The sequence below is a fragment of the Lissotriton helveticus genome, chromosome 2_2, assembly GCF_964261635.1.
Source record: "Lissotriton helveticus chromosome 2_2, aLisHel1.1, whole genome shotgun sequence".
Lineage (NCBI taxonomy): Eukaryota > Metazoa > Chordata > Amphibia > Caudata > Salamandridae > Lissotriton > Lissotriton helveticus.
Window position 1 is genome coordinate 69,173,513 of NC_136060.1, and position 72,089 is coordinate 69,245,601.

Sequence of the window (72,089 nt, forward strand, 5' to 3'; positions counted from 1 at the left end):
GTGCATTTCAAGAGACTTTGCAGACATTGAGGCTCTTTCTGGTTTGTTAATGAAATGAAGACCACTGAAAACCCGTTCAATATTTGCTGAGGATACTGGAATGGCCACGAGATTCAAAGAAAGATTACACAGTGTTGGCCATTCTTGCTTCTGAGAATGCCAGTATGTCATTGCACTGATGTATTTTTGTGGGATAGGGTGCATTACATATTTCTTGCATTCTTCTTCTACAACATTCATTACATCATCAGAAGCTCCAACCAACATAAATAAATCTTTGTAATCATTGAAATCCTGACTAAACTGAACTTTCTTGAATGGGTCCAGGATTGTAACCTGTTTCCAAAAAGAGCTGTAACTCATTTGCCCAGTTATGTTGCGAGCTAGGACAGCATCCCACTTGTTTTTAAGTGCATCCTTAAAAGTAATCATCTCTTTTATTAGGGCATTTGCTTTTTTCTGTGGTAACATTTGCAATATGCTGGCGATCATTGGGTCTTGCGTATAGTCTTGCTCTAAAGCCAAAGTCATGTCAACATCTATGGCTGAATATATTTGGTGGGCATGTGTATCTTCTGACTCTAGCTTTTTCTGAATGTTGAAAGGCAATTTTAGCAGAATTACACTCATCAGATACAGTGATGTCGACTAAGGCTGAGCGGCGACCCTTTTCTTCATCATCACAGTAATATGTGACCAATGTTCCAATGGCTGGGTCACCATGCACCTCTGTGGTTTCGTCAATTGTTAATGAGATAGGGACATTTGCTACAGCTTGACGTATGTTTCCGAGCTGTGCTTCAAACACTTCGGGGAGATATTTGTCATACATTTGGCTGGATTTGCACATTGTCCTTGCTGCAGGGCACAGCTGCCTAATCAGGTCTCCAATTGGACCATCAGTCTGGTGAAGTGGAACCCCACCTTCACACAGAGCTTTCACAAACTTGTGCGGGATATCCACAGCCTCTTCAATATTTTGGCGTGCACGAGTTGTGCATTGCTCCATGGTCATTTGCTCCATGCGGGCCTTCTTTACAACTGGAGCCGAAAGTCTCTCGTGGGTTTTGCTGCTCAGGTGGGCTTTGATGTTATCCGCTGTCCTGTTTTCAATGTCAACAGTTGTCCGACATGACTTGCAGGTGAACATTTTCATCCCTTTAAGGGATACGGCTTCACATTCTGCATACTCCTGTACGTAATCGTCAATGTCCTTGCGTTTGCGGCCCATCTTTATAAATGTAAGGATTCAACAATTAAGCAGCCATTGGTTTGATGTTTAAAATACTGTATGTGACCATGACAAAACACTAAGCCATTAACTGCACTGCAGAATTGGGTATGTAGGAATTCAAATCCATCAATGTTTCCCGTTGATCTTAGCTTGTACATTTTTAGTTGCAAATAGTTGCTTTTTTATCAAAATTTGTTTACATACAGCACTTGTTTCTTCATTGATATATTCACACACTCACTCAGTAAGTTGATTTATAGAGCTCCGCTAATCATCCGAGAGGGTGTCTAGGCACTTGCTGGGTCTGAGAGACTCATTTAAATAGCCAGGTCTTAAGATCATTTTGAAATTCCAGAATAGATGGGGCGGTCTGGAGCTGGAGTGGGAGGTTGTTCCACGTCTTCGCTGAGAGATAGGAGGCAAAATATCCTCTGCTTGTTTTATGATGTGCTTTTGCTGTGAAGAGTTACCATCACCGTAGGTGTACACCATACTGACTTAAAACTAGGCATTTTATCGACCTGATAAAGATGAAAGGCAGAGTGGACCCACCGGATTCAAATCTTTTGTCAGAGAGACCCTATTGTTACTTGCAGTTAATAAGTAAAAATATTAACGTAGAACAGTGAGCTCTTAACTGTCACGTAAGAGCTGTATGCAAATTGCAAGGTATACGTTAACGCGTTATGGTTTTTCTTCCAGTCTTTGATTATCCTAATGTGGCAAAAAAGGGTTCATTTGGGTAGAAATCAATTCTGATTATTAAGTAACCCTGGGCGTAGTGGGCGTAGTGGGGCTTTGCGGAGCTACGTGAAGTGGGCGAGAAACTACGCCCACCTCCGCACTCCGCGTAGCCCCACTACGCACCGCAGGCCTCCCTCCCGCCCTCCCTAAATACTTTAAATTAAAAGTGGAAAAGAATTAAAACGCACTTACCTTGCCCGCCGCTGCCCGCCGCTGCCCGCCGCGTCCCTGGGGCTCGCTATCTTCATGGCTGCCGTCTTGTGTACTAATGCGCATGCGCGGGCGACCGCGCATGCGCATTTCTCGTGAGAATTTAATTCTTTTACACTATTAATTTAAAGTATTTAGGGAGGGCGGGAGGGAGGCGGGTGGCGGCCAGCTACGCTCCGTCTGCGGAGCGTGCATAGTGCCGGATTCTACGCCTGCTACGCAAAATGCGTAGAAGCCGGCACTACGCACACTCCGTGCACGGAACGTAGCCGCCCGCCCAGGGTTATTATTAAGAAGACTCCCCAACCAGGGTATTAAGTTTTACACTTTGAGTTTGTTTCTCCAGACCAATCACTATTAAACTATGCTGCCTACTAGTTTGGTTGTCATGTGACTCCTACACCTTGTAGTCCTTTGTTGCAAACTAGGATATTTTGCATGTCATGTTTGAACTACTCTTGTGGAAAAAGGGAGGAGAATTGCTGATGACAGAAACTCCATGGCTGGGAGTCAAATGCCATGCAATTTCACTTTTAAGGATATTTGGGACATTCTATGATTAGAAATGCATCCCACTTTGTGAATGTATTTTTATTTCAATAACACATATTAAAACTTGCATAAACATGTGTATCTATAGGTTACATTAAATAACGTAATAAGCTAGCTGTAACCGTTTAGTAAAATGGGAATCAAATGCTAAATATTGGGACCACTGGCGTGCTGAGAGCATGAAACTGCATCTCGACCTTGGAAGACCAGTGATGTCTACATACTGGCCGCTGCTGGGCTGAATTTCCCTTTAATCACTTATCATCACACATGCAGCAACCAGTGACAAAACTGTTTGCGTGTATTTAACCCATTTAAACAGCTCCTGCGACAAATCTGCAGGCCAAGACTTTCCCTGCAAGATGCTGGTGAGGCTGTGAAGTGCCAGCCTTATTGCAGATAATTAGGGCTACATGTGCCGCTGTAAATTAATGAGAACTCTGAAAAAATGTGACTTTGGAAGCATGGGGGGCAGGGGAAATCCTCTTACCTTGCCTGTAGAAACGGCGGCGGGCTGGTGCAGAGCTTGAGTTGCCGAACGTCCAGAAGGGCCGGTGCAGGTGCAAAACCTGATGGTGGCAGGAAGGCGTCTTCATACCGGACAGGGAAAGAAGAAATAGAGTCAGGTGAGCCCCCAAATAAAGAGAAAAAGTTATGAGGGCGAGGCCGTAGCTGTGTTAAGGCACGTGGGGGACAGAATCATCATGGCTCTCGAGTCAGTCTGACCTCTATCCCCCCCCCCCCGTTTGTTAACCTCATGCTAAGTAGGCCAGCTCTTCTCAATGCAGGCGTCCCCCACATCATCTCAGGGGCAGCAAATATATGAGATCCATGGCATCATTTCAGGGCTGACTCTTGGATCTTTGCCAATGCCTCTCGAGTACATCTGACCCCTATCCCCCCCTCCCTGGTGTAATGCAAAGAGACTGTAGTACGACACAAAAGCCTGCCCGATCTATTTTCAACCAATTTTTCTTACAAATTATTTCATAGGCTTGTGTTCGTGAACACCTTTGCCATTCCATGTGCTGCAGAATCAGGATAATTTGAACATTTAGGGGCTCATTATGATGGAGGATTTTCCGCATCCTCTGGGCTGGCGGAAGCAACCGCCGGCCCGGAGGATGCGGAAAATCCCCTGCGGACCCACCAAAGACCCACCGCCACATTAGGATGGCTGGTGGGTCCTGGTTTCAGTCCGCCGCTTTTCCGCCGCGGTTGACTTACAACCGCGGCGGATAAGCTGTAACATGGCTGGCGGTGTCTATCAGACAACGCCAGCCATATTAGGATGGAGCAAAAAGTATGCTTTTCCACGGCGGCTCTTCCGCTGTGGAAAAGCATACGGACCTTCACTTCGGGGGCCCGTTGCGGGCCCCCTGGGTGAAGGGGGGGTGGGGGGTGCACATGGGGGGTACCTATGGTACCCCCCTGCATTTGCGTGCACAAAGCGGCAGGCACCGCGCGGTGCCTGCCGCTTTGTGCACGCAAATGCTGTGCATGCATTTTTAACATTGCGGCGGGTGCAGCTTGAAGCTCCACCCGCCGCAATGTTAAAAATAGAGGATGTGACCGCCACCCTGGCGGTCACATCCTAATCTGTATGGAGGGACCGCCGCTGCCCCTGCGGACGGTCCCTCCTACTCTATGGTGGCGGACGGACTCAAGTCCGTCTGCCATCATAATCGGCCCCTAAGTGTGTAAAATTAAAATCGTTTGCATACCCATTTAAACACTGCAGCATGAAAACTGCAATTACGTTCTAATCGCGCCATTCCCTGTTCACTTTAAAGAAGGGATCCATATTGTGTTGACTGTCACCCCAATGTGTGTGCTGAATGCCACAGGGTGCCTTAGTTTATCGCGGTGGTGGAGGGAAAGGGCCCGCCGTCGCGCCATTCCACAATTGATGGCTACTTAGCATTAACCTCATGCTAAGTAGCCATTAATCGTGGAATGGCGCGACGGCGGGCCCTTTCCCTCCACCACCGCGACAAACTAAGGCACCCTGTGGCATTCAGCACACACAGTAATTACAAAATAAACAACAGCCCACACCTCCCCCTTACCCACATGATGACTCAACATGATCCTCTGCTGATGCTGCTCTGAAAGGGCTCTGTTTTCTCTCTGAATTTGGGTAATTAATTTATTACATTACTTACTCAGAAGGTGAGCGTGGGATCGCTTCAGCAGCCCCCAATAAAAGAAAATTGTTTAAATGCGGCTCTATTAGGGGGCCGGTACGTGACACACTGGTGCACATTTGCGATATTTACATTACCGCACATCACTAAAATTCCTGCAGATGTTGCGAAATGCAGTAAGACCAGTTAATATACCGAAAATAAGTACAGAAATACACAGTAATGACCTTAGAGATATTCTCAGATGGTTTGCTAAAACTCCCAGTTGCTTTCCGTTGGGCTGACATGGTAGAAGGGTATGACCTCAATATAAAAACAGCCCTTAAAAACCAAATATGCATTAAGTGACCGATCAATGAAACCCATGGACAGCGAGGCCAATATGGGGCAAGCAAAATGACCTCCACCTACTCGTGACAACTTTTCTGCAACGACATGCCTGCCGGGGCCTACTTAGCATTAACCTCATGCTAAATAGGCCATCAATCGTGGAACCCAGCCGTCTTTTTGTTATGTGTGTGCTGAATGCCACAGGGTGCCTTAGTTTATCATGGTGGTGGAGGGAAAGGGCCCGCCGTCGCGCCATTCCACGATTGATGGCTACTTAGCATTAACCTCATGCTAAGTAGGCCATCAATCGTGGAATGGCGCGACGGCGGGCCCTTTCCCTCCACCACCGCGACAAACTAAGGCACCCTGTGGCATTAAGCACACACAGTTTTTACAAAATAAACAAAAGCCCCCACCTCACCCACATGATGACTGAACACGAACACGATCCTCTACTGATGCTGGGGCATGGGGGGGCAGGGGAAATCATCTTACCTTGGTTGCTGAATCGGTGGCGTGCTGGTGCGGAGCTTGTGTGGCGGAGCCCTGGAGATGCAGAATGTCGAGAAGTGCCGGTGCAGGTGCAAAACCTGATGGTGGCAGGAAGGGGTCTTCTAACCAGGCAGGGAAAGAAGAAATAGTCAGGTGAGACCCCATATAAAGGGAAAAAGTAATGAGGGCGAGGCCGTAGGTGTTGGCACGCCCACACACATAGGCTTGATTCCCACGAGGATTTCCTCAGGTGAACGGCTGTCCTTCAAAGACCCTGTGCCAATTTGTCCACACGAAGGCGCCAAAGGACTGATTGAATGGGCTTAAAATGAATTCAGGCAGCGGCAGCGCGCGGCAACATTTGCCAGTGTTTTGCTGTTTCTATATATAAATACAGACAAAGGAAATATACATTTCCGTCTGTATTTATATGTATTTATCCGTAAAAACGGAAAACCGGGAGCCCTACTCATGAGCCTCTTAACATAGGGGACTATCGTGCCTAGCAGCTACGATCAACAGGAGAGAATAGCTCCTTCTTGTCCCGTACGCATTGCAGTCCAGGAGTTCTTCAGCAGCTTGAGATGCGTAATGCGTAATGTTCCAAGAGGGTTTTGTTGCCCTCGTCTGAGAAAAGTAAAGTGATCCAATTCATATCCTCATATGGACAGTAATGTTCCTCGAATGTTGGAGTGACAATTCGAATTGACAGGCAATCTGCGATGTTGTGAATGGTCGCACGTTGCAGGAGATCTTTCGCGGCTGCGCAGAAATCCCATTCTGCTACAATTCCTTTTTGCATTGGATTCCCCATTGCTCCACTGCCAGAACAATTACATTCATGGTTTTCAAGATAATGCATTACCTGCATTAAGTTTTGCAATGAAACAATGGTTGTACGCATATTGCATTAGTGTAGATAATTGTTATGTTGTAGCTAGCTCCGATAATAGATAGAGGCAGGTAGCCGAAAAGTTTTTCTGTTTTTTTACAGTATTGATGTAGCTTGGCGTAGAGGCGTATTCTGTCGAACATAGTTGTTACCACAGAGAGCGTAGCCATTTTTAGAAGTAGAATTAGGAGTAGGATCGCCGCAAAGAGAGCAAGAACTATGGGCACTGTTCCTGTTATAACAGAGAAGATTGAATGAATGTAGTCTGGAATTAAAAGAAGAACCGTTTGAAAGCATGTTAGAAGGCTGTAGGAGACCGTGTTAAAAAAGTGTGCCAGACCTTGAGTGTGACATGTGTTAAAAAATGTGTAACAATTCACAAAGTGTAATTGGCAATTCGTATTTAAATGGGAGTGTATTTTACTTGAAGTTCGTGGTATCTGCAGTCAATAAATTTTTTTTGCAGAAGTGAGGGAGACTTCTGTTCTGAACAAAAGCGCTTTTAGTTTGGTTTGTTTCTTAAAATCTGTTTTCAAACTAGGAATTGAAGGCCAAGTTGAAGTTTGGGAGTTACTTTGTGTGGGTGGGAATAGACATTGCCACCAGAAGTTACTCTGTTTGGAACAGTAAGGACATGCAGTGCGCCATCTCACACTCCGTAGGAGTGCATGTTATTGAGAACGAGATAACTGCCTTTAGAAAGCTGTGTGAATGTTAGTCTGATTGTGGGAGTTGGCGTCCATTTTAGAAAGGACGCAAGATTGGGGGCTGTAAGCTAATAAGCGCTGTGTAGTCGAACATACTTGGATAGTATTGAATGACTGCCATTGTGGTCGCACTATGCACCTTTGAGAAAATGTTCTGTATTCTCTTTAAGACAGCGATATGTAAATGGGAGAAACCACTGCTCATGAAAAAACGTGCTACCTAATCACATTCAGCATGACAAACAACATGCACACCTAGCAGACACAATGACACTACATACTGTAGGAAACCTGGCTAGCCATGTATACAAACTAAACATGGCACCTCTGTCTCACAATGCAAAATGCGGGGAGTGATGGGAGCAAAGTATGTGCGAAGGTGGCAAGTAAATATCGATTATAGAAGTATATAAAGTAAAGTCTTGAGGGGATGTGCCGGACAGAGTTGAGTATGCAGAGAACAGACATGTACATGTCAACATACAATGATGGTCTATTTAGTGAAGTGGACAGTGGACGCATCCATGATAGTACAGTCAGAAGGGAAGATTACGGAATGGTAGCACATATGTGCCTCCCCCCCCCCAAATGTTTAAGGTAGTGGGCTGGCTTGGCGTACGCAAGGCTAGAGTAGGGGTATGAAGAAGAGGCACTTTTCGCTAGGTGTGGTTCTCTTCTGGATTGGTGAACATGTTGGCCAGGTTTGTGCAGCTTACACCGCCACGAGGCTGACGCCGTGAGCAAAGGTGGCTGCGTGAATGATGTTTTCAGCAAGCTGGTATCTAGAAACCGTCATGGCCGCTGCGACGCATGTATGCCCCACAGTTCACCTTTCGACATTGCCGTATGTGAAAGAGGTCCCACCACGTGCCGGAGGAAGCTCCTGGCCTGAGGTCTGCGAGCTCAGAAGGCTCCTGAGATTAAGGCTGGCTACCAAGACACAGGCACACAGCGCCCAGCCTGAGTCCCAGCACCGTGGAGTGCTCTGTATACTACTAACACAGTAGTCCGACAGGTACCAACAGTGGAACGGTGTTTTTGATACTATAGTGGGTGATGTTAGAACTGTATCTGAGAGTGGAGATAAAGGTACTCCCTTCGACCAGGTACAACCAACTCTACTTCCCAACAGTGGAACAGTGTCTTGATCCCACAATGGACGATGTCCGATATTATATGCTGCTTGGTTATGATAGGACTCCCTCCATTGAGGTGCATCACAGTCTGTGCTTCCATAGCTAACTGCTGAACAGGATTATTGGGCTTTGTTGACTGTAGTCGCTAGACTACAGCGCTTTACAGCAGGTCCGAACAATGAAATGGGGTCTTGATTCTATGATTGAAGATGTCGGAAGTTAAAGTCTGTGATGATTTCGGTGTACCCCCTCCAATCAGGTGCAACTAATTCTAGGTCCCAACAGTAGAACGTGTCGTGATCCCACAATGGACAATGTTAGAACTGCATCTGAGAGTGGAGATGAAAGTACTCCCATCGACCAGGTGCAACCAACTCTAGGTCCCAACAGTAGAACGTGTCTTGATCCCACAATGGGCGATGTCCGATATTATCTGCAGCTTTGTTTTGATAGGGCTCCCTCCATTGAGGTGCATCACAGTTTGTGCTTCCGTAGCTAACTTATTGTACAGGATTAGTGGGCTTTGTTGACTGTAGTCGCTGAGCTACAACGCGGTACAGCAGGTCAGGACAATGAAACGGGTTCTTGATTCTATGAATGAGGATGTCAGAAGGTAAAGCTTGTTATGATTTCGATGTACTCCCTGTGATCAGGTGCAACCAACTCTAGGTCCCAACAGTGGAACCGTGTCTTGATACCACAGTGCACGATGTTAGAACTGCATCTGAGAGTTGAGATGGAGGACTCCCTTTGACCAACTGCAATCAACTCTGGGTCCCAACAGTGGAACGGTGTCTTGATCCCACAATGGATGATGTTAGAAATGCATCTGAGATTGGAGATGAAGGTACTCCCTTTGACCAGGTGGAACCAAATCTAGATTCCAACAGTGGAACGGTGTCTGGATCCCAAAATGGAAGACGTCTGATCTTAACTTCTGATTGGTTTTCATAGGACTCCTTCCATTGAGGTGCATTAGACTCTGTGCTTCCGTGGTTGACTGCTGCACATGATTATTAGGCATGATTTACTGCAGTTGTTAGACTACACAGTGGTACAGCAGGTCCGAACAGTGAAACGAGGTCTTAATTCTATGATTGAAGATGTCAGAAGTTAAAGTGTGTGATGATTTCTGTGTACCCCCTCTGATGAGGCGCAACCAACTCTAGGTACCACCAGTGGAATGGTGTCTTGATCCCTCAATGGACGATGTTAGAACTGGATCTGTGAGTGGAGATGAAGGTACTCCCTTAGACTAAATGCAAGAAACTCTAGGTCCCAACAGTGGAATGGTGTCTTGATCCCACAATGGATGATGCCCGATATTACTTGTTGCTGTTTTTTCACAGAACTCCCTCTGTTGAGGTGCATCAGACTCTGTGTACCCCCTCTGATGAGGCGCAACCAACTCTAGGTACCACCAGTGGAATGGTGTCTTGATCCCTCAATGGACGATGTTAGAACTGGATCTGTGAGTGGAGATGAAGGTACTCCCTTAGACTAAATGCAAGAAACTCTAGGTCCCAACAGTGGAATGGTGTCTTGATCCCACAATGGATGATGCCCGATATTACTTGTTGCTGTTTTTTCACAGAACTCCCTCTGTTGAGGTGCATCAGACTCTGTGCTTTCGTAGTTAAGTGTTGCACATAATTATTGGGCCTAGTTGACTACTATCGCTGGAATAGACCGCGGTACAGCAGGTCCGAATAGTGAAACGGGGTCTTGATTCTATGATTAAGGAGTTCAGAAGTTAAAGTTTGTGATGATTTCTATGTGCCCCCTCCGATGAGGTGCAAGCAACTCTAGGTCACAACAGTGGAATGGTGTCTTGATCCCACAATGGATGATGTTAGCACGGCACCTGAGAGTGGAGATGAAGGTACTAGATTCGACCAGTTGCAACCAACTCTAGGTCCCAACAGTGGAACAGTGTCTTGATCCCACAATGGACGATGCCCGATGTTACCTGTTGCTTGTTTTTTTCAGAACTTCGTCTGTTGAGGTGCATCACACTCTGTGTTTCCATAGCTAACTGCTGCACATGATTATTGGGCTTAGTTGACACTAGTCGGTGGAGTACATTGCCGTACAGCAGGTCCGAACAGTGAAACGGGGTCTTGATTCTATGATTGAGGATGTCATAAGTTAAAGTCTGTGATGATTTCTGTGTACCCCCTTTGATCAGGTGCAACCAACTCCGTGCTTTCGAATCCAATGGTGTATGGCTGTAAGGTGTTAATGACCACTGCCTCTAGCCTACACTGTGGTTAGCAGGGTTCATAATTCAGATTGAGTGGTAATTGTTTAATTACAGAATCCAGTAGTCAAGTAACTACAACGTCTAGTGAAATATACACAATATTGTTTTATCAGAATATTGGAATGTTGGGAGGTTTTTCGAAAAAATGGAGTAGCTCAGGTTAGTAATGGCTGGTGTAAGCCTGGAGTTCCAACATTCTAAGGTTTCTTTGTTCACTGCTCTGGCTGTGAACAAAGGCTTCAGGGAGCCTGAGGGGATTTCAATACCCTCGTGCTCCCTTAAAGCTTTGTTTTATTTGTTAGAACATTCTACCCTGTAGTGGCAGAATGTTCTAATAGCCTTATAGCCCTTTGTAGCTGGGCTATACAGCTATTAAAGTCCCTCTCTCTTGTTAAAGGCCCTTGCTTTCGGCTCGGGCCTTTAATGCTAGAGAGGGCTTTTAATAGCCGTTATAGCCTGCTACGGCAGGGTATAAGACTATATTATACTTGCTTGGAGAACTTTTTTTAGATGACTTATAGGTTTAGTAAAATTACCAAATTGATCTTGCAAGTCCAAAGGAACAGTGAATAGTGTAGACTGTGGACAGATGAAATCCCAATTCGAATAGTTTTGATTTATTTATTGTAGAGTTTTCTGTAATTTATGTTGTATTTTGTGAAGAGGCAGTGAGAAAAAGTGTTCATAGTTGTGTGTGTGAGTAATGCCTTCAATCAACAATGCAGACAGTAGTGTTCACAATTCAGATTGACTCGCTATTGTAGATGACGCAGTCCTGTAAGAAGAGACATTGCTGTAGTGCGCTCTGTCTGTACCACTCATACGCATTATTGCAGGCTATGCACACGGTCTTTGTGGCTTCATGCATTGAAAACTGTGGAGCACAAGTCAATGCAACGTGGCGGTGGGGCCTTGCTGAACGGTCTCTCGCAGATGTTCTTCCCAACTGGCGCTGAACACTGCAATGCCATCCAGGTAGGCGGCAATGAACTCTTCCAGTCCAGCCAACACCTGGTTGACCAACCTCTGAAAGGTGGCAGGGGCATTCTTCATCCCAAAGGGCATAACCCGAAATTGGTAGTGCCCATCTGGTGTGGAGAATGCTGACCTCTCTCTTGCCACATCAGTGAAGGTGATCTGACAGTACACAGGCGTTAAGTCAAACGTGCTGAGATACCGGGCAGCCCCATACCTATCAATGAGCTCATAAGCTGGGATGCGCGTCAGTCCTGGTGGCTGAATTGAGCCTTTGGTAATCCAGACAGAATCATAGTTCTGGAGTGACACCCGGCACAGCAGCTTTTGAGACCAAGACCACTGGGCTGGCCCAAGGACTGTTAGAGGACTCAATCACCCCCAACACCAGTATCTTGGAGACCTCCTCCTTGATGCAAGCTTTCACCCTGTCACTCACCCTGTAAACTTTGTGCTTAACAGGAGGACTGTCCCCAGTGTCTACATCATGGACGCACAAATCAGTGACACTGGGAAACAGGGAGAGCAGGTCAGAAAACTGTCCCAGCAACTGGTGACAGTCATTCTTTTGCTCAGGGGTCAGAGTGGAAGAAATGTTCACATCATCCACTGACCCATTTGCTACGTTGCAGACAGGAGCTCAGGAAGAGGCTCAGTCTTGTCCTCTATTCGAGCATCTGTTGTTAGGAGTAAGCCCGCTTCGAACCTCTCTAAGTGGGGCTTCAGGCGGTTGACATGCAGGATCCTCAAGTGGTTCCTGGGAGACCGCAAGTCCACCAAGTAGGTAACCAGACTTTTGCACTCCACCATCTCAAATGGTCCAGTCCACTTATTCTGAAGTGCACAGGGCTCCACTGGGGCCATGACCCACACTTTCTGACCAGGCTGAAGCTCAACCAGAGTAGCATTTTGGTCGTATCACCGACTCATCTCCTCCTGGCTGGCTTCCAGATTCGCCTCAGTGAGCTGTCTGAATTGCCTAGTTTGGTTCCTGAAGGCCAGCATGCAGATATATTCATCCTTGGGAGGTCTCCTGGGAGATTGCTCCCAGCCTTCCTTGACCAAACTCAAAGGTCCTCTCCCTGGTGACCATAGAGAAGTTCAAAGAGGCTGAACTCTAGGGACTTCTGTGGTACTTCACGGTAAGCAAAGAGAAGGCATGGTAAAAGGACGTCCCATTCACGCCACATGGGTTCCTCAAGACCCATAATCATGCCTTTGAGGGTCCGTTTGAATCGCTCAACCAGCCCATTACCTTGGGTGTGGTATTGAGTGGTGAACTTGTATGTTACACCACACTCCTGCCACAGGGACTTCATATCCTAGAAATGAAATTGGTACCTCGGTCTGACACCACCTCTCTGGGAAACCCCACACAGGATAAAATCCCCATCAGTGAACGTCCCACCACAGGGGCCATCAATGTCCTGAGAGGGATGGCTTCTGGATACCGGGTGGCTTGGTCCACTAAGACCAGGATGAACCTGTTGCCCATGGCTGTCTTGGGATCCAGAGGACCCACAATTTCAATGCCCACGCAAAGGGGGTGCTGACCACAGGGAATGAATGGAGAGGAGCCTTGTGCTTCCTCTCACTCTTTCAACTTGCCTGGCAAGTCTGACAGGTCCTGCAATGAATGTCTAAACTCTTGCGTATTTGGAATCAATAAAAGTGCGTGACAAGCCTTTCAAAGGTCTTGTCCTGCCCCAAATGTCCTGCTAAAAGGCACATCATGAGCAAGCCCCAGTATGAAGGCTCTGAAGTGCTGGGGTACCACCAGCACATGGGCTGACCCAGGCTCAGCAACCTTAGGCTCACTATACATGAGACCATTCTCTCAGTAGATCCAGTGTGATCCAGACTGATCACCTGCTGCCAGGTTTGTGGCCTGCTGCCGCGAACCCACAAGAGTAGGGCACTTGTTCTGCTCCTCACAGAACTCTTCCCTGGAAGGTCCTCCTTCTTGCTGCCAATGGGTCAGCTCAGGCAGGTCTCCCGGTTCGGCAATCTTTTCCCATGTAGGATCCAGGGCATCCCCCCAGGGTCTGCCTCCCTCTGGACCGTGGGAATCTCAGGGGCCGGTTTCCCGTGCCCTCAACCTCTTCTCTTTCAGGCAGGCACCTGGGCCATTTTCTCAGGCTCCAGGTCCTCTTGAACACCCTTACTGGTTGCCATAGACCGAGTGGTCACACAGTCCCACTCAGGTAAAGCCAACATCTCTAAATGAGCTCTTCGCTCTACCTTAGCCTAAGGGGAGCTCTCCAAATCGTTACCCAACAGACAATCAACAGGCATGGCTGGCCTCACAGCTACTTGAAGAGTCCCTGAGACCCCGCCCACTCAAAGGGAACCTGTGCCCCCTTGCAGTGGCTCTCTGTGTTCTCAGCGGCAACAACTGGGTAAAATGCATTGGGGACTACCTGCTCTTCAGACACCAGCTAACAACTGACAGCTGTCACACTGGCTCTGGCGTCCCTAAGAGCTTCCATCCTCTTGCCATTGCTGGTCACCCACTGCCTGTACTTTTTAGTATTATCAGGCAGCTGGGTCCTGGGAACCACCTCACAGTCTCCTAAAGAGACAAGGGACATCTCTGAGGGACCCCACCTACCTGGGGCACCCATCTCCTCACCCAGGACTACACTAGCCAACTGCCAGGGTGGTGTACCAGTGGGTGCTGTCTTCCCATACAAGGGACATCTAGCTTTATAAGAAAAGTGGCCTACTAAACCACACTAAAAACAGGTCTTGAGCCCCTTGTGAACAGGCTTAACTGTCGGGGCCACTGCCTTCTTCTCAGGGGGAGGCTGGGAACCTTCCCTTTGTTCCCTTGGGGATGACTTTGGGGCCCTTTCTGGAACTCCCTCTGTTTACCCTTGTCCCCCCCTCTTCTGCTGGGGACCCTGCCCACCTTTGGTGAAGTCTCCAACATGACCCTTCTGGACCTGGGTGCTCACCCAGCGGTACGCCTCCTCCGCAAGCTTCTTAAGGTTGGTTAGCTTGCTATCAATAAGGTGATTGCATAGCTCTGGAAAACAGTTATTTGACAAGTGCTCCCATGCAATCAAATCATAGAGCACCTCAACATAATTCACTGTGCTACCCTTCACCCAACCATCGAATGCTATGCAAAAGAAAGAGACACATCTTCCACCCATGTGGTAGACTCCATTTTTCTGCAATTCCTAAACCTTTGTCTTTATAACTCTGGGGACAAACCAAATCTGGATATTAGGGCTCCCTTCATGTGGGTATAGGACATCTGCCCCTCTGTAGGTAAACTAACAAAGTGTCCCGCCCATCACTAACAAAGCAGCCCCACAACCCCGCTCCCCAATTCTTCTCAGGGACCCGGTGGGCCAACATTGCAGCTTCATAAGTCCTAAACCATTGACCAATATCCTCATTTTTGTGGAAATCATTAACTACTTCTTTGGGGATGTAGGCTCTTGCTTCTACAGGCACTGGTGGTGCGCTGCCACCAGAGGGAGGAACATCCATTTTTTTTGCCTTGAGTTCCAATTCCCTCAATCCTCTCTCATGCTCAAAATGCATTCTATTTTCCTCTAAGGCTAAGTTCTTCTTCTCTAATTCCATCCCAAGCTCTATATTCTTGCTATGTCTTTCTGACCATCCATTTGGAGCCTAGCTAGCTCCAACTTATGCATCCTTTCCTTTGCTCTGTCCTCCAGCTCTCCTGGGGACAACCCGTTGGAAGAAACACTGCTGCCCGCCCTGGAAGGTGCTTTCTCCCTGGTTGGGCCCACTGGCCCCTCAAGCTGCTCATCTAAATTCTCTGCCAAAATGTATGGAGTTGCATTATGGTCTGCACTCACTAGTAGTGTATACCAATCACTGTATATGAATCACAAATGCAAGTCCAAATCCACACCGCTGACAACCAATGTTAGATTTGTGGGATCTCTAGTTGGCAGAGGTAGGTATCTGTGACCAAATATGGACCCTTGCGTCTGGTCAGGGTAAGGGCTCCACTCCTAAAATCCCCCTGCTCACCCCCTTGGTAGCTTGGCATAAGCAGGCAAGCGTACCTCAGAAGCAGTGTGCAAAGCATTTGTAAACACATACAGTAATACAGTGACAACACTACAGATGGACACTACACAGGTTGTATTATAAAAATAAGTATTTTTATATAGACTTAACACAAGACCAAACAACACAAATCCACAATACTGTACTCAAAAATACAATATAAAATGGTAGGAAATAGCTCAGTTCTCTCAATTTGTAAATGCAACACTTTACTCTCACAGTACCTTGGATGCGTAACGCACAGAAAACAAAAGGGTTGCAGGGAAGATGATGCGTTGGTTCCTTACAAAGGGGAGTGGATGCGTTAGTTCCTTACTGCTGTGCAGGGGAGTTGATGCTCGCTTCCTTTCTGTGTGTGGAGGTGATGAGTCGGTTTCTTACTGCTCTACGGTGTGATGCAACAAGATGGCACCTCGATGCGATACTCTTCTCTGGTGCGATGAGACAAAATGGCGTCTTGGTTACGGTGCAACAACGTGGATGCGATGCGTGCATGCCCGGCGGCCATGTGGGGTCTTGATGTACTTTGGTGCCACGACAGGCCCTGGGACATGCTTCTCCAGTGATGCGACAGCGACCTCTGTGGCGGTGGCATGCTTCTCCGGTGATGCGCCGTGCTTCGATGATGCGATAATGACTGTGGCAGCGGCTGCTCGCCTCTTCAGTGATGCGTCGACAGCTGCTGCAGTACCGACATACTTCTCGTCATCTTGTCACACTTCCAGCCCCCAACGACACGCATCTCTCAGAAGGCCCAGCAGGCACTTCAATTGAAGTCTTGTACCCCTGAGACTTCAGGCAGGAGGCAAGCTCTAGTTCAAGCCCTTGGAGATGCTTCTTCAAGTTGATGAAAAGCACACTCAGTCCTCTTCTCCTTTCTTTGGCAATGAAGCAGCCACTGCAGACCAACCCCCAAACACACAGCACAGGAGTAGTCTCCTCCGTCAGCTTCCTGCTGCTACTCCTCAGCAAAGGTTTGTCTTGATTCCCAGAAGTGATCTAAAGTTCTCGGGTCTGGGTCCCCTCTTTTATACACCAAAATCCTTGGTCTCTGAAGGCAGAGAGTGTCTGTGCCTAGTCCAAACCAGTTCTGTGCAGTCCTGGAGCACTTTGTTTACAGGACTTCTTCTCTTCCTTTGACAGTGTAGGCCAGGGACATCAGACGAACGACAGGAAATGGAGCCAGCTTTGTGGAAGGCAGGCACAGCCTTGTTCAGGTCCTAGGCGCTCCCACCACTCTACATGTAGATTGGTCTATTCAGCCCTGTGCTGACTCCTGGAATCCCCCAGCCCCTGTCACCCACAAACCAGACAAGGAATACACAACCCAGCAGAGGCAGGCTTGGACAGTTAGGCAAAAAACACCTACTTTTTAAAAGTGGTATTTTCAAACACAGAATCTTAAAACCAACTTCACTAAAAGATGTATTTTATCATTCTGAGTTCAGGCATACTAAACTCGAATTTCTACCTAGTTCCCTGATTCAGTTAAGATTAAAAGACGTTATAATAAAACTGCCCATTGTGGCCTACGGGGAACAGTTAGCCTTGCAATAGTGAAAACGAAAATGGCTGGTGTTCACTATCAGGACATGCCACACACATCAGGGCATGTCCTTTCTTTTACCTACAATGCACCCTGCCTTTGGGCCTACCTTAGGGGTGAATAATATGTATAAAGGAAGGTTTAGTGACTGACAAGTGGGTGCACTTGCCCAGTCGACATGGCAGTCCCGGACAGCACACAAACTCTACAATGGCAGACCCGAGACACACTTTACAAGCTGCTCCGGTGGGTGGCACAATCAGTGCTGCAAGCCCACCAACAGCATTTGATTTACAAGCCCTTGGCACACGCAGTTCACTGTACTAGGGTCTAACAAGTAAACCAAACAAGCCAATCATGGAGTCACCAATCCATACATCAATTTTCCATAGGGAGCACTTGCACTGTGGCACTGAATAGCAGTGGCACAGTGTCCAAAAGCATCTAAAACCAATAAAAACATAAGAGGCAACAGCAAAAAATGGAACGTAGACCCACACCAATGGTGCCAGGTCTAACAATATGCACGGTAGAGGTTCCATCCCCTGTAAAACGGACTCAGTGGTATTCATGACATGTTTTAAAAATGACGCATTGTCTGGAAGAGGGCCGCTGGCAAAGCAATGCATACAAATTCCTACACCTCTATAACCCAGGTGCAGGAAATGACACAGTGGCTCTGCTACATATTCATAAACATTTGAGATCTGGCAAAGATGGCGACTGGCGAGGAGCTCAAGGAGTGAGCTCCGCTGGCTAGGGATCAAAACGTGTCAAAAATATCCCTGATTAGCCCGTGACAGCCCTGCCGTTTTAAGGCACCACAACTGAGGAAATAAGTTACAGATTAAAAGATAATGAAGAAACATCTCTTTGGCAGAAGCATTAACAGCATGCAGACACTTACTGGAGACGAGTCACTGAAGACCATTACTGCAGGAGCTGAGCCTTTAATGTTATCGATCCGTCCGTTGACCAAGCTCTTCCACCTCACCGGAGAGGTGGATCGGAGGTGTGCACAGCGACAAGTGGCGGATCGCAGAAGTGTATCTCATCAGCGCCAGGATTTTATTGTGTCGATACGCCATCTGACCAGGATCATACTCAACCCCAGAGTCAATGCTACAGACCCGACTGAAGACACGACCTGCGACCACGCTCTTTTACAGCGCCGGAAGCGCTCCAAAGGGCCCTGGAAGAGCGCTGTGGCAAGAATCAAACCGCAGGAGGAATTCATCGGTGGCAGAGACTGGATCCAGGGGGGCGATGACCCATCCTTTGTGGCATGCTCTTCCTCAGCGCCAGAGACAGCTAGCAGACCCTCGGGAGATCATTGCAGCATGGACTTGGCAATCTAAAGGTTCTACCCCTCCCTCCACCAGTTGAGAAACCCCAGAAAAGGAAGCGTGCAGCTGGTCACGCTATTACTCAGGATCAGCCCTGAGCTCCACTTTATTTTAGGGCTGCCTTTATTCACTGCATCTGGCTACCATTTCAGGGACTCAAATTTCCCCTCAATCTAGAGGTACTAATCCTCCCCGTCTCCACCACCTGCGAGCACACAGGAAATGAGACTCAGGGTTAATCAGCATTTCTTTCATGCATTTCTCCCCGTGCTACCATCTGCAAAAATGAAATGCAGCTAGGGGCTACGAGAACAGATAACCACACTCTGAGGAGCTCTAGTCCGCATTGCCCCTTAATTTATGATCTGTGCGCTGATGAGCTCGACCCTCGTTATCCCTGTTTCCAACCATGCTCGGGGAGTCCCCCCCTCTATATTTTGCTATTGGACTGACCATTCTGATACTTGTGCAATTAACAACATTGACTGCCTGGTGTTCAGTGCGAGGCCCCCAGTTTGTGTGCCTGTTGAAAACTGCAGAACATTCCCCCAAAATGGCAGACATAATTAATTAAAGAGAGAAAGGTCTACCTACCCCGAACCAACTGCAGAGACAATAAAACGTAGGTTTCAAATCACAACAGCTCACTAAACAGAAACAAGGGACAAATCATTGCAATCTATATCTATGGACAGCGGCATAGGACTACACCCAGAGAGGTATGATTCATGGGAAGGGCAGTAGGACTACTCCCCAGATCCCCTCAAAATCATGGCTGCACCAACCTTTACCTTCAGGACTGCCATTCCAATTCTGTTTCTCCCCACTGCCTGACCCTTGATACCTCACCATTTAATGGCCTCCTAGGAGTCACCCTCAGTCATATGCTACAGTGAGTCAATGACCAGCCCTAGAACAATAACACAAATCTCTCTATTTCTCAAACTTTACCTTCAAAGGACGGCTCCAAACACTCTATCCCACCTTTCCCAATAGGTTGCCTGCCCCTTGTCCTTCCTAGGAACAATGCCATCCGCCACATCAGCCTACACCAACCCCTCCTCTGCGAACCACTTAAAACCGCATGGCCCGAACTCCTTCTCAATCAGTTTCCCCCCAAACCGCTCACCCAAAGCGAAATAAATCTTTAAGCAAAAATTGATCAGACAACATCCTGAATCACTATTCGCGGACATCTACCACTGGGCATCCAAAGGACAGGTAAAAACAGATCTTATCTTCCACACTGAAAGACCCGAAATATGGAACTCCATCCTCAGATCGCAACTCAATATCTCCAAAATGACTAACACTTCCCATAGCTGTAAACTGACATTCTCAGCCCCCAACCGCAATAGGCGAAATGGAAACACCACTGGAACCATCTTCTCCAATGGCACAGTCCTGATACAAGCCAACAACGACAATATAGAGTCCTTTGACGCCCTCTTCCCTTCTCTCTGGACTGCCCCCTCTCACGCACTCCTCCCCTGCACGCCCCTCCTCCTTTCCCTGAAGAGCCTGACCCACCAACCGAACCCCCACCATTCCGATGCACCCTTGTAACAACTCCTGCCCCCTGCCGTGAGACATCACCCCCAACACTACCAGAGAGATCAAGTGTCTATTTAGACCCCTCCGGCAAGCACCCCTACCCGCTCCATCCTCCATCCCTCCCAACCCACTTCGAACGACTTCAACACACAGTATATGACTCCCAACCCGCTCCCCACACCCAAATGCAATTTAACACCGATGCCCCAACACTGCCCCCGCCTCCCCGCTCTCTCGGCCCCGGTCATAACCCACATGGACAGCTCACTCACAAAATGGCAATGTAACAACGTTAGGTCCTCCCCCCCCAGGTTTACCCACCCAGAACACCCACACGACACAGAGACTGGGCAACGGCTCACCTTGCTTGAAAGCCAGATAGCAACGATAATCCAGGGTTTTAGTGAAATTCCAACCAAGCTCGCCGTGCCTCTAAAGCCTCACTGTATCCCCTCCTCCCCCCTCCTTCTCCACAGAGGCTTTCCAAGGCTCCCCACCCGAGAAGGATCTCTAATAAGACACAGAGAGACACAGAGAGTCAAAAGAACTAGAGATGCTATGTCTGCGAGTGAAGCGGCAGATCTCGCTTCCTTATGCGACAACCCTATTACTACCTCCCTTCAGTACAAAAGCCATGTGATCACCGGACTGGGAACAGAACAAGCCCATCCACCCGCACTAGCCCATCCACCCGCACTATCATCCCCACGGTCTCCCGTTCGAAAAAACCATAACAGAAACATCCCCCACCAACTAGATGCTCATAAACTGCAGATCAGCCACCAAGCATGCCACAGAGCTAGCGGAATCCATCCTCACTCATGACACAGACATAACATTCGTCACCGAACCATGGGTAAATGACTGCTCCTTAGTACTCATGGATACTCTTGTCACCCCCTGGCTTTGTAATCACCAACAAAGATAGAAAAGTCCAAAGAGGGGGAGGCATAGCAAACATTTACAAAAACAATATTTCCGTGACAGAAATAGACACTTTCAACTACAACACCTTTGAGTGCCTAACCACCAACATCAACACTAGCAACAACAAAACACTAATATGCCACCTTATTTACCACCCCCAGGCAACAACACCACATTCACTGAACAACTGTCCGACCTGTTTGCCCACTGCTTTCTCTGAGACGCGAACAACTTAATTCTGGGCGACCTCAATCTACACTGGAATGAAGAAAACAACCCGCTAATCCAGAACCTGAACAACTGCTACACAGCAACAACCTTATCCAACACTGCTCAGAGGAAACTCATTACAGAAGAGCAATCCTAGATCCCATTATCGCCCAGCACGACACAATCATCATAGACCACACCCTGCCCGTGGACTGATCCGACCACCACTTACTCCTATTCCACCTCACTCAGCTGGTCACACTTAAACCACCCACCCAAGACCCTCCAAAATGGACTAGAAACTTTACTCAGATTAACATGACTGAACAAGAGGAAAGGGTTAACTCTCTCCTCACTGCCTCCATGGATGATCTATCCACAACACAACTGACCACCCACTACAACACAAACATGACCTTCATTCCAGATCAAGTAGCCCCCTTGAAACTAGAAAAATCCAGGAACATCCCATCCAGATCTTGGTTCAACACAGCCATTAACAACGAAAGGAGACAACTAAGAGCTACAGAAAGATTATGGAGGAGCAACTTCTCCACAAGCCTACACGGACAACTCAAAACAGCCCGAAGGAGTTACAAAAAACACATCAGCACCAAAAAATCCACCTTCTTCTACGACGCCCTGGACAACGCAAAACACAGACCCGACGAACTGTTCAAAATCATCAGGTAACAAACCTCCAAGCCCCCGGAATCCTTGCTACAGGCCAACAAGGACTTGCGCAAAAACTTTGCCAACCTCTTCGAAGAAAAAATCTCCAAGATTGAGCTCTCAGTGGACATCAACGTGAACCCTGTTTGCAAAAGCCTGCCCCCAATGAAAGTAGACAGCACGCTCAAGCACCCTACGAAAACCTGGAAGTCCTTCAACCCCATCCCGGAAACCGAGATCCTCAAACTGATCTCCACCTCCAAACCAGCCTCTCATGTCCTTGACCCAATAACCACCCACCTGACCAAAAAACTGAAACTCTCCACAGCCCCTTTATGGTACAAGATCATAAACAGCTCCCTGAAAACCATCATCATACCTGAATGCCTCAAAGCTGGCCAAGTAATGCCACTACAAAAAAAAACAGGCCTTGACTACAAGGAACAAAATAACTTCAGACCCGTGTCCAATCTCCCCCTCCTATCCAAAATCCTTAAAAAATGCGTCCTCCTACAACTTACTCAGCACATGGACAGCATCAACCTTTTTGATCCTCACCAATTGGGTTCCTGAAAAGGCTATAGCACTGAGACCGCGATCCTTAACATCACAGACCATATCCTCAAATCCCTCGATATGGGCTGATGTTGCCTCCACATTCTCCTGGACCTTTCGGCAGCCTTTGACACGGTTGATAACCAATTTCTCATCAAGGCTTTACAAGAATGGGTAGGTGCTGATGAGGTGGCCCTACGCTGGTTCTCCTCCTTCTTACACAGATGCACACATAGGATAAAAAAAAGAACTTTACCTCCGACCTACACCCCGTCAGAATGGGCGTTCCCCAGGGTTTAGTGTTCTCATCTCAACTGTTCAACATAAACATGGCACCCCTCATTACCCTGCTCAAAAATGCCAACATCCCCTTCCACCTAACTACAGATGACACCCTGATCTATCTAGAAACCTCCTCCATAGATGACTTTCACAGACTAAATGAAACTCTAAAAGAAATCCAACATTGGCTGTTGCTTAACCACTTAAAACTCAACAAAGACAAAACTGAGATCCTCCTCATCTCCAACAAAAAAGAGAACCTTCAAATTTCAAAATGGCTAAAAGCTTTGGATGCTCTCAATGGCATTTGTAGTCTGACCAACTCCGTAAAATCATTAGGAATCACCCTAGACTCAAATCTCGTCATGGCCAAACACATCAAGAACTCTTCAAAGAGTGCCTTCATCAACCTGAAGCTACTCAACAAAATAAAACCATTCATCCTAACCAAAGACCTCAAACAAACCACCCAAACACTGGTGCTCTCCAGACTCGACTATGGGAATGCCACCCTCACTGGTACAGCAAAATATCACCTAGCTCCCCTCAAAACTACTCTCAACTCAGCAGCCAGAATGGTCACTGGAATTAAGAAATACAATCACATTTCACCAGCACTCAGAGAACTAAAATGGCTCCCAATCGAATTGCGCATCCTACTACTCATCCCTATGGAAACACACAAACAAAAAACTGCTGCAGGGTCCTTCGCCGGAAACGCGCCCAAAATCTGGAACTCCATCCCAGTTAGTATCAGGACTATCTCGTCTTTCACAAAATTAAAAAAACACCTAAAAGTCCTCTTCCTCAACCGCTCCCTCCCGAATAGATAGCCGTCAGCAAAACGCTTATTCCTGCTCGACTTTGCTCACAGACATTGTATTACTAAGGCCTACCTCCGCCTTGCTCTTTGACCCCTACCTCCTCCCCCCCAAGAGGTTCAATCCAAGACTATGTCATATCAATGAGGTTATCTCAGGACTCACATACTACCTCTTTGCTGCTCAGCACACTTAGACTTCCGAACCATTATGTATAACATTGCTCTATTGTATGTCTCATGCACAAAAAACTGTTGTAAAGTGCTCCGATTCCCTCAGGTCAGGCCAGCGCAATTTAAAACTCCTTGATAATAATAATAATAATAATAGATGTCTTCAATTAAAGGCTTGTAAAATGTGAAAACCCCTGTCAGGTGTTGTCTTCTTTTGGTGCTGTTTTAATAATATAAACTGGGGGATGGGGGCCCAGTTGCCTTTACTTGAATTAAGTCTGACAGCACACTCATCTGAATCCATTCAGTTTTCAAGTTAAAACATGAACAGAAATAGCTCATTTGAGTCAGGGATCACCTCCGCTTGCAGTGAGACACATGTTGATGGAGTGATTCTGACAGTCTATTCTTCCATTCTGTAACTCTGCAGAAGAGCTAATGATTTAAAGGGCAGAGGAGCGCCCCTGAAATAAAACTCATCACCCAAGTGTTGACTACTATGCCATCAGTTCAGAAGAGAGCCTGAGTCACATATCATGGGTCACTCTCTTTGCCTGCTTTTCTGGCCTTTGCTTTAATTACTTACTAAAATAGTGGCTGAAATGGATTTGGAATTGTGCACACTTGCCACGATTTGTATTATTAAGGACAACTTGTATCACATATTTAAACGTTACCAGTTCAAAATCTCAACTCTGCTTTCTGTCACCTTGCCAATATCTTTTTAACCCTGGCACTTTCTGCAAGAGGCATCAATTTTACATTTCTCTAAGCTGCCTCAGGCAGTGAATGAACCACTCCAAAGTGATGCTAGGCTGATTAGCGTCACCTTTGCTGCTGTGCTCCTGCATCCCTTTACTCAGTGGCAGTCGTCCCATGGAAACGTAATTTTTTGTACACACCATGGGATCTTGCACTATGGTGCGTTGTTCCGTAAATCCAGCACATCCATGTCGTACCAAAGCACAAGTATTTCTGACACAACGCTTCGTTGTAGCTGCAATGGATTAGTTCTCGTAAATGAGTCCCTCTGTACTGTAAAAGTTGTGAGCATAGGAAGTATTGCAAAGTAATCCTGTGTACCCCCATTTTCTGCTGACTGGTAATGGTGGAAACTGTCTCTGACTGTCCCTAAGCTCTGCCTAACCATGCCCAGGGCCAGTGCTAGGTTAAAAACACAGTGAAAAAACAGACATACATAAGGATACACTATATAATAGGGTACACTTACAATTGGAATGACCTGCCGTATAAGTCCCAAGTATATAAGAGGGCAGGGCAGTTTAGAGGCCAGCAGACCTTTCTGCACTTGCATGCATGCTCTGCTGAGAGCATGAGGTCATTTTGAAAGCAGGCCTGTATTGCAGCACTGCTTTTAAATGCAAATTGTGCCCAAACACGACTTTGGTGGTAGGGGCACTTAAAAAGTGATAATCTACAATATTTTGCCATTTTTTGTACCCACAATGGTCTCCCCTAGGTGTCCCTGGGGTGGTGGATCATTTCATAATAAGGAGGGCCCATATAAAAGATGTTTTATATGCCCGATGGATAGAGAGATTGCACATTTCACTTTTCCCATTTTGGTAAAGTACTTCCAAAAATCGATTCTGGTGCTAGGAGCACTTTTGCAGATTCAGGATCCCTAAAGTCTCCCCTAGGTGTCCCAGGGATGGGAGTTCATGTAACCATAAGCAGGGCCTTTATAAAGGATGTTTTATATGCCCTGATGATGGAGAAATTCCACATTTCATGTTCCCCAGTGTAGATACCTAGCCCCATAGGTTAGCATTGCAATTGTTTATGAACATAACTATTGGTAGGAATTGAAAGAAGATATCATTCAAGGACTTAGGAGAATGGCCATTGCTGAATTTATCCTAAATTGTACAGAAAAGAGGTTATAAGAATTTCTTGTCTGTAGGGCAAAATGCAGCCTTCCTGCCCTCTTCCCTGATTAGTCAGCGTTAACAGGATTGGCATTGCTGCTTTGATGAAGTGATAAGTGGCTCGACCAGGGAAAGGCTATCTGGTGGAGAGAGCTCTGCTACACATGAATGCCTGAGCAGGGGGGAGGGGTTGTAAAGCATGAAGCTTCAAAGGGGGAATAGGACAAGCAGGGAATGTCATGTCCATCTATCTACCCACCATCCCCTCTGACCCAGCCAGATGGCAGGCTTAAGGCAGGAATTTGCAGATGGTAGGGAGATGAAAGCTGTGGAAATTAGCTACACCGGAGGTGTGTTTAACTAGTTCTTGCTTCTCTGCTGAGATTTCAACCATACAGAATTTTGGAGGAGTAATGCTTTCTGAGAGAAGATTATGCCACGCATTAGAGGAAGTGGTCATGCTCTGGGGTGTTGCCCTGCACCTCATTGAACAGGAGTGCTCTCCTGCAGAGCACACTGAATAATTATGTGAGAGGAGCACAGTCTTCCTGCCCTCTTCCCTGATTGGTCAGAATTAACAGGATTAGCCATGCTGCTTTGATGAAGTGATAAGTGGCTCACCCAGGGAGAGGCTATCTGGTGGAGAGAGCTCTGCTACACAGGAATGCCAGAGCATGGGGGAGGGGTTGTAAAACATGTAGCTTCAAAGCAGAAATAGGACAAGCAGCGAATGTCACGTCCGCCTACCCACCACCCCCTCTTACCCATCCAGATGGCAGGCTTAAGGCAGGAATTTGGAGATGGTAGTGAAATGAGAGCTGTGGAAATGAGCTATACCGGAGGTGTGTTTACCTAGTTCTTGCTTCTCTGCTGAGATTTCAGCCATACTGAATTTTGGAGGAGTAATGCTTTCTGAGAGAAGATTATGCCACACATTGGAGGAAGTGGTCATGCTTTGGGGTATTGTCCTGCACCTCACTGAACAGGAGTGCTCTTATGCTTGACTCCAGAGCACACTGAATAATTATGTGAGAGGAGCACAGCCTCTCAGATCTGCTGCCAGATACTAAGAGAAGAAGAGGGATCGCCAAGATGGAAACTTGATTTGCACCATCAAGCCCTGAATTCTGACTGACTGCGTCTGCTGCACTATCTGAAACTACAGCCTTTTGGCTGTACCTTGCTTCAAGAGGAATAAAAAGTGGACTTTCTGCAAGCTACTGGTTAACAGAGCTCAGTTGGATCATCACCACCAAGAATCCCCTGCCTGGAGTGCATCCAATGAATTTGTGTGGATTTTGCCCAGGTGCATTGTGGGAATTGTGGTCCCAACCTATCAAACCCCATCTTGGAGATTTCAGACACTTGGATTGTGTTTAGGACACACTAGATCCTCAAGAGGAACTTCAGGAAGAATTTCAAGAAGTTTGCAGAAGTTTGGAGCAACTTTGGAAAAAATGTCCATAAGTGGACCATCTCAACCGTGAGAGCCAAGCTGGTTGCCCTAAATTGCGAGTCGACCTGACCTGCTGGTTCATCCTGCTGAAAAGCTCCGGAGGTCTGACTTCCTGACTTTGACTGGGAGCTCCCTGAAAAGCAAGCCGTTGAACCCTGAACCCGAATCCAGACTGGTGAAGAGCATCGAGGGCCCCCAGCTGAAAAGCTCCAGATACGTTTGAAGTTAATATTTCACTGAGGCCTACCGCAAGGGGTAGCCTAGCAGGGCTCCATTACTGCCAGCCTGAATCTTTGACTTTGTCCCGGTCAAGCACAACCAGATGTCCCATAGTGGCTCTTTAGGGTTGTAAGTGCTATATAGTGTTAAATCTTTAGAAATTCATATCCCCGGTTTCCTACTTTGGATCTTTGACATTTTGGTGTCATTTTAAAGATACACATATTTCCAATTTTCATAAATTGGTATAGGATTTTTATTGAGTGTTGCGGCTTCATTAATTACTGAATTGGTGTTTTTAAATGCCTTACATACCTTTCTCCTAAGCTAAGCCTGCCTGCTTTCATCCAAGCAACCAAGGATTGAGCATGGAAATAATTTATTGAGACCTGTACATGACTAATCACCCACTTTCCAACAGGAAATGCCACCAGTGCAATGGAATAACATTGTTTCCTACTCCCAGTGACAGTAGTTTTAGGGTAGGTTTACGTATCCCCATGAATACAGAATGTAGGCAATGTTCCCCCTTTAGCCCAACCATTCATTTCTGATCCATCACTGAGTGTAGACATCAACTGTCCTCTAATCCTCTGACTGTTCTTCGATTAACACTTATATTCTTTAGGTAGGTATGTGCCTGACTATTGGATTACCTAGTTAACTCCTATCAGACTAATCACCATAGGCTCTGGGCTAGCAATTTCAGGACACATTCTGGAAGCATGACCCAACTGCTGGTATTCAAAACTGAGTTTTATACTACCTTTCGGGGTTCAGAGGGTGGAAGAATTCCTTCTCGGAGTATATGCCACAGACATAGTTTTATATAATTCTTCAGCAACTGGAAATATTTCAGTTTTCTGTTTGTAGATTTTCCTCTCCCCTGGGACTATATATGTGGTCCTATGGATTTGGTTGATTTGCTTTTTGATATGCCAAGGTTAGATTAAACACTGTTTCCCAGATGCGGTTGCCTAACGCATCTTTCCATTGTTATAGGTAAGGCTTACAGGAACTGCTCCTTTAATATTCTGTCTCCCATAGATTTCTTGCTAGATGAGAGGTAGACAACCATTTGCCGACCAAATCTTTCACTCTAACATTAAGTTGTCCCATACTCTGTATTGTTTTAATCATATTAGGCACTGGACAGCCTGTCTATACGTCTGTTCATCATACCCAAGCCATTCCATGATGGTTCTTAATGTTCGCATAGGTGGTATTGCTGTCAGGATTGGCTGAGATATAAGCTGCCTCCATCTCCCATGTCAAGAGGGGTGCTACATGATGTCCCTAGTACTTCATCACTCATGCCGCATTTTCAGCCATGTTTTTCAAATACAGTAGAGAAGTAAGTAGGATCTTCCCCAGGCACTTATTTTTGTAACACAGTTGCTGGTGTAGTTGGTAGTACAGGTGTGGTAGCAATGACATTCATTAATTGGGTAATGGCAGCCTGATTCCTTCTCCATCTGCCTTTCACTTTCTACTTGAAGAGCCTGTTGCAAATGGTGCTTGTCTTCTTAGGCTTGTTACTGCAGTCGTTAAATTACCTGGGCCAACTGGGTCAGAGCAATAGATCCTAAGGAACACAACCACCCAAAGGCCCACCTTCAGTCATCACCGACTCTGGCTTTATATTCTCAGAGTATCAGGGTGACCAGATGGATTTGGGAAAAGTACAGAAGAAAGGAGATCGGAACAGAAGAAATACACTGATATGTACTTCTGAAAAACAAATTAATACACTTTCTTGTTATAAACTTTGTATCATACTCTCATCATTTCTCAGTTTCTTCTATTTATTCTTTTGACACTTGACCAATTGTCGAAGGCCAGAAGTGCTATCTACAGATCCTCCATTAGATTTGTAATCACTCTTGAAAAGTTCTCTGCAAATCTATTTCCTCTTGAAACTAAGTTAAGCTATTTAGCATATTTTTCGAAATTATCTTTCACTCTCTCCTTTTGAAATCAATAATCTCACATCTTTTATTTTCTATTTACCCCGCTTCCTCAGAGAGCAATACAAATATAGAATATTATTATTTCTTCACACTGTTGGAATGTACGTGTGTCTGGATTCGCACTTCCTATTTTTGCTTCTATGTAATTGTTTATGCATCACATGACATTCTCAAACTAGGACAGGTTTCTTTCTGCACCTGGGAAATCCGATTCTGGATGGAAGCATCCTTGAGTAACATTGTGGAATTACACTTTCAAAATGGTTGTTATAATTTCAGATGGAAACTATTTTCGACTAATAAAACCGGTTTATTATCACCTCAGACTCGCCTCAATCAGCTTGAGCTTGACTCCTGAATCTTCTGTCCCCCTACACTATTCTACCCCTTTGATGCTTTGCAGCCATCTTGCCAAAATCATTCAGTGTTCAGGGAGCCACCATGCACCAAGCATCCCCTAGGAACTCCACACAATAGCAGGTAAGTGGCAGTGTGTGTGGTAGTTTTCATATCTAAAATGGCCACCGCAACTTTGGGCCTCATTACAATGTCGGGCGGAAATGTTTTGCCCGACACAGTGACGGTGTCGTGATCCGACTGATCCGCGGTCGGCGGTTCCACTCGACCGATTATGATGTTTCTGAACACCATTCAGAAGGACTCTTATTGACTTCTATGGGAGCCTGTGTTCCTACCGACAACACAGGCTTCTATGGGGAAAATGGGTGCCAGCGAAAAACATTGCATTCTGTCGTGGGCACCCCATGGTGCTTGCCACACTGTGCATGGTTTTACAGGGATCCCTTGGGCACCCCCTTGGCCCCAAACTGGAGGACTCAGGATGAAGGGAGGCCTTATAGTGCCCCCCAAAATAAGTTTCCGACACCCTTTTCATGTCAGTCAGAATCAGACATCATAATCGGTTCAAAACTCTGTCCGTAGAGCTGTACGGATCGCCTCTGACTAACTCGGATTATCCAATTGCCAGTCGGGTCCAACCAAGAATGACCAAACAGTTTCCATTCTGACCGCAAGCATCGTAATCGATCGGGCGGATTGGATTCCAACCGAATTGGGTGGATAGGTTTCGTCTCGGCCTAGGGGAATCTGACTGTCGGTCGGAGGCTTTCCGACTGACATCATAATGATACCCTTAATTGGAAATCTTGTTAAATCTTGAGATTACATTCCCACTCCCTGCAAATGTTTGCAGCACCACCACCAATGAGCTGTACCAAAATGTGTTCACCCAAACACCCTTCAAGGCACTTGCCGCAGCATTCAGCTGGATGGACTTGAAGACAACGCAAAATAAACATGGTGGAAACAAGCTAGTCATAAGCGTGAGATGGCCTTTCCTCCCTAAAAAACTGATTTCATCTGTCAACTAACTTTTGAAAGAGAGCCTCAGTTACTGTGACAGTTCTGCTGATTCCACGTCAAATACTATTGTCTACAATTTCACAGTCTTTTTTTTTTACATATTTTTATTTATTTTAATATCCCAGTTCACATCAATACACAGAGTGCAATAGACAACATACACGTGTCATCAATTAACATGCACAAATTGCTGTCACATATCACAGTAGCAACGTAGCATTACAGTAAGGATGAAAAAAGTAGGATGATATATTCTAGAACTATAATATTACAGTCTAAAGGACTCACTAGTCTGAGTGCAAGCTATTCCTGTTGAAAATGGCAATGTATGTGTACATAAGCGGCGTTCATTTGTGTTCACTGTACCCCTTGTTGTAAGCAGAACGAATAATTACGAAACACTGACTGTGTTATCCCGCCAGCATAAGACCCATGCACATATGTACACGACAGCTATTTTAGGCACCATGGCCTCTCTGACCGTTTGCTAAACCCCCGACACCCCTCCCCGCGCGCACTGCTCGTGCAACGGCCACAAGACCCTCTCCCTCTGCGTGACCCTGCTCTAGAAGTAGCACTCTTGCTTGACCCACACCCCCCCATTTCCTTCCAGGAACACCCTTCCCCTCAGCTGACAACCCCCCCGGCTGCACTTGGCCTCTCGACCCGGTCCCAAGTCCTAAGACCAAGCCTCGTGGATATACATCCCCCATGCACCCTGACCGCCCCCGCTCTCACATGCACAAGTCATGAACCCTCCCCTCCCGCATGACTCTGTCTCTGGGAATCACACCCCGCGCCTGACCAACACCTTCTTTTCTTCCATGAATACCCCTCCTTTTATGACCCCTTCCTCTGAGCCTGATTGTCTGCATGGACCGCTGGTCATCCCTCAGCCTGAGGACACAGTTTATTGCCCACTACTGTATGCACTCGCCCCTCTTCAAAGGGGGCTACTATTGATCATGACCTCCCCACCCCCTGAGATTCGATCAGGCGCACACATTCTAAAGGAATCAGCAGAACACTCAGCTGCGTGGCAGCCCCCTCCTATTGTATGGAGGATAAGGGCCCCTACTGTAGCCACGTGTTGGAATATCTTCGTACTTCACAATGTCTTGATTGTAATGAAGGATGTCTGTGTGCCATAAACCTGTGTATAAAAGACGAAGCCTCAGAGAAACTTGTTAGAGCACCTCCTGAAGACACTATGCGAGTGTCCGAAATGACAGGCTCTCCTCATGAGCAATAAAACTCTATTCTTGTCTTCCTGCTTCCAGCGCCCGTCTCTTTATTTGGTAATTGTTCAAGATGGAAACTAAGAGGCGTCCTGCGCCAGCAGCCTGGGCATCTGGTGTGTTATGGGCTGACTTTTCCTCAATTGGCGCCCTAACGCGGGGTCCATCAGCGACATAGGGTCCGGTAAGAGAGGTCCAGACGATGGGGTGAACATCTAAATGATTGGAGTATACCTGCCTTGAGAGGGCCCTCGTCCGGCTGCCGATTGAATGACCTTCACCGATTCTGAACGGACCTCTCTCAAGTGACCTACTGTCCTGACTGGAATCCCACAAGAATGCTGCAATAAAAACATAGAGAAAAGAGGCGCTGGAGAAAGGAAGACGAAGAATTGCCCACATGATCCGGTCCGGGTAAGGTTAAGTAGGACGTCTTTACGTCTGATTGGTAGGATGGCTTTATCCATCTGATTGATTGATTGATTGATTGTTGATATTGGAAACGGTATTTAGATACTGGTATTGTTCATTGATTGGTTCATTTAGCCTCGGTTGCTACTTGAAGTATTGGTTCTCTTGGAGACATTCTCTGTTTGCAAACAGCGACGAATAGGAACGTTTCTCTCTCTTTGCAAATAGTGAAGGATAGGTAATGCGGACTTTTGTCCCCCGTTGTAATCTGTCATGCCTATTTTTCTCCCCACTGATTGATTGGTTGCTCTGTTGCTCTTTGAGACATTCGCTGTCTGCAAACGGGGAAGAATAGGAATATTCTGTCTCCCTTTGCAGATAGTGAAGGGTAGGTAATGCAGACTTTTGTCCCCATTGTAATCCGTCATACCTATTTTTCTCCCCATTGATTGATTGTTTGATCGAGCATTGAATTGTTCGAAGTTGGCTCTCTTAAGGATCTTCTCTGCCTACAAACGGGGAAGAATAGGAATATTCTCTCTCCCTTTGCAGATAGTGAAGGGTAGGTAACGCAGGCTTTTGCCCCCATTGTAACCCGTCGTGCCTATTTCGTTCCTCATTGATTGATTGGTTGTCCGAACATTGACTGTTTGGAATTGTTCTTTTTGGAGGTATTCTCTGTTTGCAAATAACATAGAAAAGAAATACTCTGTCTAGTCTTTGCAAGTAGTGAAGGGTAGGTAATGCGGACCTTTGTCCCCCGTTGTAATCTGTCATGCCTATCTACTCCCCACTGATTGATAAACCAGTTCCACCCGGACCATTTACTAGAGGAAGGTCATCTGGCCCGACCAGAGAGCACCCCTAGTGAAAAGGACATATGCAATAATAACGAAGTGATCACTGTATCCTGTTAACAGAAACTTTAGCACGAAACAAACTAGAAAGAAAGGAATAGGAAAACGAAATCAGTAGGCCACTGATGAAATTTTTATTAAATAACGAATAAGGAAACGATAACAATACTTAATGATAAAACATATGATTGTCCTAGAAACAAGAAACGTTAGAAATAAGCCCGTAATAAGAAACATGAAAATGATAAGAGAAGCCAAGCTTGACATTGCGACGGCTACGAGGCAACAAGGCTTCATCGCCCCTCACTGCTCCAAACATGTCTGTCCCACCGCCTGCCACGCCCCAATAGCGGCAACCTGGGAAAGATACAAGTCAGCAGACATCCGCCCCCATTCTGGAAACTCCCAAAGTGCAACAGGTTTGCGGCTACGCCCAGCCGGAAGACGAGATCTTCAACACATGTCGGGCGGGTCCTGCTGCCAGCCGTCGGCCGGAGGTCATCGCATGAGGTGGGCCTGAGGGGAAGCCGGGGCCGACGGGATACGGCCGCGGTGGCGGCTGCGACAACGCTGGAGAGTTGTAGGGGGGAATGTCCATGCCCCCGACCCCCCCTCTCTCAGACAGTCTGGACCGGCTTCCATAAGAGGCCTGGGGGTGGAGAGGCCACTACACGAATAGCCTGAAAACGGCACCATGTGCCAAGGTCTGTCCCCCGGATGAACCAAGGGACCCGTTCCTGGGGCCGTGGCGAAGAGCGTCCGGCCGCCATCAACCGGAGGCCCGGCCCGAAACGTACTAGGCGCCACTTCTTCTATAATGGCTGCGACAACACCGGGGGGGGATGTCTTGCACATGCCTCCGACCCCCCCTCGTCCTCATCGCCTGGTCCGGCCATAACAAATGTCAAGCAAGACGCCGTAGGGTGCACCGGGAGGGAGAGGCGGCGTGAACGAGCCTCTCCCACCTCCCCAGGTGAAGGCTCCCCAGCTGCACCCCCAACGCTCCTCGCACCCGGCAAAGGGTTCGTCCACTGTGGCAATGCTGCGACGCCTCGCCCGGCAGGTTGGAGCCCGTCTGCTCATTTGACCCCGCGATTGCCGGTGGCTGCCGAACTCTCAAAATGGCGGTCGACCCTGCAAGAGCGGGCCCAGCATGAAGGAATGGCCTGGTCACTTGTTGACTCCACCATCATAAAAGTTCTCCACGACCTTGAAGATTCTATGGGAGCCGCGGGGGCCTCCGACCCCCGCACAAACCCCCGATGGGGAATGACTGCCATGATTGCCCACGGAACAATGAAAATGTAGCCGCAAGACGTCGACGCTCCCATGCTGACGCCAGCCTCGATTTGAATGACTAAAATCCTGCAGACTACAGTTCGGATCAGTTCCGGTGAAAACCCAGTATGACCCGGTAGGAAAATTGTTGCCTCCCTCCCCCCTTTGACTGATGGTTCAGACCACCGATCCTTTCTTTTGCCCTTTAACGGAACTTTTGGACTGCCGAAAGAGGCTCTGGGCCAACCACGAGTTAGTGGAGATTTAGACTATGCCTGGATCTGCCTGGTTGCACCCAAAATGGCGCTGGTACAAATGAAACTTTCAACTCCTTATTGTACCCCGATTGCTCAGCCTTGGTGTCATGGGATATGTATGTAGTTTTTAAACATATGGATTGATATAGGATGTGTACTGATTATATGTTCGGACAATGGATTGATATAGGATGTATACTGTCAGTTTGGACAATGAATTGATATAGGATGGGTACTGATTATGTGTTCGAACAATGAAGGACAATGAATTGACATGATTGAACATTCGGACAATGAATTGTTGTTAAGTTTTGGCGCCTCATGATTATTGCAAGTTCGAATTTTAACACTCCATTAGGTTTTTCACTAATAAAGTATCCCCACATCTACAGTTCCAGCCTGCTCCGTGGCCGGCCCACGGGTTGTAGACCCGTATTTGTGCACCGACATTCTTATTAAAGATTTTTTGGAAAAAACGTACGTAGTTGTCACGTGTAAATTGGTACGTTTCGAATAAATAACCACTGTTCCCGATATAACTGAATTACAGGTGAAATGGCTCAGCTCGATTAGTTAAGGGTTAAAAAGTATAATACGCAGAAATATTGCAAATATGAGTGGTCCAGGTTTTTGTTGTATGTACTTTGCACATTTTTGTACGGCCTAAAGCAACCGCTAAAAGACCCTGGAATCCAGTCTATACTTTATATGCTACCTGTATCAGGAAAATTGTGCTGAAAATGCCCCTAAGTCGCCCCGAAGGAGTGCCACCTGGCCTCCCTACATACGGCCTGTAATACCACACTTGGGTGACCTATGCTATCCACCGGCTTCCGATAAACATCTCTCCCACACTAAAAGGTCCATCTGGGCTTAAATGCCGAGTTGGCAAGAACTGCGTGCCGTGGAGATAGACCGTGTATGTAGTAAGTAAAAGCCTTTTCGGGTTTATGCGTGCTGATATGTTTTTAAAATGCTGCCCCCGCCCCCTTCTTTTTTCCCTCTTTCTGCAGGTCACTCTGGAACATCGATTAAAAATGCGAGAAAAAAAAGAGAAAAAGGTGATCTAACGGACGAAGAGACGGGAAAAAGGCGTTCGATTATGGTACCCACGCACCCCGAATAATACAACCAAAAATAATGTGCACACATGATTAAGCACTTCACACTTAACTAAATAGGGAAAGGTTTAAAGAATATTCTGAGGTGAAGTTTAAACTCTAGTACACTCCGCTTGGAGGACTAGGAATGTTATCAGTGTATAGAAATTACTGCGTCCTTTCCACACCCTCATGGACTGGAAACTCAGAGCTGCCCTATTGTTCTCCCAACTGACACCAACTGTTGTCTCAGCCTGGAAACACATTTACTAAAATGACTTGAAAATACCACCATGAGCATTAGCCCAACCAGGTTAGTTCATGACCAATTGCCAAAGGCGTAAGTGTGTAAAACAACAAAGACCAGTAAAGGCAGCCGACAATAAAAAGAAAAGAAAAAGTAAAGAGAGCTTAGGATGCTGAGAATGCGCTGTGTACAGGAAGAGATCATTTTGGCCAATAACTGTTCTATGTTTTGTCTTGGGTTTTTGTATATAATACATGTACTGTCTCCCCCGTCTGAGTTTGTGTGTATGTGATGCATGGATCTACGTCATCCCTCTGCCTGTGTTTCCGTATTACTTAACCCCTGCTGTTCTGTGTTGTATGTGCGCTGAATGGCCCATTATTGTACACGTCTCTCTCTCTCTCTCCCTCTCTCTATCTCGCTCCATGTCATACGTGTACAGAATGGACCATTTAGAGTGCGGTCACTCTCTCTCTCTCTCTCTCTCTCTCTCTCTCTCTCACTCTCTCTCTCTCTCTCTCTCACTCTCTCTCTCTCTCTCACTCTCTCTCTCTCTCTCTCTCTCTCTCTCTCTCACTCTCTCTCTCTCACTCTCTCTCTCTCTCTCTCTCTCTCTCTCTTCAAAGCCCCCTGTTTCCCTCTTTCCTTGTATGGTGACGTTGTGCCCCTCCGGCACAAAACATAATTGGGTTTCCTCGAACACAAAGGTGTTCAGCAAAATTGACCGAAACCAAAACGATTGTGACTTGCCATATTACTACCTCTCCTTTCTGCAAAACGATAGAACCCGAGTTGGTAACGAAGGAAAGGACAGGTAAGACGACGGATGTCCCCTAATCTGGCCTTTTATGGGGGGACTATAACGTCAATGGCTTTCAGTTTTTCGGTTCGCTAAAAATGCAATTCCCAATGCACAGATTACTTCGCCCCTCTGCACTTAAGTGCGGATGTCCAGAGTACCCCACTTCTCCCGATCGACCCCAGCTCCCTGTCCAAAGTGCCCACGTTTCCCCCGATTAACCCCAGCTTCATGTCAGCTACCCTCGAAGCGTAATTGATGACCTTGATTAACGGTCGCTCCCCAAGAAAAGCATGTTTAACATCTGCCCCCTCCCCCTTCTTCATGACGATAACGCCCCTGCTTGCAAGAGTTACCCGACCCCAAAGGGAAATGTAAGATTGTCAGTACTTGGGTTAAAAAAGAAAAAGGGCGAGTCTCTACATAAGGACTCGATTTTGAGTTTGATATAATACACCATGTATAAAAGTCCAATTTCTCTCACCATACGTCGCGAATGAACGCCACACAGGTTTATGAATTCAATAGCAATGCACTCCTACAGACTCCATAAGTGACGACTTCTGACTGTGACCGATGAACTTATCCCCCACCTACATAGGATTGGGGACGGAATTGAGATGTATAAATGTCTTCTCCTGCCAGTTTTTCTAAAACTTGTTTTCTACCCATTCAAAGATACAATCACCGGAGGAGAGGAGCTGGACGTGCCGCACAGCTTGGCCACAGATCATGAAGCACATGTGACCGCAACCAAAGGTGGAGCCGCAGAGCAACGAGACGCGGGACGAGGCACAACTCTCAAACTCGGCAGATGAAGGAATGAAGGGCTGCCTTGAAGCCCTCGACTTGCTGACCCACTCGTGCCTGAAGTCCCCGTCCCCTTTTGAGTCCAACTGATGGGCCTGCCTGCTCGTTGTCCTTTGCTCCCTTGGTCCCTTGGTGTGTTCAAAGATCTGGCCCCACTCCGCCCTCTCTTCCCTCGATTATTCAACAAACTCACCCTTTTCGCATAAACTTTTGACTATAGAATGAGGTTTTGCCACGGAAAAAGAAAGACACGCAGGTGCCCAGCTTGAGGCACCCCTAAGAAAATAAGTTAGGAAACAGGACTGTGATCTAACAGCAGAGGACTGATCGCACCCTGCAACGTGTAAGGATGAATCCGAGCTGGACCTATAGCTCCACCGCCTGTGCTCAGCAGCGCCAACAAAAGAAGACGGACTCTGTTAAAAGACATTGCGACAAAGACCCTCCCCCTTTCCAGAACTTTCTACTCACCCCTTGACTAATTGCTTGTATCGAATTGAATCCCTCCCTCAACCATTTTGTATTGCCTTTTAAAATGTTTCATCGGTCACTCATGTATTTCGTTTTTCAAAAGTCTCTTATAGTACTGACAAGACCCGAAGGTATCAGAGCACTTTCTACTGTATGTTGATGCCACCGGAGAGAAAGTCGGAACATGATTCTATAATGTGTCTGAATGTTTTCCTTTATTAACCCCGACTAAGTATTATACCAATCTCTAGACTTGTATGAAGAACACAACAAATATAAATTCACATGTACCGCATTCTATTTATCGTATCGACCGTATATAGAATTGAACTTGCTTATGTAAAAAAGCGGCGACTGTTGAAAATGGCAATGTATGTGTACATAAGCGGCGTTCATTTGTGTTCACTGTACCCCTTGTTGTAAGCAGAACGAATAATTACGAAACACTGACTGTGTTATCCCGCCAGCATAAGACCCATGCACATATGTACATGACAGCTATTTTAGGCACCATGGCCTCTCTGACCGTTTGCTAAACCCCCGACACCCCTCCCCGCGCGCACTGCTCGTGCAACGGCCACAGGACCCTCTCCCTCTGCGTGACCCTGCTCTAGAAGTAGCACTCCTGCTTGACCCACACCCCCCCATTTCCTCCCAGGAACACCCTTCCCCTCAGCTGACAACCCCCCCCGGCTGCACTTGGCCTCTCGACCCGGTCCCAAGTCCTAAGACCAAGCCTCGTGGATATACATCCCCCATGCACCCTGACCGCCCCCGCTCTCACATGCACAAGTCATGAACCCTCCCCTCCCGCATGACTCTGTCTCTGGGAATCACACCCCGCGCCTGACCAACACCTCCTTTTCTTCCATGAATACCCCTCCTTTTATGACCCCTTCCTCTGAGCCTGATTGTCTGGTCATCCCTCAGCCTGAGGACACAGTTTATTGCCCACTACTGTATGCACTCGCCCCTCTTCAAAGGGGGCTACTATTGATCATGACCTCCCCACCCCCTGAGATTCGATCAGGCTCACACATTCTAAAGGAATCAGCAGAACACTCAGCTGCGTGACAGCCCCCTCCTATTGTATGGAGGATAAGGGCCCCTACTGTAGCCACGTGTTGGAATATCTTCGTACTGCACAATGTCTTGATTGTAATGAAGGATGTCTGTGTGCCATAAACCTGTGTATAAAAGACGAAGCCTCAGAGAAACTTGTTAGAGCACCTCCTGAAGACACTATGCGAGTGTCCGAAATGACAGGCTCTCCTCATGAGCAATAAAACTCTATTCTTGTCTTCCTGCTTCCAGCGCCCGTCTCTTTATTTGGTAATTGTTCAAGATGGAAACTAAGAGGCGTCCTGCGCCAGCAGCCTGGGCATCTGGTGTGTTATGGGCTGACTTTTCCTCATTCCCATGTGGAATATACAGCAGCCATAATCTTTTTAAATCAATACCCAGAGCACCTAATATTATTGGGCCTATCCCAGATACCATACATCCCTCCATTGTCCACACTGTTGCCTTGTTTCGCCACTAAATATTGCGCATATAGACCCCAAAAACTTTTTGGACGACTTTTGGGGGGTATCAGCTCATTATAAACATTTGACTGGGTATTGCAGTAGAGCAAATCCTGCTCCCATTCTTACACAGTAGATGTTGGCCCGGCATCCAGCCCATCGCAATCACGCGCTTAGCTAATAGTAGACCCATAGAGACCAGTTTTCTGACTTTCTTATTCAGAGACTTCATGTAACCCAAAATCCCTAGTAGGGGATCAGGAGAGAAGGATTGATCTGTAATATCATTTAATATATGAAAAATTTGTCTCCAAAATTCCGCCACTGGCGGGCACAGCCATGCCAAATGTAAAAAACCTGCCTCTGCCTCCCCACAGCGTTCACAGTAGTCTGTATATCTAAGCCCATATCAAAATAATCTCTTTGGTGTGTAATGTACCCTATTGAGATGCTTGAAATGGACCAGTGTGTGCCTTTCGTCAAGGGAGATCTTTTGCATAGCTTCACAGAAGAAACGCCAGGTATCGTCAGTGAGGGCTACCCCCATATCATGTTGCCACTCCAATCTAGCCTTGGTGTATTGCATTTGCTTAAATTCTTGTAAAGTAGCATAAACTTTCGAGACTAGCTTGATGGGGGAATCTCAACGTATAACTATCGAGAGAGGAGGTAACTCTGGAGGTTCTTGTAGTTTGTCTCCAAGTAAAGCCCTCAATGCATGACGGACTCTAAAAAAAATGAAATTGTGTAAGAGGGGTAAGGTTGGGTTTGCCATCCGATGCCTCCTCCGAGGTGCACATTCTTCCTTCCACAAACAAATTTCCCATCATGTGTATCCACAGGGTTCCCAGCAAGTGGAGTGCACCACTTTCAGTACTAATACTTAGCCAATGGCACCACTCTACCGACATTAACGGAGAGTACAATAAGTCACCTGCCTGTTTTCTTAGCAAGACCTGCCAGGCATGTACAGTAGAATTAACCGAATCCAGACAGTGCAGCGCCTCATTGGCACCTTCTCTACTTGGAGAGGGGGCAGATTGTGTGGACCATGGATCCAACTGTGGGCGTGCGAGCTCCGGTCCACCCTGTAATATAGTTCCAGATCCAGTGCCCCCAAACTCCCCACCGAATAGGGCAAAGTTAGCATGTCCAGTTTAACATGCAGAGTTTTACCAGCCCAAGTCAATGTACCCGGCAGGGTTCGTATTGTTTTAAAAATGTGTTGGGTTACAACCTTCAGGATATTAATGAAGAGGGGTTCAGAGGGTGGAAGAATTCCTTCTCGCAGTATTCCATCTGGGAGTATATGCCACAGACATAGTTTTTTATCATTCTTTAGCAACTGGAAAAATTTCAGTTTTCCGTTTGTAGATTTTCCTCTCCCCTGGGACTATATAGGTGGTCCTATTGATTTGGTTGATTTGCTTTTTGATATGCCAAGGTTAGATTAAACACTGTTTCCCAGATGGTGTTGCCTAACGCATCTTTCCATTGTCATAGGTAAGGCTTACAGGAACTGCTCCTTTAATATTCTGTCTCCCATAGATTTCTTGCTAGATGCGAGGATGCAACCATTTGCCTACCAAATCTTTCACTCTAACATTAAGTTGTCTCATACTCTGTATTCAGGATATTAATGAAGGTATTATCATTTTCATCAAGGACACATGCCGCACAAGTGAAAGAGGTAGGCAAATCCACCTTTCTACGTCTTCCTCCAATTTAGTGATGGCTCTGCCATAATTTGCCCTGAGTGCTTGTTCCGCATCAGAGTTGACCTGTATACCCAGATATCTAACCAGATCCGATGTCCAATGAAGGGTATAATCTAAGGCCGGCTGCATTGTGATCTAGGTTAATGGGAATATTATAGATTGATACCAATTAAGTTTAAGCCCCGACATACAACCAAATTGCAACACCTCTCTTATTACTGGAGAAAGATTAGTGTCTGGGTCCCATTTGTACAGCACCCTTGTCTTGTGCCTCTAGAAATCTGAATGGGGGGGAGGAAGTATCTCCCAAGCACACTCGAGCTGTGGGAGAGTTATAAAGCATAGAGATTCATTTTAAAAATATTTATCGGACCTCCAAACTCTTGGATGACTCCAGACTCATACTGACGACGAGCGATCACCACCAGCACTCAGCCCGGCCTGTCTATTTTGCCATAGGATCTGGCCAATGTGTATTTCCCCATCTGTTTGACTTCACTGTCGGCTTCCTCATAATACTCTTCCATCGTTGTTTTCAGTTGTTCAAAAATCTGTGGGTCATTCCTATTCAGTGATTCTTTCTCCAGTGCACTCAGTCGGTCCTCTAATGAGGCATGCCTACCTCTAATAGAGCGGCGTATCCCCAAATGCTTATTGATGGTAACACCCCTTATGCATACCTTAAATGTCTCCCATACCGCAGCAAAACAATCAACGGAGCCAACGTTAATTTTAAAGAATTCAGTAATAGCGGCAGCAAACTCAGCTTTGAATACTGTGTCTAGTAGGGAGTATGAGCATATCACTATTAGGGGCAAGATGCGTCTCTTGTAGCAGCGCAGTGTCGACCTCCTTTCTTTTGAAGTAGGGCAGAGTTTTACGCAACTTTCTGTGGTCATTCAAGCCCCTTACATTCCAGGTCATTAGCCGCAGGCTACTTTTATATCCCTGCCCTGTTTCACAGTGCTTCATTCACCACTTTCACATGATCTGACCATCCTAGCTACTATTTCAAATGCATTGCCGTTATCACTCACACCCAGTATATCCGTGTGAACTAAGTACCAAACGTCCCCTGCCCACGCCATGCCGACACCAACTAGGCATAGGCAGTACATATAGCAAAAAACAACAGATGCGCACCAATAAGCACTATTTAACTTTTGGTGGTTGAGCATGAAGCGCATTGGGGCAGATGTTGCCGGCCAGCGCTTCTGTGGGTCCCAATGCTGCACCGCCACTAACCAAATGGTAAGAGACTGCCGCTGGAGGGACTAGGTCTCCCAGGGAGCTTCGTAAATAGCTTTTGATGGATAGTGTCTCTCGCTCAAGAAGGCACCAATTGTCCTTATCAATGAGTCTGGCTAATGCAAATAAGAGTCATCAGGTTCGTACATTTCCTCATAGGTTGGCAGAAGAAGCATAAAGTTATAATTATCAATAATGAGGTGCTCCCTGAAGGTTTAAGTTCCAATCACCCGTGGGCTGCTCATATTATCTTCATGCGGGGTGAATCGTCATAAGAGTCAAGTGTCCAGTTTTCTCATCAGTCATTTTCATCGAGTCCTCCACTTGCTCCATCAGCACGATCATCCTCCGTCTTGTCTTTCTTACGCCTTCTGGTCATGTCCCAATCTTTGAGGGCATTTTTCAGGGACTGAGGGTCAGATCAGAGAATATCTTTGCCTTACCGTTCAGCATCACTCGCAGCCGCGCCGGATACAGCATCGCGTATTCCACTTTTTGCTCCCTCAGCTTGCGTTTCAGAGGCGCAAATTGCTTCCTGGCCTCCTGGACTCTGAGAGTAAAGTCTGGGAATAAGGAGAGTGAAGAGCCCTCGTACTGAAGACCTCTCAGTTCTCTAGCCCTCCTCAGTGCTGCATCCCTGTCCCTGTAGTTCAGCAGACCTCCATATTGCCTGTGGCGGTGGATTCAGGGAGACCTATAATGCGCAGGTTGCTGCAACACAATCTGGCCTCTAAATCCTCTGCTCCGTCCTGCAAAGTGACCAGGGCCCTCTTCATCTGTTTCTGTGAACTATTAGAGCCGGTTTGAGTCTCCTCAGTTTCGGTGATTCTGAGTTTGGCCATGTCGAGATATTCCACATGTTTGTCAACTCTCTCGGACATATGTTCCATCCTATAGGACAAGGTGTCTATTTTTGCGTCAATCGCTGACAAGCCTTTCTGCATAGACGCAAGAATTATTTTAAGGTCTCCAATTGGGTCTTCAGACAACGTGTCTGGTTCCAACGCAGCTGACTCCGCGGCCTCCTGTCTGTACCTGGATTTAAGCTGCTCAAAGCTCAGCTTAGACTTTGTCTTGTCTGGTTTTCCCATGCCTACGCCAATCAGTATCAGTACAATGAGCGTTGGGTCCGTGTTTTTCTGCTGCTTCAGCTAAGGCGCCTGTGAGTGTGTTCGCCCGTCTGTGCTAGTTGTAGGCCGAACAAAGAGGAGTCAAAAAGGGCTTCACACTATGCAGCTCAGAAGCTCACTCCGGAGGCAGGGACACAACCTCACTGCCCTCTTTAGGAATATGGTCCTCACGTTTCCGCAATTCAATGAGGCAATGCTTGCCGGTGCGCAGTGTCCAGGGCCCAATGCAGGAGCAGCGCAGCAAGGAGAGACTGGGCCGCACCCGCCATTCGATGAGGCAAATAGCATTGTGCTTACAGCAGATCCAGGCATTCCAGCACGCATAAAGTGTCTAAGATTCAGCGCCGGAGGCACTCCTCCAGCAGGCCTTCCTTCCAAGTCGTTGCAGGTCCGGCCGCACGTCTAGGATCCTCACCTCAGCTCGGCTTCGGAGGCACCCCACCCGCCGCAGAGCTCAGCAGTATCAGCAGATCTTCAGCCGCCAGCAGGGTCACCACTTGCCCCACAAAAGGATCACCGCCAGACAGGGGATCCAGCTGTCTCAGCAATTCAATGTTCGCGAGAGCCGGGTGAACTCGCGTACTCGCCTAAGCAGGAGTCACAACCCTCCCTCGCCAGGCGCTGGGTTGCGCTCCGTAGGGAGGATGCAACGTCTATCTGATAGCCGCAGCTCGGCTGGGCCGATCAGCTCCGTTACTTCAGCCATCAGGGCACCATCAACAGGGCTCAGCATGCTCAGGATCTCAAGCGAGAAGCAAGGATATTAATAGCCAATACCTGCCGGATTGATGTGGCGGTTAAAGGAGCTCACTTATTAAGCGGCCATATTTGGGCCAGGCAAGCTCCGCCCCCACTTCCACGGTCAAATGAAGCTCTGGGGGCCAGATTATTTAGAAATAATCGGGGAATTACTTTCTGTTTCCATTATTTCTTGCTTCAGCTGTTTTAGGTCATCTGTCTACAAAACAGGAGACAAAGCTGGTGTTTGGTCTGTAGTAAATGTTTCCTCTATCTGTTGCTTGCTCCAGAAAGCATTTGTCTTCCTCAGCCTCAAAGAGTTACTGAACTGATGTGCCTGAAGCCTTAAAGACTTTTTCTTTGAGGCAAGAGGGCTTCACCCAAGACATCAAAATGTCGACCAGCCTTGGACATCACTGTTACTTCATGAAAGTTAATTATCAGCAAATGTCCAGCTTTCAGAATGTCCCAATATGACACTATTAACAAGAGCACTCTGCATCCATAATCCGCATACATCCCAGTCCATGAGAGAACACGAAATGACGTATGTTGGACGTGGCCCTCTCTGCAGGGTCATCCCCAAACCTTTCGCCTTCACCCTGTTTTTGTTGGTTTTTAGTGCTGGTGCTCTTTCCCTTAAAACACGGTAAAATTGGTTTACACCCAATTGGCACATTTAATTTACTTTTAAGTCCCTAGTAAATGGGTAATTATGAACCTAAGGCCTGTAAATTAATGCTACTACTGGGCCTGCAGCACTAATTTGTGCCATCCACTCAAGTAGCCCTTTAAAGTTTAAACATGTTGCAGGCCTGCCATTGCAGCCTGTGTGTGCAGTTTTAAACTGTGATTTCGACTTGACAAAAAAAGACTTTTGTCACGCATAAACCTTCCTTTTTAATACATATAAGTCACCCCTAGGGTGAGACACAGAGGGACTCGAATTTGGCAGGAAGGGCCATCTACTACTTGAAAGGAGGGTGGAGCTATCACCTTCGACATTTGCACATCAAAAAGCCTCTGCCTGAGCAAGCTCACAAAGGGTTTGATCCTAGTCATTGGTGCCCAGACAAGCTGGGGCCAGGGTGGGGAGGAACCATTCCAAGCACCTTTGGGCATAGGAACCTCTGGAAACATCTCCTACTTCAAGATGGTCATCAATGATAAATAGTGAACCATCAGACCCATTAGAAGACTCAGAATGACTGCTGTGCTACTCTGCTGCAAGAAGGACTGCTACTCTGCTACCCTGCTACTCTGCTGATCTGCTGCCTGAGCGAAAAGTTCTAGACCTACATCTTGAAACCAGGACCACCAGAATGACTGCAAGGGCCACATGATCATAGCCTCAGGGACAGAGAATGCTCCAAGTTTCTTGCATCCTGCACCTGGAGTATGACCACTGTGAGTTCTAACCCCCAAGGTGATGCCCTTCCAGTTCTGGACCCTTGAAGTGTGAGTAGAAGTGCTTTGACAGCTCAGCTAGGGTCCTAACCAAATTCAGCATGTTGCAACATGAAGCCCCGCAATGCCTCGCCGCTGGGGCTACAAGCTGCGTTGAAACCTATGCCGAGGGACACGAAGCCCCGCATAGCCTCGTTGCACAGTTGCCAGCCTCAACAGAATTAACACCAAGGGACGCAAAGTCTTGTAAAGCCTCGCCCTTTGCTGACAGATTCATGGGAACTGACGCAACTCGACGCTAAGCCTCGCAAAGTCTCGCCACACAGCTTCATTGTAACCAACATAACGTGATGAAACCTGATGCAAACTGACTCGGGATCTTACATCGCAGACCTTGCAGACCTTCAGAACCGATGCTGGATGACGCAAATCCTCTCAAAGTAATGCTGCACCAGGATTTAAGATACTTTTTGATCTGACCTAACTTGGTTCCTGTGGCCTCACTGTGCTCCCTTGCAGTCAGCGATAACTATATTTGCTGCCTTTTGCTTATAGTCACTCTCTTTACCTAAATGTTTAAAATGGCATATCTCTGGTTCCACTGTGATTTCACTTCTTTACTGTTTCAAGTGCTGGGTGAATATTTTACACATTGCCTTCAAGTTAAGCCTGACTTCTTGTGCCAAGCTTTCCGAGGGTTGAGCACAGGCGGGCAACTAGAGCCAAATTTCGGGGGGGAGGAGGCTGAAAAATATTTCAGGGGGAGCTAATTCTTCCAACCATAGATAGAGTGACTGAAAGAAGGGGTGAAAACACAATAAAAGCCTAATTTACAAGTAAATGGTCTTTTAAAGACCTGTTATGTACTCGGGTGCGGCTGCATATAAAGGGTCCCCAGCCCGGGAAGCTGTGTCAGCCCAGGCTGACACACACGACGGGGGGGGCTGAAGTCCTGTGAGCCCAATGGGTGCTGCGCGCCTGGTTGAGCACAGGTTAATTTGGGGTTTGCTTGTATTCACCCTGACAAGGATTGTGGTTGCTGCTTGAATAAGGTTTCACCCGAACCCAGTTTCCTACAAAAGGGTGTCATGAATAGGTGGCACACATCAGTCATATTATTTATTATAGCATGGAAATGGAATTGCCCTAGGATCACAGCAATATTATCACAAAAGATGTTCCCAATCAAAAAACTAACCAAATGGATTATATAGGAGCTTAGGTCCTACATCCTTTGTAATGCCATGCACGTGCACACCATAAGCACTATGCACTACTGTAGTACATAGTACATGTGCCAATTGGTAGCTGTTTGAAAGCATGTGTTGCTCTGATCTGCAGAACCTACAAGATGTTGCCATATTCAACAGGGATCAGCCTGCAAGAAAAAAAGCCTGGTCTTTCCAATGGAATTTAAAATTGTATTTAATGTACATGTCATATACACACTTAGGACCTAATGGGATCTGTGAAGGCCAGAAGTACTGAGCCCTAAGATAAGTATAAATCACACAGCAGTACTTTGGTCAAGTGAATACAGAAGGGAAAAAAACAGAAAGACAGGAACTTTATACTCAAGGACGAGAGCTATCTAGAAATGTATGGGAGGGGAAAGAGATCCTTCAGGAGGAGAATCCTCACTCACTGTTAGGTGACATGTGTGGGCTATGACTCCCTGAAGGGAGGAGCAGAGGTGTTTTCTCGGAATATTAGCATTAAAAGATGGATGAGTGAGGGGCAGAGTGTAAAAGAGCAATAAAGTGTGGTTTAAAAATGTCTGTCTGGGTCCACTGAAAGTTTATTAAGTGGTCACAGTGACATGATTAAAATGCAAGAGGAAGTATGGCGTCAACACATATACCCTGGTCTTATAGGTCAACATGTTTTTGCCAACAGGCAATCATCAGGACCTATAACATCAGTCACTCTGCAAATAGTGATAAATAATGAGATATAATGGAAACAATACAGGCCACCACTGGAGCTGTGTGGCCTGTTATCCAACGCCCCTCTTCCTTTCAGAAGGGTTCGTGAAACTGTAGGAGAAAAGTGCATATTAAAGATACATGGCCTCGTCAACCCATTACCTTCAGCACCGTGCTTCAATTGATCATAAGCATAATGCTTAGCTAATGTGCCACACAGTCACATGTACTCACCAAGCTCATGTACCATCTTGGGGTGCCCGGCTGTAAGTGCATATAATGTGAACTTCATTAAAGGTCTGTGTAAGTGATGCCAAAGTGTTCAAGCAGACATGGTAACACATCATCATTCCTATCTTGAAATTTTACTACAACATATGAATATGGATGCTGAATAGTGTGTGGGACTTAGCCTAGCAGGTACTCACTAAGTCATCATATGCCCATAGTCCAGCGGTATACATATGTGTGTGTGGCTCACCATCGACCACTACGAAGCGTGCCACCGGAAGTCAATTACCACCTCGCCCCTGGGGATCATCACTCTGGATGTCATGGGGCAGAAATGCAAAGGAGTTAATCACGATGTCTAAATACCCTGAAAAATATAACAGAGGATGTGGACCCCGGTCACAAGCAGTGTCGCGCTGGAACGCTGCAGCGTTGGTGGGCATATCTATTCGATAAGCCCAGAGAAGCTGTGTAGGGATTCTGGAAGAGGAGGTAGAAGGGGGGGTTGCGAGCGGCACCCAAACAGCAGAGGGGGCCACAAAAGGCGTCAAGGACGCAGAGTGCAGAGTCTGCATCTAATTTAGGGAGTAAGGGGGATTTGGGGGGCAGCTGAGCAACGCGAGGTCTTCCCCCCGGGCAGATTTGGGAGGGTCAGGCAGGCGAGCAATGGCCAGCCATGTTGCTGCGTTGGGCTGCCTGGGGTATAGCCCAAAGGCAGGCCAAGTTCAAAAAGATGTAGCCCAATAGCTATAACCGGTGGTTTGCTCTTGCCCAGACACCATTTTAGGTTCTGGTGACCTGGTGGCTGTGAGCGCAGTAGGCAGGGCTCTGTTTTTTTTCAGTCAGGGTTTCTGGTTTCGCTTTGAGGTTTGTGGGTCATTCTTGGTGTGCCTTCACAGCAATCAATTATGGCGCAGGAAGATTTCCGAGTTTTAGAGGCCATCTGCCTGCTTAGTGAAGCAGGGCGGATGGATTTGTTGGTGGGGCACACCCGCTGCGGCGGGTGTCCGCCGGGGTAGCGGCAGCCGTTTTGGCTTGTTTGCCACCTCGTAAGACGGCACTGAGCCAAGTAAGGGAGCAGGGCCTCGCTGTTGAGGGGAGCGCGACCCTGCATGTGGTGCCGGGTGTGGAGGTCCGCGGGGGTCAGGGTGGTAATGGTGGGCGGTGGGGGGGCTCTGCTGGTGGCTCCCCGCCGTTGACGTACCCGAATACGGAGGCGGGAGGTCCCTTGGGCCGGGGTTTGCAGTCGGCAATGGAGCGGACTGAGAGCGCTGTTCGTTGCTTCCAGCGGCTCTCCGTAATGAAGGAGGCCTGCCCCGGAGTGCAGGGCGGGGCCGAGCGAGGGGGCCGAGTGGGCCGCAGTAAAGGAAAGCACGCTGCTCGGGCCTCTGCACAAGTGCTGGAAAGCCCGAGCAGTGTGAGAGAGGAGGCAGCCAGGGGTGGGGGGAATGCCCACCCTCGGCGAGTGTGGCAGTTCCCGCTGGCCGCCCCGGTAATAAGAGGGAGGTGGAGATGACCGTCGGGGGTTCACGGGGGGGCGGGAGGGGAGGGGAAATACCACAGGGGAAAGGGGGGGCAGGGAGGGAAGCATGGGGGAGGCAGCACAGTTGGGCAAAGGAGGAGGAGGGAGAGCCCTTCCCCCCCCCCAGGAGTGCAAAAGTGTCGGTGGGGGCTCAGGGAAGGAGGGGGGCAAAAGGGGGGCTGAAACAGGGGGCCCAGGTGTTGCCTTGGGGTGGGCATAGGTGGATAGGAGGTATGGAGGAAGGGGAGGAGGATTGCAGGGAAGAACAAGGGGGGAGCAGGAGGGGCGGGGTTTGAGGAGGTAGGGAAGGGCCAGGCGGGGGTGGGGACATGTCATCTGTGCTTCTGGAGTCTGAGGGGAGTGAGGTGGAAGGGGAGGGGTAAAGGGGCAGATTCACGGGACGGGGGGCACTTTCTGGGGCGAGGATAGTCGAGGCGGAGGTGGTAGGTCTGTCTGGGTGGGGGGAGGGGCTGGGGGATTTGTCTTTGGATGTGGGGGGAGGGGGTTGGGGGGTTGTTGTGGAGTGATGAGGGGGAGAGTGGGAGTGAGGATGGGGGTGGGGGCAAGAGTGGGGGGCAGGGGGCTGGGGGGTGTATTGGGCGGACTGGCGTGGTGCAGTTTGAGGGACCCAGCACACCGGACTTACCTTTTCGTTTTTCAGGAGGATTTTCGTCAAGGGGCTCCGTACTTGGCAGGGCTGGGGACGGCCCCTCAGCAACGAGGCAAAGAGAGGGCCGGGCCTCCCGCGGCTGGCCTGGCGGTGACGGGGGATCCCATCGCGGTCAGCACAAGAAGGCCCAATACGGGCTCGCTGACCCCCCCACTCACAGGGGGGGCCAAAGCAGGAAGAGGAGCACCGCTTCACAATTTTTTATTGATGTGGACAGGGCACGGGATAGGTGGAGCGGGCACAGCAGGGTGCAGTCGGCTCCGCCGGCCGGGAGAGGTTTTGTGCGGGAAAGAGTGCAGGTGATTGCTGATGATGAGAGTTTGGAGGAAGGGGAGTTGAGAGATGGTGAGGGCGGAGGGGGGTCCTCTAATGGTGTTGATGTCTTACAGGTGTCACGGGGCCCACGAGAATGGACGGCCCGGACATCTCACGCAACAGCGGTGGATCGGAGAGTAGAGGAGCGAGGGGCGTCGTCCTTGGTACCAGGTAACCGCGGGGTGCGCATGGTGTCCGTGGGGGTTGGGGGGTTGTTTGAGGAGGGGGAAGTATGTGGTGGATAAGGGTGTGGGCCCGGAGGATGGGGGTTTATCAGAGGAGGGCAAGAAGTTGGTGCCTGGGAGTGGGGGCAGCGAGGCTAATGGTGGCGCGGCGAGCGTGGCTGGCGCAGCGGATGGTGGGTCAGCGAGCGGTTTGGCAGCGGCGAACGAGGGGGCAGCTGCGGACGGGGCGCCGAAACTGGAGAGTAAGGAGCTGAAGATTAAGCGGCTGCCGTACATGGGGGTTACAAAACCGGTGGGTGCGCACTTGATGTTAGCGACTAAGGAGATAATTTGGAAGGGGGAGTACGTCGAGTTACTCAAACTGTTGCATTGGGAGGTACGGGCGAAGGAGGGGTCCAAGGAGGAAGAATACTAGCTCCAGAAGAGGCCTAAAGTGTCCCTCACCATTGAAAACTAGATAGCGGCATTTTTAATCTTTGCCAGTGTATATTGTGAGAAGTTTCCGGAGCGATCGGTGTTCTTGTTTAAGTACATGGACGTAATTCGGAAGGCTCAGATCACAGGAGGCGGATATGCTTGGGCTCAGTATGATGAGGAGTTCCGGGCTCAGATGGCGTGGGACCCGGAGGTGAAGTGGGGTGAGTTGGATTGTGATCCTTGGCAGCACACGATGGGTTTGGCCGGATCAGGGAAAACTATCTTTATGGCAAGCGGGTTGCCCATCATTTATCAGCTCTTTCAGGGCCGCCCCACCCGTGGAGGGGTGGGAGCGGGCGCAAAATCTCAGTCAGGATCGATGGGGCCATGCTCGGACTACAATAAGGGGGCGTGCGCTAGGGAACACTGTTGGTTTTAACATGAGTGCTCAAGTTGCGGGAAGTTCGGTCACAACAGGGGCAGGCCGGGCGAGTGCGGTCGGGGAGCACTCAGCAACCTGGAGGAGGTAGAGGAGGTAAGGGGTCTGGGCCCAAGGGCTCGTACTCCAGTTAAGGTGGACCAGCTGGTAGCTGCCCTGCAGGGTTACCCAGACAAGGGGGCCGCGGAGCGTTTACGGACCCGGTTTCGGGAAGGTTTTCGGCTAGGTTACGAGGGGCCTCGGCGGAGGAGATGGGCCGACACTTTGAGGTCCGCCAGGGAGCACCCGGGGGTGGTGCAGGAGAAGTTGGAAAAAGAAGTTAGCGCGGGCCGCATGGCAGGCCCCTTTGAGGACTGGCTGTTGGAGGATTTGATTGTGTCTCCTATCAGGGTGGTGCCTAAGAAGGAGGCGGGGCAGTTTCACCTCATCCAGCACTTGTCGTGGCCGGCGGGTGGTTCGGTCAATGACTACATTGATGAAAGGGAGGCAGTGGTGTCGTACTCCTCAGTTGACGTGGCCTTGGCCCTGGTGGTGGCGGCGGGTGAAAGGGCACAAATGCCAAAGTGCGAGATCAAATCGGCTTTCCGGCTGCTTCCAGTTCACCCAGACGATTGGGGCCTACTGGGAATCCAGTTTTGCGGCCGCTGGTATGTGGACAAGGCATTGCCGATGGGCTGCTCGATGTCATGTGCACTTTTCGAGTGTTTTAGTACGTTTCTGCAGTGGTTTTTTATGGAACAAACGGGTCACCAAGGGGTTACACACTACCTGGATGGCTTTTTTCTGGTGGGTGTACCAGGCTCCACGGACTGCCAGGTGGCGCTGGACAGGTTTCAGGAGCTCATGGAGTACTTGGGTGTGCCACTGACACCGGAGAAGACAGTGGTACCAGGCACGGCACTGTTATTCTTAGGCATTGAGCTGGATTCGGGGGCCATGGAGGCCCGATTACCAGTTGACAAAAAGCAGCAGATGTTGGGGCTGCTGGCGGTCATGTTGACAAAGCACAAGGTGACGGTTTTGGAGATTCAGGTGCTGTTGGGGCACCTGAATTTTGCTTGCAGAGTGGTGCAAGTTGGGCGGACGTTCTGCAGGAGGTTGGGCAGAGCGTTGGCGGGGAAGATGCCGCCGCATCACCATCTGAGGATGTGGCAGTTTTTTCTGGAGCACTTTAATGGAGTTCCGAAGCAGAGGGGGGAGGACATGGTCTGGGAGGTGCAGATCTTTTCGGACGCGGCGGGGATCAACGGTTTTGGGCTGTACTGGCAGGGGCGCTGGTGCACGGAGGAGTGGGCGTGGGGTGGCAGGAGCATTGCGTTCTTGGAACTCTTTCCGCTGGTGGTGGCGATTGAGCTGTGGGAGGACGTGTTGGCCCACAGGCGTGTGACTTTCAATGTGGATAACATGGCGGTGGTGCAGGTGGTAAATCGCCAATCCGTCAGAGATGAGCAGGTGCTGAAGCTGTTGCGGGTGTTTGCGTTGGTTTGCCTGCGCCATTACATTGCTTTACGCGCGGTGCACGTCCCGGGAATCAATAAGGACATTGCGGATGCTTTATCTCGTTCGCAGTGGGAGAGATTCCGTGGGTTAGCCAAGGATGCGGACCCGGAACCGATGGCCATGCCCCTGCAGCTGTGGGAAGTCGGCAACACAGGATGTTGCAGCTGGTTCTAGGGTCTTTGGCGGAATCGGCACGAACCACGTATGTGTCTGCATGGGGGGAGTTTGTGGCGTCCGGGGCGTGTTGGCGGGCCCCGGGGTCAGAGAGGACGGAGGATGTGGTACAGTTTATACTGTCGATGATCGCCAAGGGCCTCACGCGGGTCACTATATCGGGCAAGTTGGCTAGCATTGCCTTCATGGGCAAACTTTTGTGGGGATACACGCCATTGGCAGGTGAGCTCGGTTCCCGTATGTTGGAGGGTTGGGCCCGCGAGTGTGGGAGTGTGTTGGGCGGGTTCGGCTTCTGCTGTCAGGGGCTTTGTTTGGGAGCGTCGTGGAGGTCCTGCCAGGTGTCAGCCGGGATGAGAGGAAGGTTTGTTTGTTCGCTACTCTGATGACATGGATGTTTGCGGGCGCTTTCTGGGTATCGAAATTGCTGGGGGGACGGTCGGGTGATGGTTTGAGGTGGTTGGAGGTGTCTTTCTGGGGTGGGGGAAGTCCGCTTGTGGCTTCGGAAGTCCAAGACGGATCAGAGGTGTGTGGGTAGGTGGGTACCATTGAGCAGCAACGAGGTGGCGGTGGTGCGCCCTTTTCGCTGGGGGTTGCGATGGCGGGCGGTGGGTTCGGCGGAAGGTTAGGTTTTTCGCCGCGCAGGTGGGAGTGGGGCGAAGGGTTCGCAATTGTTGGCAGTGTTGTGGAAGTCATTGGAGCGACTGAGGGTGGATGGCAGCAAGTTCGGGACACACTCTTTCCGCATTGGCGCAGCGTCCGAAGCACATAAGAGGGGCTGAGGGCGGGAGGACATCATGCACCTGGGGAGTTGGGCGTCCGATTGCTACAAGCGCTATGTGCGCAGCGAAGGGCAGCAATGTTTAAGCGATGTTTTGCGGTGGCCCATGTTTGACTTTTGTTTCTCGTTCTAGGTTCGGTGGCTGGTCCCTTTGCATGTGACATGACTATTTGGATAGTGGGCCACTCATTTGTCAAGCGAGCTCAGTTACAGGCGCAGGATAGCTATTTCGGCGAGAATTTGGGTTTCAATCCTGGAGTGTTTAAGGTTCACTGGTTTGGGAGAGGGGGGATGGAAGGAGCTGGTGGGGAAGTTGAATGGGCTGATGGTGGGGGGCAGATGCCCTGATGTGCTGGTTCTCCATTTGGGACAAAATGATATGGTGCAGGAAACAGGTTTGGTACTCATGAGGGCCATGGAGAGGGACTTGGAGGAGATTTGGAGGAGATGGGCAGGTTGCACGGTCATTTGGACCGAGTTTGTTCCGCGGCGGGTTTGGAGAGGGGCGGTCAAGCCTCAGGCAGTGGATAAGGCTAGACACAAAATTAAGGTGGAGATGGTGCGTTTTTGCAGGCACTTGGGGTTTGCAAGGGTCTGGCATCGGGATTTGCGGTATGACTCACCGGAATTGTTTAGAGGGGACGGGGTACACCTCTCTCATTTGGGGATGGATCTGTATCTCTTAGAATTGCAGGAAGTTTTGTCTAGGTTGTTGGGGGTGCATCAGGAGTGAGGAGCTGGGGGGTGTCAGCAATGGCCACAGTTTTTCAGGGGGGGGTGGGGGTTGGGGGGCAGGAAAAGGTGGAGGCGGTGTAAGCACCTACCCATCCGCCTTTTCCTGGGTGGCGAGTTGTTGTTGAAGTTGGCCAAGTTTGTCTGGAGTTTGGCAGTTTATCGTTAAGTTTGGGTGTTGGTGAGCGGGAGCGGGGAAACGTTAAGCGGTTGGGAAGTTTACATTAGAGGGTTGTTAGTTACAGTTGCCGGAAGGCAAATAGGAATGTAGGTCTTGGGGGGTTAAGATTTATTGGTAGGTGGGAAGATTGTGTATTATTTAATGTATTGCAATTTATGTATTGTATGATGCAGGGTGGCGTTTTTTTTATCATGTGGGGATCGTTGGGGTGGGGGGAGGAAATGTAAAAGGTGGTTAGGTAATTCGATGTTTAGAGAGGTTTTAGTTTTGTAAGGCGAATTGCCAGTTTAATAAAGTTTGATGTGCACCTGTTTCAATAAAGCGGCCGTTTACACACACAAATGGGTATCAGTGTTGCTTGCCCCCCTTTCCTCTTTCCAATACCGAGTATGCGTCCGGACCTGGCAAGGCCCCTACAGTGGATGCCTTGTCAGTGTCAAGTAGATGGTCTTGTTTAGGGACCAGTCTCAAGAGACTCGGTGCTGGCAGTCCCTTGTTACGGTAGAAAATGAGGTGGGGAACGCGCTTGCCCGGCTGGGTTCCAGTTGAACATTGCGGAATGCAGATTGTGCTCAGAACTAACGGGATGTGGCAGGGGGTCAGGGGACAAAGCACACACAGGGAATAGCAATCAGAGCCCAGGCGTATTGTCGCTGAAAATTAATGCGGAGTATCGAGGGATTGCAAAAGAGGGCCCATAGCGGTATAGTAGTACTCACGTAAATGTCTGGTGCCCAAACTGCATGAGAGGATCAGTGGGAGTAGCGAGGCGATCCTCCTCGCACTTCAAATACAAGTGCCAGGGCTTGATTTCTGGGCACGTGATCAGAGGCTCCTGGAAAATGTGGTCCACAATGGCGGAATTGCATTTCCTAAGTCCGTAGGTTCGATTCCTGATCCCGATTCGGGTGGCGAGAGGGGTAAATGTGGCAAAAGTGCTGGTCACAGTCTAAGTGTCAGCATGAGGAGGGAAAGGAAAACGCCCAAATGCAAGGGGCTGTCACACCGATCAATGCCGGGGTGTCCAGTGCAAAGAGGCTTATATGCTGAGACAATGTTATTGCGTTTCTTAAGGGAATGTGAGAAGGCTCGCTGGAGTCTGCTGGCCTGGTAAATAGTCAGTGGGCAGAGCCCCTAAGGGTGTAGTTTTAATCATTAAGGGTGTAATGATGGTACAGAGATATGCCATCAGACAGGGGCAACTGCATAGAAGGGAATAATATGAGAGGCATCCAGTGCCTCGAGGAAAGCAGAGGGGAAAAGAGGGAGGAGCCACTCAAATAGGGCTGACATGTAAACTCACTGGCGGTCACCTAAACCTCCTGTCACCAATGAGTCAAACACATACACGACCACACCCCAGCCTGTCAACTCGAAAGGGTTGTCCACGAGATTTTATCATTAAGTCCTTTGCTGTCACTTTTAAGTCGAAAGACCCATTGTTGTTCCCTATGGTACAGGACCCTCTTAAGTGGGCCCATGTTGTTGTAATAATTGGGTTTGTCCAGGACTACCCAGAAAATGTAATTGGCTGTGTGCCCCCTTTCTAGAAAGTGTCAAGTCAATTTAATGTTTGTTTTGTGACACCTGATGGCGCTACGGTGTTCTGTGATCCTTGGCTTCATCTTGCGTGTGGTCATGCCTACGTAGATGAGATTACATGGGCATTTCAAAAGGTAGACCACCCCCTCGGTATTACAGTTAGTGTGACTGCTGAACCTCCATGAGGTGCGTAAACCAATGTCCAACTGTTGTGTAGGAAGTATGTATGGACAGACCGCACATAAGCCACACGTAAAATGTCCAGTAACCGGCGAACAGGACCACTGGAGTGGGGGGTCAATTTCTTGTTGTGCGTCAATGCTCTAGTGTGTACGACCATCTCCTGCATATTCTTGTTTCTTTTAAAGGCAAAAAGAGGTTTTGCCAATGTCCTATTTCCTACATATGGAGGATCTGCCAGTTCTTTAAAATTACCTTCTTTATTGTCTCGGTTAGGTGTCCGTATGAGAAACACACACAATTCTGTCAGATGTAGCAATGATTCTCTATTGTTGTTCCGAGCCCTTTTCTCTGCTATTCTGCCCAGGTACGGAGAATATGATCTTTGAGTAAGCTTGCACTTAGGGTAATTGCGTGTTTTCTGTATTTAGCTAACTCGCTACAATTTGTCCTCTATCTAAGGAACTGGCCTACTGGTTAATTGTTCCTGATGGCACGTGGTTGATAGCTATTGTAGCAGAGTAATGAGTTCCTTGACATGGGTTTCTGGTACAGTTCGGAGCACAGTCCACCGTCTTTGGGGTATAGCAGTAAGTCCAGAAAACGTCATTCAGTCTTGCAGTGCTCCTATGTGAACCTGAGATTGGTGTCCCTGGTGTTGAGCCAGTTGGAGAAATCTTGAAAAGATATCAAATCACCCTCCCATATGACCAAAATATTGTCTATGTACCTCTTCCACACCGTGATGTTCTGTTTGTACCAGTTTTCTGGAGGGTAGGTGTGTGAGGTTTCAAAATTGTGCATATAGAGGTTCAGTTCATAACATTTGCCAATATTCTTACTTGACTAACCTATAACATACAGTTCTCTTCTTACACCATAAACTTTTCATTAAATCGAAATCTGTTTTAGAAAATGCAAAAAAGATCGGATAATTACCATCATTGGAACACAGGACCAGATTCAGAATGCACAGTACTTGATCCAAAACAGTGTGAAGCAGTATTCCGAAGACTATTCTTATGGGTTTTCACAGTTCAATGCACTGTAGGTTTATTTCCTTGAATAAATGCAGTTCTTAGATCAATTCAGTTCTTTAAGCTTCAGAACGAATATTTCAAAAATCGCCACGCCCAATGCATTTCGGTGCGTAGCACCTTCGTCAGGGAAGTACTGTGGAAATGTACAAAATTTACATGTTTCTGATCCTTATCAAATTTCCGAAATCACAAAATAATCAATGTATTATCATCTGTTACAACAGAAAGTACAGAACAGTGAAGACGAATGCATCAGTTTGTTCTCATTTCTGGGAGTCATATGTTGAAAATGTGACTGTGATTTTCTGTCTTCTGTTTTTTTTTTAAGGTTCTCGAAGTTTATTTTTTAAAAATATTAAAATGTTTACAAAATATCACATTCTGCACATAGCTCATGGCAGGACATACTAACTTTTTTTTAAAACAGATGTCGATTTAATGAAAAGTTTTTGGTGCAAGAAGAGAACTGTATGTTATAGGTTAGTCAAGTAAGAATATTGGCAAATGTTATGAACTGTACCTTACAGGACAGGTGAACTGTGCGTCCTCATATTCAAGCAGTTGTTGTTTGAAATAATTTCACTTGAGTGTGTCCTGGGGGCGGCTAACAAGGTTATTGTGGGGAGTGCACCGCAGTACACTATTTGAATACATGAATTGATTCACTAATATTAATAATATTAGTAACACTTTAACTGGAGTGCAGGTAACTGACATATAGATTTTGCCATATAGAGGTTCGCCATGCTTGGTGCGAACATACTACTCATGGACGGCCCTGAAGTTTGCCAATAGAGGAAATCTTGGTATTGAAAGAAATTCTCTTTATTGCCAGAGTCGCTAGGTCCATGATAAATGAGGTGGGTGTCATATCTTCTTCTGTTCTGTTGTCCAAAGGGGTCCTGATGGTCCACATGGTCCTGGGGTATATTGGTGAAGAGAGACTCTACATCAAATGAAGCCATATAGTGGATGCTGGGGTTGAAAGCCAGTTCTTCGATAACATTGAGTACATCCTTCGTGTCTTTTAGGTAGGATGGCATCTTAGCTACATATAGACATAGGAACCAATCCACAAATTGAGAGAGTGGTTCCAGGACCGAGCCAATCCCGGACACTATTGGTCTCCCTGGTGGTGGTTTTGTTGGTTTGTGAATCTTCGGGAGCATGTAAAAATATGGTGTTGGGGATCACTCAGTTGTAAGAAGTCGCACTCATTCTTGGTGATCCAGCCTTCCTCCTCCCCCTTCTCCATCAGATGTTTGATCCTCTCCTGCAGTCTGGGTATCAGGTCTGTCCGTAGTTTTGTACAGTGCTTAGTGTCTGCAAGTTGCCGGGTGCACTCCGCATGGTACTGTTCGCGGTTCATGATGACGATGACACCACCTTTGTCTGCTGGCTTGACAATTATTCTTTCATCCTTACCAAGCTCTTGTAGACATTGATATTCCTCCTTCATGATGTTCATGATTGGGATTTTTCCTCTTGTCTTCAATTCCTCAAAAACCTTTAACACCGCTTCCTCGAATGTAGCAATTACAATGGGTAACAAGTGTAGGGGTGGATTAAAGGTGGACTTGTTCTGTAGTCCTGTGTTCTTATCTACCTCAGGTGTAAGATTTTCTTCAGGTCTATTGAAGAAGAAGTTGAGCTTGATCCTTTGAAAAAACTGGGTTAGTTCAGTATGTGTAAAGAAATCATCACCCAAATGGGTGGGTGCAAACCCAAGCCCCTTATTCAGTACTTGAATTTCCAGAAAGTACAGTGGTCTCCCACCGAGATTCACGACAAGGTTGGGGCATTGCTGGTTGATGCCATGCTCCGCATAACACAATCTTCTATTGCCGGGTCCCACTGTACTTGTTGTCTCTTCGGAATCTGGTGTGTGTCCGAAATGGTTCGGTTGTTCCTTCTTCCTCTCGTTCTGCCTTCCCGGCCCTGCCCAAAAAAAGATAGCTGATAAGGTTGTTCTCTAAAGAATGGTGGTTGGAAAGGTTGGGGTTGGAATACCCAATATTGTGGCGGCCACCAAGGCTGGGGTTGAGGTACAAACTGGGGTTGGTAATTTCCTGGGGTATACCTCCTCATCCTACCTTGTTGTTGTCTGGCTGGTGGGATGTCTGAGGGTGTGCTTGAATCTGAGTCTTCGCTCAAGCTCCATTCATCCAAATTGCAGGTGCAATCATCGGTGTCTGTCCGGCACCCTCTGGTCCCTTTTCTTTGTTGTTTCTTGTTACTCTGGGTGTTGTAATCATCAGCCAGGTACAGATATGTATGTTCATGGCTGAACCTTTCAATGTCTTTCCTAAGCTTTTTAATTTTGTATTTGAGGATGCCTTCTTTAGTTTCACTCAAGGTCTTGTAGACTTCGTCAAGTTTTTTCTTGTAGGCACTCAGTTGTTATGTGCCTTTGATCTGGGTCTCCAACAACTGAATTTCTATGAAAATTAGTTCTGACGTTTCTTTGGCTGTGTTAATGAGGAGCATTAGCCAGTCCCTAGTGCACTTCCACAAGGCTAAAAAACATTTTTTCTTGAAAGTTCTATTGTTGAGAAAAAGCCTAGGTGTGTTTGTTACAGTGAGTCCCTGTGGTGCTAGATTACCTCTCAAATATTCAATGATAATGGTTGCGTGCATAATGGTTCATGTATGCTGTCCCTTAAGATTAGTGAGTTTGCCCTGGTCGTCTTCATGACTCACTGTGGTCACCGGATTGTTTTCCAGAATACTGGGTGTCTGAAGGAGAGATTGGATCATGTCATCATCAAATGAAAGTTCTGCTATGTCCGCCATGTCTGAGTGGAATGAAATCCGGGTACTGACCTCACAATTAGTGTCACTCTGAAATGAAATATCAGGGTCCTCAGCTGCACTGATGTGCTATTAGTCATATACACACTTAGGAGCTAATGTGATCCGTGAATATCAGGAAGTACTGATCCCTAAGATAAGTATAAATAACACAGAAGTACTTTTGGTCAAGTGTAGACAGAAGGGAAAAAAACTGAAGGAAAAGAACTCTATACTCAAGAAGGGAGGAGCAGAGGTATTTTCTCAGAAGATGGGCGGTAAAAGATGGGTGAGTGAGGGGCAGAGTGCAAAAGATAAATAAAGTGTGGTTTAAAAATGTCTGTCTGGGTCCACTGAAAGTTTATGGAGTGGTCACAGCGACATGATTAAAATGCATGAAGAAGTAGGGCAACAGATATACCCTGATCTTATAAGATCAACATGTTTCTGCCAACAGGCATTCGTTGGGACCTATAATATCAGTCACTCTGCAAATAGTGATAGATAATGAGATATAATATATGTTTCCTGTTTGCAGCTTACCCCCTTTCTGTGGTGACTATACACAAACGCTTTTGCAGACTTTTGGATCTGCATCTCTTCATGTCTCTGAAAATATTTTTATTATTGGAATCAACATTTCATCCTCATCTCAATTGAATGCCATTGCGATATAGATACCTCCACTTCCACATGGGGAGTGGCGTGACATAGGCCATTTGTTTGGGATCATGCCACTCAGTAATGGTGGTTACTTTTTCTCCAACCTCCCTCAATATATCCCGATCAGTAGAGTTATTGTGTCACTAGTGCTACGATCATGTAATAGGGGATGTAGACGTTTCAACACTGCAGAGATTCAGATATATATTTTTTGCTTCTACATGGTGAGCGGCGTTATTTATGTCATGGTCTTTGAGAAGTTTTTTTATGAGATGGTCTTATTTTTACCACTTACGAAGGACAGATCTTCATTAGGCTGGTTTTATATAATTTAAACTAGTTGTTCTGCACCCGCATCTCGTCATTTTATACATTCCAAGATGGTGTCTCACTCATGTAGTGTTTCGGGTGTTTGTACGTGCACTTTGAACATGTGACAGCCTCAGACGATGAAGGAATAAAAAGATGGCCATGAACACTACCGCACTGATGATAGGAGCTGGCGGACGTGCCGTTCCGGTGGAGGTATACGCGCGCACAGGGTGAATCCTGTTCGGGTACTTTGTTGCATTAAGAAACCTTTCAGTTTAACTTCGCTCAACCTTATATATTTTTTGGTTATTCTTTTTTTAGGTCTCGCCTGAGACAGTGCATGCGCTGTCTCTTCGAGACATTTCGTAAGTGGCTTTTGAAAGTGGCACCAGAGGCTTTTGCTGGCCTACATCTTGCGTTCATGAGCTTGTGCACGTGCACAGCTGCCAGCTGTGTTTTTATTGCTGTATTATAGCTCTTCTGCTTGCATTACCCCCTCCCATTTCCCCCTACCTCCTGTTCAGCTTCATTTGTGTCTTCTAGCTGTGAATCATGCTTCTCTGCTCGCACCCTCCCTTCTCCCCCTCCTCTTCGTCAGTTTAATTTGAGTCGTCTATCCATGTGAATGCTCCTGCTTCCACCAGCGGTCAGTGCACGCTTCCACCAGGCACACCCACCACTAGCCATCAGTGCACGCTTCCACCAGGCACACACACCACCAGCTGTCAGTGCACACTTTCACCAGGCACACACACCACCAGACGTCACACACTACCAGCCATCGGTGCACGCTTCCACCAGGCACACACCACCAGCTGTCCGTGCGCGCTTTCACTAGGCACTCACACACCACCAGCCGTCGGTGCATGCTTTCACCGGGCACATGCACCACCAGCCATCAGTGTACGCTTTCACCAGGCACACACATCACCAGCCATCAGTGCATGCTTCCACCAGGCACACACACCACCAGACGTCAGTGCACGCTTTCAACAAGCACACACACCACCAGCCTTCAGTGCTCACTTTCACTGGACACACACACCACCAGCCGCAAGTGCACGCTTTCACCGGGCACACACACCACCAGCCTTCAGTGCTCACTTTCACCGGACACACACACCACCAGCCGCAAGTGCACGCTTCCACCAGGCACACACACCACCAGCCATCAGTGCACGCGTCCACCAAGCACACACACTGCCAGCCGTCACACACTATGAGCCATCGGTGCATGCTTCCACCAAGCATACACCACCAGCCGTCAGTGCACGCTTCCACCAGGCACACACACACCACCAGCCGTCGGTGCACGCTTTCACCGGGCACACACACCACCAGCCGTCAGTGCAGCAGGCAGGCTCTTCTCAGAGTGTATTGGTAAACATGTGTTCAATGCCTGGGAGGGAGTGGGTCAAGTTGTCTTAAACCATGCAGAGTATGCAGGTGCCGTGCATGAACTCCTGTGTGAGTGAGTCATGCTGCCTGGGGCTCACTCACGCCACACTTGTAAATTGCGCCTGCACCAGGCTTTTTCTCATTTGCAAAGTTCGGCGCATGCAAACAGCTAGGCAGCCCCCACACCCCTGGGAATTACTTTTTCCTACACCCAGAATGGAAACAACATTCAGAGCAATGAAAACAAGTTCATTTGATGTCCATGTCCAGCTATTGTAGATCTGGCAACTTAAAAAAAACAGCAACAAAAAACAAACAAGCATTGGCGTAGTCAATAGGTCTCAATTTTTGGACCCTATAAGTATTTTACTATTCAGCAGAATATCCTTGGTGCAACAACACCAACTGTTGCATGGCTAAAAACGTATAAGGTCCCAAATGCAAGACCTATTGGCTATGCCAATGCTTGTTACTGCTAGTTTGCCGACTTATTATGGTCGCGCCCTGTCTCTTTTGCAACTCACTAAACAGTTGCAGCAGTCTGTAAGGACAAAGCTTTTTTGAGATTCAACAATTTATTATCACTGCACTATCGACAGTAAACACACAACTTGTGGGTGAGTGTTTTGTTTACATTTTGCAACAAAATCTTTTTAGGGTCTTCACGTTGTCATTACTTACTTAGTTTACTGTTTACTGATTTAGGGTGACACTCCTGCAGTGCAGAACTGGTATATTTAAACTTCAATTCGTTGACATTATGCACTACTACGCATTCGTCTGGGTTTTTCTGGTGAGTGTCTTTAGTTTTTGGCAACATATTCTTCATGTCCATAAGCTGCACTCTTCATTTTTGGTTTGTTTTTTCCTGGACAGTGGAACTCTTTTAAACTTGGATTATGCAAACAATATACGAATGTCTTTGCTGTTGATGCTCGTATTAGAAATATGCCATTCATTCTAGTGATCTGCTTGGGCATAGCGTAACTGAACAGACAACAATAAGCAGAATCATTTTATACATGACCACTTTACAGCACGGACAATACTTCCACGCTTGACACAGTGGCTGGTTAGGTTCACTTATCTAATCTCAACGATCTGGTACATATATATGTATAAGGTATTGGCACCTATTTACTTTATTCTAGAGTTTACATGTTTTGTCGATACCACTAAGTCTTTGGCCCCATATATATATTGAGGCTATAATAACATGTGTCTTTCCGTGCTCAACTGAGGCCATTTCCTTCAGGTCTCTTTGTGTGTCATGTTAGATTGACACCCAGAGGTCGTTGACCTCTGGCAATGAGGCATTTTCCATGTTTTGCTTGTACAATTCGCTGTAGTGTCTTAGCGCAGATATACTGAAAGTCTATTTTGTTCATCTTGTACCACCGGGTACATTGCGTAAGCATACTTTGCTTGCTGCACAAATCACTGTAGTGTCACAGTGCAGATACATTGAAAGTCTGTTTTGTTCATCTTGTACCAATAAACCACCAGGTACATTGCGTAACCTTCATTGGGCTGACGAACACGCGTCCGGACGTGCCGCGGGAACAGACTCACTTTGGAATTGGTTGTTCCTCATTTCCAACATTGGTGGGTTTGTTTTGAGAGCAGTACTATTTTATCTTATACTCTTGGGTCTCCCTTCACCTGGGTCTATGAATTTTGGGCATACTATTCATTTCATATCTCAATTTGCTTTGCGACGACATCCTTCCAAAATAAGTGATGCATGTGCACTGGTATCTTCACTATTTTTTCAGTTCAACAACTGTTGTTTTCTGGTTCTTTCCTCTCTCTTTATTGTGCACTGCCCATTTTCTTGTTTCTGTAAAAGACTGAAACTAACTCTTGGTCTGCATTGCTGATTCCTTTCATTTTCTATCACACTGCATAGGTTGCAGATAATAAAAGAATGTCGTGAGCCTATCAAATGTTTTTAATAACGGGTATTTTTATCATATATACTATTTTTGGCCATATTTCGGGCATTTATTGTGATAAATTTACCTTTCCAGCCTTGAATAAGTCTGAGTACAAACAAAACACTTGTCAACTGAATCGTGTGCTGGGAACTCTTAAGAATTAATCAAATAATTTTCTACTAATGACGCGTGTGGACCATCTGAATGCTCTTCATATTAATTATCTCATTGTATTATCCTCATATGTCTAGTACAATTGTGACACAATTTGTAACTAACAATTGTCCAAAACTAACTTGGATTGATTTACATGGTAATGGGTGTGCTGCAACAAGCCTCTAATTTTGTGCACTATTAAAAACACATAATAAGTACTGTGTTGGTCTAGGAAATCGAGAATTTGGCGTTGGTAAAGTGAAAGTGCTGTTGGTTGCCATGGCAAAACAAGTTGTAGAAAGAATTGACCGCGCACTAGTTAGGAACAACCCCACTGCATGGAATCAGTGCACCACGAGTTAAACACAAAAATAATAGCAACTGCAGATCAGAACTTAAACAATGCAACAACTTATCCAGGAAAAACAGAATAGATGCTCAAGATCTCACTGCTGGTGGTTGCTAGTGGTCTAGAGGCCCTCCACACTACATATTTACGTGATTGAAGATGTGTTCTGAGTCTGTACGCATGCACAGAGCAAAGGAGTCCTTGCAGCGTTTAATGCTTTGAGTAACTAAAAGAGGGCATAGGTATGTTCTTTCAGCCTTCAGAGTATATGAGCAAAATAGCATAAAATGAATGTCAGATTCCATCCCCTCAAACTCACAACTGCAGGTGGGAGGGCAAGTATTGACATTTTTTCAGGTGTTAGTAAAAGGTTTCAGTGGCAAAAAACCTAGTCAAAACCTGATATAAAGAGCCCTTTTCAGTTCTGGATAGAGCACATCCAAGTATAGTTCACATTTAGGAAAGGGTTTGAAAACTTGAAGATGAACTACCATTTTCCCTTTTAGATGATTGAGATCGTAATCACGCATCTTCTCTTTTACATGCTGTCCACTAGCTGCAATCAGGCTCTCAGGTTTGTACAAAAATTCTGGGCAGCCTATGGCATTCAGTGTGACGGCCAAATGATTGTACCAAGGTAGTTTGGCTTACTTGACATTGGACCTAAGTTCCTGCACTGTATACAAATAGTTCCTCTGCTCAGGAGTTGATTGGTAAACTCAACTTTGCATCCAGAGTAATCCCAGTGGGCAGGGTCTTCGCTAGGTGCTTAACGCAGCTGACAGCCGGGCTCACGGAGAAGCACCACTAAGTTAGGCTGGGTCCTGTCGGACACGTTCCTGGCATACTTCAACGGGCTGCTAATATGGAGTGAGGGCTGGTTGACAGCCAGATAGCCTTGTTCACGAACGCGACCGGCAGCAGTGGGTTTGAGACTGTCCTGGGAGATAAGTTGTACGCTGGGCAGAGGCCAAGATGCTGGCATGAGCTGGGTATCACTGGCAATATAACATTCCTAGAACTATTCCCCATTGTGGTGGCGCTGGCGGTCTGGGAAAAGAAACTGAGAAACATGAAGTTAATACTGTGGTCAGACAACAAGGGGGTTGTGCAGGCAGTTAACAAAGGCACGGCCAGGTGCCCTGACATACTGAGATTAATGCATCACTTGGTTAAATTGCAGCTGGAAGGGAACATAGAGCTGAAGGCATGCCAAGTACCAGGGTAGGCAAACACAGTGGCAGGCGCACTCTCTAAAGCATAGTTGGGCAGATTCAGAGAACTGGCCCATGGGAAAGAGGAGAATATGACCCCCTTCCCTGAGGAGTTATGGTCCGTGGTAGAGCGGACTTGTCGGTACTAGTCAGCCAATCCTTCACCCCAGTGGTGGCCAGGCGCTACAGGAAGTACGCAGGAACAGTGATGCAAGTGGGGGGCTCCAGACGCTGGATGCTGGTGAGATAGCCAAGGCAGTCAAGCAATTTATACAATGGGCATTCCCGGGGAAAACGTCCGAGTCTTGGTGAAGGCTCACCTGACCGCCATAGCACAATTTCTGAAGTTAATTATGGGGTGCAACCCCACCGCCACCCATTATATTAGGGGGCAATGAAGAGATGGAAGCGCACAGAGGGAAAAAATCATGACGCCCTGTGTCCCATAAACTTTGATAAATTGACCCTCCTCATGGACACACTGAGGGAGGTGGCTAGAGACACATTTGAAGCAACATTTTTCAAGGCGGACTTCGCAACATAATTCTTTCGGGCATCTAGGGTCAGCGAACTCGTGGCCCCTGCATTGAGTGGCCCAGCGGTAAGATGCCTACAGGCGGCCGACATGAAAATAGGATTATCCCACATAAAGCTGTTACTGAGAACGTCAAAAACAGATCAGGCGGGCAAAGGGACGCTAGTGCGGTTGGAGTACATCAGCGACCCCAGGTACTGTGCAGTATGCTGCCTCTTGGCCTACATGGCGATACGCCCGCGAGGGATGGCCCCCTATTCAGGCATAGGGATGGGAACCCCCTAAGTAAATTTCAACAGACAGTGGTCATGGCAGGGTTCTCGATGGCTGCCTTTGGATCACATTCCTTTACGATTGGGGCAGAAACAACAGCAGTGCAACTGGGGATGTCAGAGGTAGGGATCAGGGCCATGGGCAGGTGGTGGTCCAACGCCTACAAGTTATACGCGAAGACCTAGTTATTATTAAAAAGAGGAGGACATGTGGGCTATGTGCCATCTAACAATGTGATTTTACTCCAGTAGGGAGGCATCCTTGTTTGGTATGGGTGGTAGGCCACTCATATGTCTACCGAATGCACATCTACTGGCTACATGGAGGCCACAAACAGAGGGGCAGACCAGTCCAAATGTGCGACCAGTGGTGGGGCCATTCTGGAATGAAATGGAACCAGCTTTTGGCAACACTGGAGTGATTGCAGGCGGCGGCTGAATGGCACCCTGACATCATGATAATCCATCTGGGGGGAACGACCTAGCACAGTTAGGGAGGAAGGATCTCCTCCGGGCCCTCCAGGAGGACCTGACCAAGACGGCCAATGGGTTTTGATAACACTACCATCCTATTGTCTGAATTAATGAACAGGTTGGTTTGGTGAGGAGCACAGTCACATGAGGTAGTCGAAAACTTGAAGAGGAAACTTAACATCGCAGTGAGCAGATGTTGCCAGATCAATGGCCTGGAAAGCATCAGGCACGGGCTCATCAACCCTGGGCACCCAGAGCTTTATGCACAAGACAGGGTCCACCTGTCAGAAGAAGGGATTTAAGTGTTTTGGGCCAACTTACGGGGAGCAATGGTGCTGGCCGGCTGCACATAAAAAAAAAAGAAAGGGGGTAGAAACAGGGGGGAGCAGCTGCGATACATAAGCCTCCCTGTCGACATGACGGGTAAGGGGGTACAGTTGTTGGTTATGGAGCACACATACAGGGCGGTGTGTAGGAGGAGGGCCACTCACTTAGGGATGCCTTACGGCAGGGTGAGTAGGCCGAGAAAGGGGGTAACAAACGGAGATGGCACTCGCAGGCCAGACCTGCCTGATGGTAGGGCACAAAAGGGACAAACAAGGCAGCATGTTGGAATCTAACTCTGGGGAGAAGCAACACCCCCCACATGCAATCTGCAGTAAAACCAACAGAACACTTTATGACCTCCAAAACCGGGTAGGAATGATTTATGACCCCATTAACGGGGCGGGATAGCGTACTGTCACAGGATGATTTATGAACTGTAAGAGAAGAAAATGATTTATGATGACAGTCCATGATGATGGGTTAGGGCCAGGGTCATAAGGTTATGACCAGGGCTTTGTATTACGTGAGCTAACGTTATGTCATGCAAATAAAAAACTGTAGCCAACATCTACGACAATATAACAACGTGTGTTGGCTAATTCATTGCAAGAGCAAATGTAAGGGTTGCATGTCATTTGGGTCATTTGGAGCGGGCCAGTGCGCGGGTTAAAGACCCAGCTCATTCCTCAATGCATCCATTGGAGTCCATGGACCAAGATAAAGAAGTTGGCATGAAAAAAGATAATTTGTTCTTTCCAAACCTTTGGCCCTTTTTAGCCCCACAACTCTGTCACATAGGACCAATGCACCATGGCTTCTGTTTGGTATGCCTTAAAGGCAGGGCCTATGAATCCACAAGCCCGATGTTTAGCAAAGTTAAGAACTCCACCGGCATACTGACTCATCATGGCCTCGCTTTTTAGTAGATGAGAGGACCGGGACAACTTTGTATCAAATTGTTCCACAGTTAGTGGTAGTGATCCACATGCTCTAAAGACATTCCATATATTTGAAAGTGCTCCTAGTTTTAGCACAGCTCTTTAGGATCATATGTTTTGTTTTTGAGGAGTTGCTATGGGGCTTCTTAATGTTACAATAATTCTCAAATGCATTAAGGAGTTTAAGCATACCAATCTCAGTGGAAAACAAAAGCACTGTGTCATCAGTGAATAGCCAGATGGCCATTTGTAGACCTTCACAAACTGTCACAAGATTTAGTGCCTTCAATTAACTATTGACATCATTGGTGAAGATGTTAACGCTGGGAACAAGACATAACTATGACCCCGATGTTAATGTCAAAGCTCTCAAGTACTTCTCCTCTTGGACTGTACCTAACTGAACACATAATATTATTATTATTATTATTATTATTATTATTATAGAGGAGCTTGATTACTGATACCTGTTTTTCAGGACAACCTAATAATAGCAGAGTCTGCCAGCTCAACAGTGTCAAAGGCCATTTTCAGGTCGATAAATGTTATGTACAGGCTTGAGTTTTTGAAGCAGGTGTATTTCAGGCCAATATTGTATAGCCACCAAACAAGGAAATCGGCGGATAAATGCTGGGATCATTCCACAGTCCTTTTTTATGGAGTGGTACAATAATGGTTGTTTTACATGAGGACAGAACCGTCTCCTGAAGCAAAATTGCTTTGTAGGCAGATGCTAATATAGACACACAAACTGTGAGGTTTGGTCAGAGCCCAGTGCCTTGTTTTGCTTCTGGTTAAGAATTGCTACCTGAACCAGTCCTTCAGAAAATTAATTATGCAATGAAACAATCCTTATTGACAAGTTCAGAGGAGCCTCAAGGTCTCCATTGGGCAAATTTCCTTGGCTGGCAGGCCATAGCTCACCGGTACACTTGTCGTAGTAATAGATGATCTTTGGCCGGTAATTCAGTACAACGATGAAAAGTAATTGTACCAAGAATTGGCAGAGATACTGATTTACAGATTTCTTGCCCTCTCTTCCGACCCCCATCTGACTAATTCCCATACCCACTGCTGTTCTTGCTCCTCAATGCTTTGATAATTGCCCACCAAGGTTTTACATTTTAGAGTTTTACAAGCCACTTGACTCCTACCTTGGAGCTTTTAGATGATATTCGTCATCTGAAGTGCTGTGCCTTATTTTTAGGGCAACAGAAAGGATTGTTTTAACGTGCTACACTCCACATCATACCAATAAAGTGCGCGAAATAATGTGCTACAAGGGAATGTATAACATGAAACTAGTTGTGGGGCACTTATCCATCAGGAGAGTTTGATTAAGATTTCAATTTCTGAAATTGCCTTTGGTTCATGGAGAATTATGATCTTCGAATAACCATTGTTCTTATGTTGCCAGTGAAGGAAAGCTGGATCACGGCCTGGGTTGACCCTACTACTGCACCACCACGCAATGGACTTCCTATTTGTTGTTTCAAGTAGTGTCCCATATCTCGCCGCTTGATGAGAAGTATGGATGGCAGATGCCCTCACCGGGAGTCTTAGACGCTCTATCAGTAGGTCTTGGTCATTATCGATTCTTTGCCCCATTTTTAAGTCATCAACCAGTAGCCACACTTCCAGATTTACTAATATATAGTCTATCAGACTTGCATGATGCCCAGATCGGAACACATATTCTGCGGGTGAGTCTGAAGGCATAGATCCATTTAGGGGATGCTGGTAATTTTTAAGCATGAAACACAAGAAATCGCCCCACATTTTGTACTAAGAATTGGAACATTTGCTGGACAAAACAGCTTCAGACAAGAGAATTATGGAAGACACCTAGGTTTACCAGTGTGACATCAGATTTGGTGTTAAAATCCCCACACACCCAAAATGATGTGAGACCATGCCCTAGTTAAAATGGAGAGTGCCAATATGGTTATCCAGCTCATTGAGCTGTTTGTACAAATCTGATGAATGCCCCGGGAAAAAATATACATTCAAAATGTCTAATTCCCATAGGTCAGTGGAACTTCGTATCAATTGGATAGTAAGACTACCTCTAGGTCTCCCTTTGCTTCCTTTATAATTCTTGTGGTATATGAGGAGAAGACGATCAGAGTGATGTTGTCCATTGCCCAGGTCTCCTGAAAGCAACAAATGTTTTTTAATTTCACATACACGACCCAGTCTTGGTCCTCTATTTTTTGTTTTAACCCTGTGATGTCCCAGCTTAGGACTTTCATAGGGGCGTTGGGAATTGTGGGAAGGGTTTAACTCCTATGGATGGTATGTTGCAAATGGTAATGATCCTGGGAAGAGTAGGTCTGACGACCTAGCACATCCACTTGGTACAGTCTCATATAGTGTGGAATTCCTGTTTACTAGTCTCTGAGCATGGCTTGGGCTCTGGACATTCATCTTTGCTGTTAATTTTCAGGCTCCACAAATCATCCTTGAAATGACAACTAAAGGGACCTTGGGCTGATACAAGGGTGGAGGACTGAGAGTGCACTTTAAGCTGTTTACTTATGGGCAAGATGTTACCAGTTCTGAAAACCTATGGATATGGTTCAGGTAGCCCCTCCACATTTCAATATGCCAATATGCCCCAATTAGCAAGGCTAGCACTAATGCTAAGATTAAGTTCACCGTGGACTTATTTGCACATCGTTGGTATGGCTTCCTCCTTCGTCTCTAAGCTTTGAAAAAATAAACCTGATTACAGTAACTCTTGGGAGGTTAACTTTTCAATCCTGACAAAATGTTTAGGGTTCTCAATAAGTTACATATATTAATGATGTCATGGTGTCCCCAGGAAAAGTAAGCTGGTTTAAATATAATAATAATGGGTCGCACAATAGTGCTGGATGCCTCAGAGGTCTCCGTTGCATTAGATGAAAAGCCTCTATGG